The sequence below is a fragment of the Mustela putorius genome, unplaced genomic scaffold (assembly GCF_011764305.1).
Source record: "Mustela putorius furo isolate JIRA1106 unplaced genomic scaffold, ASM1176430v1.1 tig00000480_pilon_pilon_pilon, whole genome shotgun sequence".
In the NCBI taxonomy this organism is placed as follows: domain Eukaryota; kingdom Metazoa; phylum Chordata; class Mammalia; order Carnivora; family Mustelidae; genus Mustela; species Mustela putorius.
Window position 1 is genome coordinate 3,527,849 of NW_025421397.1, and position 72,089 is coordinate 3,599,937.

General features: G+C 37.7%; 1 long non-coding RNA gene across 1 annotated transcript; it reads left to right on the top strand.

The window, feature by feature from the left end:
• The first annotated feature begins 4,434 nt into the window (after window positions 1-4,434).
• LOC101681416 lies at window positions 4,435-20,167 on the top strand. Its single transcript, XR_006606964.1, has 3 exons — window positions 4,435-4,965; window positions 5,695-5,885; window positions 10,680-20,167. It is a non-coding gene; the product is annotated as an uncharacterized LOC101681416 (long non-coding RNA).
• Window positions 20,168-72,089: the final 51,922 nt, after the last annotated feature.

Genomic DNA, 72,089 nt, shown 5'->3' on the forward strand with positions numbered 1-72,089 from the left:
CAATTTCAATAAGTTTCCTAAATGGAGGGTGCTGTATGAGGCCTTTCATCCTGCCCTTTTAAAATTGACAATTAAGTACATAAGAAGTAAGTGGCGATTTTATTAGAACCCTACAAATATCTGGCCAAGTCAACTGCTTTTCTATAGTGTTAACTTCTTTTTGTTTAAAAATACGAGGACTGAATTTTTTTCACTCCACTCCAGGCAATTGTTGCAATTAATTAAAATGTAGTAATATCTTAGGTATTCACACAGTTATATATACTAAATTTATATATAATTCAACTGTATGCTTATATGTAATTTTCAATTTAATAGAATGGTGGATAATGCTAAATGATGAAGAAATGTAACTACATTAGTCTACCAGCACAGACTAAAGACTGAGCAAAAATAACAATATTCATTTGTTAAGCAAATACTAATTGACTACCTACCTTGTAAGCTCTTGGAGCCTAAATTCCTAAATTAGGTAAAGGAGTGCACAGTAAAGAAAAAAGATGAGTAAATTATATAATATGTTGAAAGGGCAAAAATGTACTGAACTCAGGCAGTCAAAAATCCACACATAACCTCACACCCTGTCAAAAACTTTACTACTAGTAGCACTATTGACCAGAAGACTTACCAGTAATCAAAATAGTCTACTAAACATATTTTGTGTGTTATATGTATAACATAGTATATTCTTATAAGACAATAAGCTAGGAGAAGAGAAAAGGTTGTTAAGAAAATTATAAGAAAGAGAAAATACATGAATAGAATTGTGCTGTATAGAAAAAAAAATCTATGTATAAGTGGACCCATGTAATTCAAACCTCTGTTGTTCAGATTTAACTGTATATGTATTTATATAGGTGTCTGTATATTATTTAAATATATTTATAATATAGATTATGAAACATCCTTTATAAGAGATCTAACTATATCTCTTCAGGTCACATGGTAAGCTTATTTCATATTATTTATTTTATATGTAACTCATACATAAAATATATAACATATAAATATATTTTTATCTCCTATTTATTTCCATAGTAATAGCATGTAGTATAGTGTATATATTCCAAATCCCTTTATCTTCTTTATTCTTCTGAACTTAAATAAACCTGTTTTAATACCTCATATATTTTTATTATTGCTTAATTTCATTATCCTTATTACAAAATATAAATGCTTTGACATTATTTTAATGCAAAACCCACTTTAAATATTCCTTTCTTTACATATTTGCAGGTTGCATTGTGAAATCAGAGTGAAAAATTTAATGTTGTGATATATTTAAGCAGCACTAGAACATTATTGCTTGCCGCTGCTCTATGTGAAACAATTTAAACTTACATAAATGTGAAACCATTCTATTCAAAGTGTTTCTATTAGGTAATATATAAATTGTAGCTTCTGAAAAAAATAGACTGGATAATTTTCAAGACAAATGCTATCATCTGCTAGTCTTTTTCTGTGAAAATTTAATATGCTTAAACTTAAATAAAAGACTGAAAAATATGTAGAACACAAATTTGAATAAAAGTTGAACATGCAGGAAGTAAAGAAATATTATAGTATTTTTCATTTGTGTTTTATTTTAGGTAAACATTTATTATTTATCTCTTCTTCTTCACCGGTAATAATGTCCAAGCTTGTTTAATATTATGTCTCCAAGGAAGCATAAATTCCATTCATTTATATGTGTATTCATTTAACATAATATAGTATATTATTGAATATACCATGGCTTCTATGACTCGCTGGAGGCACAGAATAGTGGTCAAGAGAGACAAATGACTAAGTTTTCACCACACAGTGGAAAGCACCAAAATAAAGGTATGCCACAACTGTTTTGTGAACCCAGAGTAGAGAATACCTATGAAAGAAGGTTCAGAGAATGTTTGGAGAATATTAAGAGTACTCAATACTCAAGGTAGGTAAGAGGAGTGAGGAGGACATTCCAGGCACAGTAAAGAGCACAAACTAAAATGTAGAGATAGGCAGGTCCAGGCACTAGGTGAGAAATTACCTATAGATCATTCTTAGTTGCATGGACAGTATTCTGCAGGAAAAGGGATGATGAGGACTATTAGAAGCCAAGTGTCATGGCTGAACTGGGTGTTAGAAACACCACTGTGGCAATATTACTCAGCCATCCAAAAAAAAGAAAAAAATTAAATGTTGCCATTTGCAATAATGTGGATGGAACTAGATGGTATGATGCTGAGTGAAATAAGTCCATCAGAAAAACACAATTATATGATTTCATTTTATGTAGAATTTAAGAAAGGGAACGAAGGGGGAAAAAATAAAACAAGAAAACGTCAGAGAAGGAGACAAACCACAAGAATCTCTTAATCACAGGAAACTGAGGGTTGCTGGAAGGGAGAGGAGTGAAGGGGTGGGGTAACTGGGTGATGGGCATTAAGGAGGGCACGTGATGTGAAGAGCACTGGGTGCTTACATATGACTTATGAATCACCGAACTCTACCTTTGAAACTAATAATACACTATCTGTTAATTAATGGAACTTAAATTTAAAAAAATAAAGAACTATTAAAAAAAGAAACAGCACTATGACAACAACTTGGAGAATCGTTTAGAAAGTAAAGGAAAATGTGGTGACTACATATTAATTATCGTGATAGTCCAGGAGAGAAACATTAAGGAACCTGAATCAAATCAGTAGTGTATCATGCTAGCAGAAAGCAGAATATCAGTGGTAAGAATTAATGGGATAATACAGTGAAAGGGAGAGCAACAGGATGGCTTCTAAGAGTCCTGGGTGACTAAGTGGGTTGGGGGAAAATTGATGGAGGTACAGAATGTAAGTCTGTGAAGAAAAGGGATGAGTCCAGCTTCAGATGTAAAGTTGTTGAAGTTTCTGTGAGATATTCAGGAAAAGAGGTTCTAGTCTTTTGATATTTATCTACCTTGACCTTGGCTCTTGGTCAAGAAAAAGAAAGAAAGAAGGAAAGAAAAAGAAAGAAAGAAAGAAAGAAACGCACCCCCTGAGACTGTAGCTATAAGCTTGCATAATCAAATTGGAATCAAAGATCCTATGATTCATCTATCTAAAAACAAATGAAATTAAAAATTTAGTTGATACTTTGTCCTTGTTGCTAGGGCCCACAAAAAATTGGTAGAGTGGAACTGATAGCTTCAATAGAGGAACACTTTTAAACACAGTGCTCAAATTTAACTTTATCTTACAGATGCTTTCAAGAACTAGGGGCTAACCATTTAAAATGAACAAGCACATGATGTAACAAGTTACCATCCATGGAAGTTAACAACAACAACAACAAAAGTCTTGACTTTGACCAAGAACTGCAAATGTTAAGATTATCAGATACAAAGTATAAAATAAGGATGTTTTTTAAAAAAAATTAGTTTAAATAAATGTATCAGGCCTGCCCTTCATCCTGTCTGAAACTGGCTTGGCCCACCTTTTGTTTTTTAACTTTTTATTTTATTTTTTTAATCTAATTTTGTTTTTTCAGTGTTCCAAGATTCATTGTTTATGCACCACACCCAGTACTCCATGCAATACGTGCCCTCCTTAATCCCCACCACCAGGCTCAACAATCCCCCCAAACCCCTCCCCTCCGAAACCCTCAGTTTGTTTACACCAGGTATCATTGTATTCACCAGTTTTTAATTGGTGTAACTTGAAGGTGTCCCACCTTAACTGAGTGATCCATCTCTTGCTTTCTTGCCCAGGCTTCTCCAGTGCCAGATGTAGGATACCCACACATCCCCATCTGGCATGTTTTCACATAGACAGAAGTTTAAGAGCAAGCTTTAATCAGTTACAGATAGGAACTACTAAATAAATGCTCCCCTCTTTTACCTCCTGGAGGAGACAATCCTCAAGAACTTTTGCATGGCTCTTCAGGAGGTCTGAGTGGGATGAAACCCCAACAGCCCACAGCAATGACTATGCTGATGACATGGCCTCCTATTGGCTTCCTTTTTCAAACCCCTATCTCCTAAAGCAAGCGTATATACAAGTCTTTGCTTTCAAAGAAAAAGAAGGCATCCAGATTCTGTTCTCTGTGATGAAAGAGGAACACAGACTAACAGAGTTGGGACTATAGATGACTCTAAAACACAGATGCCTGGGATAACTTTCTGGAATTGTCACTGATGAGAAAAGGTGGAGCTGTGATAACCTTGGCAAGCAGTAGTGTTAAAAGTGCCAGGACTCTCATTGGAGGGTAGAGAGAAATGCAAGTAGAAGGTTATGCAGTGCCAATGGCACTTGAAAGATAGGAGGGCAATGATAATTATAAGAACCATGGAGCTTTCTGGCCTTTGTTATCTGCTTTAGGAGCCTCAAAAAAAGAAAATGACAGATTCTGGCGAACCAACTATCATTTTAAGGTGTGCTGTGAAAGTAAGAGGGTCTATATGTCAGTGTTTAAAAAGCTTCTTATCTCACAGAGCCGTAGAGCAGATAGTGATGAAAACCAGGCCCAGGACTTAATTGTCAGGTTAACAAAATGACAAGAGAGACGATGCCCAGCCTTCATAGTCCTACATTAAATCTGGGCCTTTAATAGATGTAGCCGCAGTTCCTTCAGAACTCACTTGCGAACATTTGATGAATAAGCCAGAAAATCTTGAGCCATGGATTCTTCTGAACCTTGCACAGCCTGTACTTGGAGAACCTGGAGAGATGTCACTCGGGACAGGTGCCTCAAAAGGGGTACATGTGTTCCTCAAGAAGTCGTCCTGCCTTTTCTGCCTCCAGACCAATAACCAGGGGCAGGACTCAGGATAGTCCAAACAGAGAAATACTTGCCCTGTTCTGGGAGGAAGTAAAGCATATAACCTCAAATTGTAAAATGCATACCAGTAAGAATTGCAAAAAAGTATGGTGGAGTAGAACTTGAGGGTGATGGATGGACGGCAGAGGTGGTATATTCAATAGCATTGGAGTACTCTCCCGTGACGCAGGATTTAAAGTTTTGGTAAGTGACCTTTATGCTGCTCAGGTGGCTTTTTGATGCTTTGAAATGCTTCCAGTCAGGGGAATCCCTTGGAGATCCCTTGGCAGAGTGTTGAACAAGAGTTAGAGGCCTCAGAGAAAGACCATTTTTAAATGGCCTTATGTGAGATCAGGGCACCCATTCCCTGGATCTCCTGGGATGGTCCAAAAGATTCCCTCTACTAATTCAATAGGTTAATAGAAAATGCACTGGTAAGGGGATGCCTCTTTTGGAAACTTGGTGGCTATCCTCCATGGGCTGGAGCCAAGAGTTGCATGTAGTGTATGATATTGGGTTGTTAAGTAACAATAGGGATAATGATTCAAAATTGTAAAGGCAGATATAATTATTGGTAGAGACAAGGCAGAGATAATTACTACTGATGACAGCAAGACCAGAGTGGCAACTGGATGACTTGACCAGAAGGGACTGATGGTGACATCTAATATCCATTCTTAAGAATTACTTAAATAAGTAGTCTAGTAGTCAATAAGTAGTTGACTGTGTAACCAGGAAAATACTAAGAGCTGAAAAAGTGAAGGTGAACTCAGCTGCTGCAATGGAAAATCAGGGTCCTTCAACAAGTTTGGGATCTGAACTAGTTTTCTGACTCAGAGCACTGATTTAAGGAGAGACTGGATTCCCTTAAGCAGGAAGCCAAACACATCTACTGCAGTACTATATGACAAATATTCTTCTCATCTTTTCTAGAATGAACTTGTGGCTATTTACCAGACTAACTCAACACTGGAAAAAGACATTTCCAGCTGACATGGTTATTGGGAGACTCAAAACACTCGCCTAGTACCCTATCCAGAGTGGAGGCTAGTGGAGGAGAAGGGTCAAATGGAAGCCTCATTTAAGTTGATCTCACATTGATCCATGGACCTGTGAGGCACAGGGTAAGTTGGTAGATATCGATGTAAATGGTCTATATCTTTAAAAAAGTAGAAACTAGAATTGTATTAACAAGACACAATTTAACTATATACTGTTCATAAAAGACACAGCTAAAACAGAAGTACTCAGGCTGAAAAGAACACATTCAATATTTGGTGGGTGGTGTTTAATTTTATTCATCTCAAAATATTGTCTAATTTCCCTTGTAATTTTTCTTTGTTTCATTTATTATTATCTTTCTAAAAAGACTTATTTATTTATTTGAGACAGAGAGAGCAGGGTGGGGAAGAGCAGAGAGAGAGGGAGAGAGAAAATAGCAAGCAGACTCTTCACTGATTCTGGAGCCTGTCGCAGGACTCGATCTCATGATCCTGAGATCATAACCTGAGCCGAAATCAAGTGTTGATGCTTAACAAACTGAGTAACGCTGGTGTCCCACTTATTAAGACTATCTTGTTTAATTTCCTCATACTTGCTATGCTTTTGTTACTAATTTCTCACTTCATTCCATTGTGGTCTGAAAAGATAGTTGATATGATTTCCATCTTTAAATTTATTGAGACTTGTTGGTCCATTCCGGGGAATGTTCTGTGGGTGCTTGAGATGGATGACTATTCTGCTATTGTTGGGTGGTATGTCCCCTAGATGTCTGGCACGGTTAGTTTTTTCTGAAATAGAGAAGATGTAAATATGTTTAATACTGAAATTTATGATTCAGTGAGAATAAATAGTTAAAAAATAAACAGGGGGTGCATAATTGATGACACAGAGAGCAAGGAAGTAAGAAAGCATGTATAATACAGTGCAGATAGAAGCATTCACCTTGTGGAAGAAGATAGGAACTTTTTCCTTTGATAATAGAGGGAAGTACATAAGAATGTTTTAAAAAATGTATCTAAGGTTGTTCATTTATACAGTAGAAAAGTTCAGTGCATGGATAGCTATTGAATTCTTTTTTTAAGACATTGAAAACAAAACATACAATAGAGTTGAAAAATTTTCTAACATATCTAGCTTTAAACGTATTTGCTGTGCCATTGATTACAAGGGAATACAGATAAATCCTAAATGGAAAGTCATCAATAATAATTTGTTTAGATTTTAAAAGTATTATGTAGATGGCTCAGCTCTCAGTTTTTTATTTGTTTTTGAGGTAAGGCAGTAAGAAATTTTATTTTAGTGACCAAAAATTTCAATTAGCTCAAGATCTCATGAGTATGTTTGTTGTTATTTTAGACACCTAGCCTCAGATAATTTCTGGGAAACCCAAATAAGAGTTCCATTTTCTACGGTTCTTTCCTGGTACTCACTGCTTGCAGCAGCCAGCATGCCCACATGTCCCTTCTAACTGACTTTTCTCAGTTGATACCATTTGTCCCAAGCATAGACATGGGCTACTGCTTTCATTGTCCCAGCAACCAGGCTTTGATATTTAACAAAACATTAAGGAAGACTTGGCAACATATGAATACGTATACATATACAAATGACACTTGTTATTTGAAATGGTTATCTTTAGGAACCAATCCCAAGCCAGCCCAAAGCTAACCTGAAATTTCTGCCTCACTCCTTACATTATTTTGTGACACACAGCCAAGAGCTCAACCTTCAGAATCTTGAGATATTTTTCTGCTTTGGAAAGCAGGCCCCAGAAAGCAAGGAAACCCTTTCCCTTTCTGCCCATGGCCCATTTCATACTTACTAACCCAGGTTGATTTTCAGGGAAACATCCATATTTGCCCATTCCTTCTCTTACCTTTGTGTGTATATCATTTTTTTTAAAGTAGAGTGCTACTCCTTTCTCCCTCCTTTCAGATCTTTTAAAGACAAGATGTGTACTTTCATAAATCTTTTCTAACCTTGTCCTTGTTCTAACATTGTTTGTGGTCTGTAAGTTGAACAGTTACCTATGTGAAAGAGAGAGGAAGGTACCACCAGGGAAGCAGGCTAAATGTGTGAATGAGGTGCTATGAAGTTTCAAACTTAAATCTGATGCCAGTAAAGAAATAGTAGAATGATCAAGTTTGAGGTTAGTAACTCGATATGGATGGCAGTGTTATATAAACAAGACAGAGACATATGTCCTGTTTAAAAATTTTTTGTGTTATTTTCTGCCTTGCTTTAAGATACAGGAACATAACAACAAGAGCATTAACAAAGATTTCCTGGCTTAGCTGAGAAAAATTATTCATATGAGTATTATCTAGGAGATACATGATACTGAGTTAACTATTGGGGGAATGAGGATGTAGGGCATATAAAATTCCATAACCAATCTGGAAAGACAGCTTAAATGTATTATTGGGTAATTCCTCATGATGTCAAAGATAATGTCTTCCATGAATGTATTATCTATGTGATCATAAATACCTGATGAGACTTAGCTGGGTATAGCTGACTAGGATATATCCTAGATAGCAGATGTAAGAAGTTTATTAATTTAATGGACAGGGAGCTCTCTTAGCTAAATTTCCTATTTTTTTTTATTGTTGACTTTGGATTTCAAATTTCTAAATCCCTTACCCCCAATTCTCTCTGTTCAATAGGAGAGACATTTGAAAACATCAAATATAAGCTGGTTTGGAATATGTTACAATTAATTTCATTTATCTAAATTGGTCTTGAGGATATCCTTGAAGATTGAACATCATGAAACATGCAAAGAATCATGAAAAATGTTGGTGGAACTTCATAGTCAAAGAGTAGCTTCCATAGTGTTTCTGAGCTGATAGATTGGGAAATGAGATTTTTAAAAAGATGCTATAAAGACGTGTATGTTTTTTTACTTTATTTTTGAACAATAACCATCATGAAGAAGTGCTTTTTAATGATCTGAGGAAAAAATTTCACTTCAAAAACAAGCCTTTAGTTAGGTATTTGAAGCCTAAGGAAGAACAAGTAAACAACAATACTTTTACTGAAAAAATAATAATAACGGAGAATAATAGCAAGAGTTGATCTCCATTTTTTTCTAGCTTAAAACACCTCCTTTGGGTTCCATGCCTTCCATATAGACACTTACTTAGCTTCTTCCTTATAGTGATTTCCATCGTAATATCCTAATGTGATATTTTTAATTATTCTGGATTCTCAAAGTTAGCATTTCATAGAAATTAAGTGATGAAATGGGCCTTAAAGTTAATATTGTCCAAAGTGCAAAATCATCATTTCCCTTCCTCTTTTTCCTGGCAATGATCCAATTAACTTCAGATGTTCTATTTTTCATTCTGCTTGAATGTGTTCCTACCAGTTAGAAAGGAATCCAAGTTGGGGTGCGCTGTGATTCAATCCCTTACCAAGTGTTACCATGTGGGTTTTAATTTTTTAATTTGTAATTTTTTTCATTTTAATTTTTAAAGATTTTATTTATTTATTTGAGAGAGACTGAGCATGAGCCAGGGGTTGGGGGGGCAGGATAGGGGCAGAAGGAGAAGCAGACTCCCCACTGAGCAGGGAGCCCCATGCGGGGCTCAATCCCAAGGTTCCAGGATCATCACCTGAGCCACCCAGCCGCCCTACCATGTGGTTTTTTTTTAAAGTATAATTTTATTCAATCTCAGCTCTTGTGTAGGTTAGTCAGTTCAAGAGATATAGTTTATAAAACTTTATTTTATAATAAGCATAATCTTTTTTTGCATAACCACAAGCTCTTCATTTCTGATCCAGAATAAAAGCAGTAACTCCGTTCACTGGGCTCCACACTTTCTTTAGACCTAATTAATACCCATATATCAAGTCTCTGAGCCTTACTCTGGGCTTTCTAGACATCTTATGATTCCTTAACCTACAAGGCAAAAATTCTGTCCAGCTAGGATACTTTGTTACATCTTTAAATGCTGTGTGAGATGTTTTGGCGCTTCTGTTGAAAACTCTATACTAATGACTTAATAATTGTTAAGTGACTTTTTCAATAAAGTTTGAAGTCAGTAATTTAAGGACTCCTACTTTATCTTAGTGGCGCTACTAAGAGCTGCTACAGGTCAGAAACCAACTTGCTGTTCCAGTAGTTTTGAATAAAGCAAGGAAGGAAAAATTGATTTTGGAACAATTTTTACTTTATACTTCAATGGACAAAAATCACATTATTTTCCACCTTTGTCATTGACATCCACCACAATATAACTGATCATATTACTTTAAGAATAATCCTAAGGTTAAAGGAATAATTTTTAAAACCCCTATTTCTCAGAGCAAAATTCATCGAGTGAAAATATTCTCAATTTTTCAAATGTCTTAGCATCTTAAGATTATTTTTTATTGTTTTTGATAAATGATCTAGGACCTTGTAGCCATGTCATCCACTCTCACCACCATTAAAAATGCTAAGAAGAGAGCAAAACTTTTAATTGAAATCTTACAATCTGAATGAAAATCTATATTTCACAATTGGGGAAACTTGAACCCAGAGAGATTAAATGACTTATTCAAACTCAAAAAACAAAATACTCTAATTTGGAACTTCCCTGCTAAGATTTTCCAATAGTATTTTTATTATGCATTTTTATTTTACCTTGCTGAATTTTATTAAAGTCATATATCTGTTTCCCCCAGAGACTATAAACTCCTTAGGGTCAAGACATCATTGCCTAGTTCAAATGTGGCATTATATAAATTCTTGCTGAGCTGATCTGACCACACGCCTCTTTTAGAATTAGGTAAAAACACACTCCTTCATTATGCCATCACATAAGCAATAGTTGGCTTCTTTGCCTGGAGACTATTAATGTACGTTTGTCAGTAAGTATAGTGTAGTATGCGTTATCCAATATCAATGCTTGAGTCTTTTGTCCCTGCAGATTCTAGATGATGCTGTAACACCTCCATTGGTACTATTGATATTGGAGGCCTTATCTTACTCACCTCTTCATTCTGAACACATCTGACAATTAGCTCTTCAGAGTTCTCAGTTGAGCCTGTTTTTAAATTGGATGTGGAAAGTGTAAGTGGAAAATTGGATATGTAAGAGAAAGAGACTGAAGAATTAAAATCAACCTGCTCGTAAGTATAGCTTATCTTTTCCTAAAAGGTGCCTTACGTTGTTGTGGCAGAAGGTAATCATTATACTGTCTTGGTTCTATTGTATGTGGAAAATATTTGCATGAAGTCATTGTCTAGAAGTAACACCTGGGAGTATGCAATTGATTTTGATTTTGGTACGTATCACCCAATTTAATGTATGCTTCTATGGCACATTACTTTTCCAATGGGAAGTGACTAGTTAAATGTTGAGCAAGAATCCTCATGGAGAGCAGTAGAAATATCTAATGAATAGAAATATCTAATGATTTGTGCAGAAATGAATGAACATAGCAGGACTGCTATCCTTAGAAAAGCCTGTTTGCAAGGCTGCTCCTTGGCTAAGGATATACAGAGGGCTTCCAAAGCCTTAACTCATGAACGTGCTCACTCTGCCTAAATAGTTTGTGCAAACAATATTATTTATGCTGGAAACCTGCTTTCCTTCTGGGATTCTGGAGTTTGGGTACATGCTAGGTGAAAACTGCCTATCTGATCAGTCCCCCAGTACAAATCCCCAGCACTGGGTTTCTCATTAGCTTCCCTGATAAGTAACACTTATCTCATTTTCTCACAACTCCTACCTGGGAACTTAAGTATGTGCTATGACACTCTGGTGAAAGAGGGTTCACGGGAGCTGTGTCTAGTTTCTTCTGGGCTTTACTCAAAGTACCTTTTCTCTTTGCTGATTTTGCTTTTTGCATCTTTTCACTTTAATAAATCATAGACATAGTTCTGAGTTCTGGGAGTGCTTCTGGAGAGATCAAATTTGGTGGGAGTCTTGAAGACCCCTATGACACTAACTCAAAAATGATACTGGCTAACCGGTACAGAGACTGATTTGCTCTAGGTACTGTTCCAAGAACGTTATGTACATGAAACCATTCGTTACTCACTTCGACTTCACTATGGGGATACTATCACGAACACAACCATTTGGGGAAACCAAGGCATAGAGAAATAGCTTGCCTTTCTCTTGTAAGTTTCAGAGCTGGGATGATATGCCAGAAGGCAATTATGCAGTGAACTGGAGGGAGAGAATTCAATCAGTGAACCGCAAACTAATTTTTGCATGAATAAGCTCAGTGTTTGACTAATGATGGGCAATTTGAATATAAATTTTACTTATATAAATTTTTATTTACTTATATACATTTAAAGTTCTCTTGTGAGAACTCTAGATTTTTACTCTCATCAGTGATCTCCTCAGACCTTTTAATATTTGACTGGTAAATGATTCTCCATCAAATAGCCCATGCATCTGTGTTTTTCTCTTATGTCCAAACAGTTATGCAAATAACAGTTTCCTTCTTAGGTTGCTCTCTCAGGGCAGCAGTAAGAAAAAAGAATGTTTGGGAATGTACCTTAAAACCTTTTTGGTTGAGGGGTGCCTGGCTGGCTCAGTCGGTAGAGCATGAGGCTCGTAATCTCAGGGTTGTGAGCTTGAGTCCCCCATTGGATTTAAAAATAAAATCTTTAAAAAGAAAAAGAAAAAAAATTTAATTGATGCAGCTCTCCTCCATAACTTTGCCTCCAAACGAATTATTCAAATTCAGAATTTTATTTAATATTTTCTCAGGAATAAAAGCAATATTTTTGTCCAAACGAAATTATTTGCTTCTGTGGGACCCAGTTATCTGGCATCATGAATGATATTCCTTTTTTTTTTTTTTTTTTGAATGATAGTCTTGGAAATCTCTACCCTTGTGCAAGTAACTCTATGCTAAGATGTACTCCAGTGTTTATACCCATAACATGAAGAAGGTGAGTGCAGTGAGAAGGAAAGTTAAACAAGTTTTATGTAAGTGGTGAGTCAAGGGACAATTTATTCTTAGAGCACTAAGTCCGGATATCCAGAAACCAGATTTTGGTCAAAACTTTCATAGAGAGGGCACATGCATAGAACTTTCCCAAAAATGAGCATAAGAATGTTATCAGAAAGGGAATATTTATAGAGTCTCATATGATCTCCTCTCAAGGTTTTACTCATTATAAAGGGACAGATAAGAACATTTTAGTGGTGAAACCTGGTAGATTCCACCTTAAACGAGTAATCATTGTTAGTATCACATGCCTTCTGATATAATGCACTGAGTGAGACAAAAGTTTGTTTTTAAGATAGTCTCACCAAAAATGCATAGCCTGAGTCCGTCCGGTCAGGGGTATACATCAGACAAACCCAAATTGAGGAACATTAAAAAATGACTTCATGCTTCAAGAACATGAAGAATTGCCGATAGGTAATTCCAGATCAAGGGACACTAAGGAGACATAAGAGAATTATATGTAATATAGGATCTTGGATTGGATCCTAGGTCTGAGAAGTAAAAAAGCCAAGGCTACATAGGTCATTAGTGGGACAGCTGATGAAACTTGAATGAAGTTGGTATCTTAGAAATCACAATGTATCATTATTAATTTTATGATTTTTGATATTTCTACCATGGTTATAGTCTTTATCTTAGGAAGTATGCAGTGAAATGTTTAGGGGGTAGAGAGACACATGTCCGCAACTTACTTCAAAGTGTTGCTAAAACTAACACATGTGCGCACGCACGTGTGTGTGTACGTGAGAGAGACAATGACAAGGCACGTGTGGTAAATATTCACATTTAGGAAATATGGATGAAGGATAGCAGTAATGCTTTCTACCACTTTTGCAGCTTTTTTGTAAGTCTGAAATTAGTTCAAAAATTAAAAATAAAAGTTTTTTAATGAGGTCAGAGTCAGAGAGGGCTTTAGAGTTAAAACAAAACCCCTGGGCAGATTTCACTCACATGGAAGAGGTTATGATTAAACATTTGGTCAGTGAGCTAGGCCACACAGCTTGGCTGGGTGCCTCTTCTGTTCAGCCATTCTCCTGTGGTGTTAGACTTCCACATGAGTGAACGGAACAGCAGAGATCCCTGCCATGGGATGCTCACATTCCAGTGGGAAAAGACCAACAACAACATAAACAAAAGTTCTGAGTGCATTAGAACGTGATAATAACTAAGGAAAATGAAAAACAGATTGGAAGAAATGTGACAAGTGTGCCAGGAGGACACTGTGGTTAATGACCCGGTGGCTGCTCGTCTGGGGAACCCTTTGGCCTCCTCCTTGAGAAACTCTCCACATCCAAGGGAGAGCTTCATTCAGTTCAGACCCCCAGGGTGACAGGACCTTTGCCACACGATAACTACTGCTGCTCTACTACTCTGACAGTAGGATGACTCACCTTGGTGTGACGGAAGGATTGTTTCTTCCAGAAGTACCAGTTTTTATTTTATATGGAAAACACGACCCAAAGCAAGAAACACAGCACTATTTCTCTGATGCTAACAAGTATTGAGATTTGGTTCAAGTTAATAGATTAGTAAGATTTTCAGTTAGTTTATTTTCCAAAAGCTTCTGAGAGAACGAGCCCAGTGTTTTAGACTTCCAGCAACCTAGCTGACCCCTTCCTAGCCCTGTGATGCTACAGCCCACAGTTGGGACCGCGTGACCCTCCCACCAGTTCAGGTTCACCTGCAAGTCTGGGGACCACTCCTCTTTGCAGGAAGGAAGCCCCAGGTTAGTTGTTCCGGTGACTCAACGTCAGTTCAAACTCATTGTACCCAGTTTAAATGACTGACTCTTTGCCTTTTTCTTAGACCTTGTACCGGAAGTCTTCCCACTCAGTCTTACTCAAGAGCCTTGAGGGTATATGAGAGACAGATTGGTCTGCTCCTGTTCCTTGATGACTTAACAGCCATAGGAATACTATTTATTGTTTAGTGTGTGCCAGATACTGCATTAAAGTCCTCTGTTCTTTGATATGGGAGTCTTGTTTGGTACACAAAGAAGGAAGACCTGAAGAGTGTGAGTTGGCCAAGATTGCCATAAGGTTGGGTTTAACCCAGCGGTCGACCCCAGAACTAGAGCATGTTCCTAACGCTGACTTCAGCATGCCTCGATATCCGTATTCCAGTTTTTCTAGTTTGTCTTTTTCCCTGCTCTGTCGATTTCCTGCATCACTCACTTTTTGCTAGATTTATACAGATGTCCACATGCGGTTGCTCTTTTTCTCTTGGGTTATCTTGCTTTGTTCAAAGCAGGGTTCCCCCAACCCGACGGGTCTGTTCCCCAGCACTCTATCCATTCCCAACTTCTTTTTGAGGCTCTCCATAGAACTTCCTAAAACAAAGCATAAGGAATCACAATCCTGGAACCAGTTTTTTCTCTCTCCAAACTTACATGAACTAGGCAAGTCAGTCATTCTTTCTGTGTAAAATATGATGCTAGCTTGCCAAGGGAGAGTAAAAGTCATACAAGTAAAGTAAGATGGTGTACATGAAAGTAACCACCATGTTTCCAAGGCCATCGAATTTTTCTCTCTGTTTATATTTCAGTGTGTTTGTATCTGTGTGTGTGTGTGTGTGTTTAACCTCCTCTTGATGCTTAGACATTGCATTTGTATATTTACACTAGATGCGTCTGTAATGGGACTGTTACATTACATATTACTATGTGTATGTTACAGGAACATCTTTTGCTCCAACTCATAATGATTTTGTGGGCAATTTTAAGAATTTAAGAATGCTTGGCTACCAAAGTGGTTCCCGGCCAGCTTTCTCTACTAGCACATCAGCAAGATGCCAACATACTTCATCGGGAGAAGTGACTCATTGCCCAGAAATTACTCTCAACACCAGAAAGGCAGGCAACTCCAAGAGGGCATTTTACCATTTCTGTTGAGGAGGGATATAAATAATTTGAAATGTGCCTGTCTCTGGACTTTCCTGGTGTGCTCCTCAGAGAAAGGGCAGATATTTCAGCAGATATTTCTTCTGCTGAAAAGTCTCTGAGTTACTTTGATACCACCTCCCCACCCATACATATGCTTTCTAGGAGCGAAGTTCACTCTGCAGGTTAAAAAATCATTACACTGATCCTTTGCACAAATACACACACACACACATATGTATACACATACATAGATAGATATACACACCATATATATATATATATCTACACACACACACACTCTACGCACAGCAGTTGAAAATTTTTCATTCCTATCATCTGTATGATAAATGAGTATCCAAATTATGTCAGCCGAATGTTTAAATGACTACACGAGTTATATGTGGTTTCATTTTAAATTCATGTCTTTGATATCTTGGCACTCTAGTAATATATTCTCTTTCCTAAAACCATTTTACAATCAACTTATTCTAATTAATTTTCCGAGAGGATTTCATGATTGTATTTTATTTATTTTTAAAATTATTATTTTTTATTTTTTTTACTTTTCTATCTAGAGAGTAACTGATAAGATTCTACGAAAATATCAAAAACAGTGTGTGGCCTGGTCACACGGTAGTATAACTTATTTATCTACTAGTTTCAATGCCATATAAATATGCATTTGATAGCTTCTTTGCTTCAAGTGGATTACATATATAACATATGCATATGATATTCTAGCGTGTGTGAAAATACATGACACTTTTCTCCCTTCCATAAATGGGACTGGAGGAAAGTAATCAAGAATGCTGTAATGTGGTTCTGTTCTAATGATTCCAGAAAAGAACGGGGCAATGTAAAATATGTGTAGGGGTCTTCAGACTGCTGGAAGGAGGAAATGGGATGACTAAAGACTGTGGAAAACGGAGGAGAAATTCAAGATAAGGTACTTGTGGACGAACAGCCGACCTCAGGTCCCACGGATAATTCAGAATACTCACCACCTTTTACTTTTAACTGAGACCCAGAAGACATGAGAAAAACTCAGACTTACTGGGCATCTCCTACATGCCAAGCACTGTTGGGTACTTTTCTTTCCTTATCTCATTTAACCCCCGTAAGAATCTTAGGAAGTGGGCGTGATCAGCCTCATTCATGGGAGAGAAAAGTGAGGTCTCGGAGGTTGGGTGACTTGCTAATTCAAGCACGCTCGCCCACAAAGGCGCAGGGTTGGAGTTCCGGTGTGTGCGTCCGCTTAACAATTCGAAGTTCTTGCTCAGCTGGTCCTGCCAAGACACCTCGCTGAGGCTCACTCCTCAACAGGGGTGGCGAGGAAGAGCACAGCCAATTTAGCCTGAGCAGAAGATTATAGACACACCAAGGGTACACACAGTCCCAACGGAAGAGCTTGAACTCCAGATGTGTCAGTTTATTCCCAAGTTCATTATATAATCTCCAGGCAAATATCTGCATAAGCACAGAAGTTCTCTTCAACTCTAGCCTTGAAATCCATGCTTATACTTCTCTTTTGACCCTGGGTGACCCTTGCATGAGGCAGCAGCCTTTAGGCTGGGCTCAGTCACCAAGATCCTGGCTCCGCACCCCTTCTGTTTTGCCTAAGAGGCCTCCTTGTGACCGTTTCTGACCCTCCACGCTGGAAGTACTGGCATCTGGCCAGCTGTGCATCATGGTGTCTTACCACAACACTTTATTCAAGCGAAGACCTTTCCCTCTTCTCGGTTTGTACCATGTTGACTTCTGCGGGCAGTTCCAACATTTTCTTTTCATGGTTAAATCCACGTGGTGTTACCTGCAAGCTTCCAATGTGCCATCTATTTCTAAAGACTGCTCGATCCTTTTTTGAAATCAGTAATATTGCTGAACACTTCCTGAACATGATGAGCACCGGTTTTATACTTACCTACTTGAACACAAAAGTTATGAGAAAATGGGAAGTGATGAAGAAATTACTTAAATAATTGATAACGATGCCATGTTGTGTATTATGATGTACAGAAACTGAAACATACACGCATCAGTATATCCATTTCTTAATGGTGTTGTAACAAATTACCACGAATTCACTGGTTTAAAACAACACAAATGTATTCTCTTACTGATTCTGGAGGTCAGAAGTCTAAATATTTTTTTGACAGGGAGGTATTTCTTCGGGAAACCTGAGGCTAAAATCCATGCCCCTCTGGATTTTTTCAGGTTCTGGAGCCTGCACACACCCCTTGGCCCAGTGCATTCTTTGCTTCTCTCTGACCTCCTCTTCTCTGTCTCTGACCCTGACCTTCCAGTCTCTGACCCTGACCTCCCATTTCTCTCAGATAGGTAACATTATGATTACATAGGGTCCCTGCAGATAATCCAGGAGTTTCCACATCTCAAGATCCTTGTCTTGACTACATTTGCCAAGTCCTTTTGCTATATATCGTACTATATTCGGAGGGTTAGAATGGATATTTTGGAGGAGGAATTATTCCCCACAAAACAACCAAGGGGAAGTAAACTAGAGCATTAAACTGGTATCAAGATGAATAAATAAAGGAGCTAAAAGTGCAGGCTCCAGTAACACCCAACAGTGATACCTCTATAGCCCAGTAGCATAAAAGCATTTCTGGTGAAACTGGAACTGCAAAGTATAAGGGGTTCAGACCGTGTTTGCTCAAGTTCATTGAACAGATTAATTCAAATAGTCCCATCATAAGCTTCTGAATCTGATGACAGAAACTGAACTTGAAGTGTCTGATTTGTAGCTCATGTACCATTATTATAAGCTAAAATAATATGTATGTACATACATCATACTCACCTGTACACACATATGCACACATAAGAATGCATATATACATAAAACCATGTAGTTAACGGATATGTGGAACACGAGTTAGGAATGTTAAAATAGAAATGAAACTTCAAAGACTTTCTGAATAATCTCCACCTAAAAAAAATCATCAACTCTATATTCTTTTGATACAAACACTATTTATATTGCTTCTGAAAACAAAGGAGCACAGCCTTACACATGTTGTAGCATGTTCCGTCTACCTGCAGTCTCAAGTGTTCACTGCTCCTGATTTGCCAGCAGGGGGTCTGGTGGGTGCACATGTAATCTAGTGGACAATGCAATGTCATCAAGAACACTGGGCATTTACACTCTTTCAGTGGCCTGGTATTCATTATTCAAGTCGATGAACCTGTATGCATGAGAACCTTCCGTCCATTTCTAAGGGTTGTGATCAATAAGCCGGATGGTGGGGGGTGGAGGTGAGGAGGGAAAATAAATGTGCCCTTTTTTTTTTAGAATGTGGCATATAAATACCTGAAACCAGAATTTCATAACAAAAGGGCAAGCTAACCTTACTAAATGCTGATTACACAGTGTATAATAGAAAAGGAAATAAAAGCGTTTTTATAAAATGTATCAAATCCTAAGAGTGCTGTTAAACTCATTAAAGAAAAAATGAAGTTAGAGAAACTGGTCTTATTTTTTTTCACTCCCAGTAGAGTTCATTTCTACTTCAACAACTAAGCCAAGGTCACATTTAACTCACTTCAATTTCACCCAGTGCACAAGCTAATGTCAATAGTACAGCTGCCATGCAGAGCTAAAGACTGATGGTTAGACAAAGCCATTTACACAAGGCTGGGTCTTTCATCTTCTCTCAGCCAGTGACATAAGAAAGCACTGAGGTTATTCTCAACTAGAGACGAAAACTGGCGTATTAGAAAGAATGTTATTCTCCTTAGCTGTCACACAAAGGATCTGAAGAAATGTAGAAATGTTTTTTTTCCTCCCCCCACTCTGGTCATCTGGGGAGATCACAAAGTGACTCTAATAGCCTTCACTCTGAAATTTTCACATGGTTTAAGTGATTGCCAAGTCTGATATTTTCCATTTACACTTCATTGCCATCAGAAAAAGAAAAAAAAATCAATATACCTACCTACTCAAGTGTGTCACAGGATGAGCTTATAAAAGAAGACATCAGTCTTTTTAGGGCATGAAAAATATACTTATTCAAATATATCTTATTTAAAATGACATAAATTGCAGTGGTTAGTCAAGATTCGATTTCCTCTAAAATATAAGATTTAAAATATTCCTTGACTTGCCAGGAATCGGAATCCTTCAAATTGTTGATATATACAGATGTACTTGTTTTCTGATGTAAGTCATTCTGACTGTATTTTATTTTAGTGCATTAGTGACTACATTTATTAATTTCATAGGAACTAAAGCATCACATTTTATGAGACTGCACAAGGTAGTACTTTTTTTTTTCTTCTCAGGAAATAATTTTATTTTCAACCGTACTTTTCCATTGTATGGCTTCTTGCACTTTTAGCTTTCTGTCTTGGAAAAAAAATGAGGATGTTTCTTTATGTTATTCTAATAATATTTTACATTAAGAGTCTATTCTTTCTTAACTTGTTTTAACTATTAAACTTCTTTATGCAGAAAAGGTGTAATGAGTTCGGTGTAACATTTCAAATGCTTTTGTTCAAATCAGAGGTAATTTTAACTGTCAAAGGAACATCCATGTCAGATTGGTCTTTCAATTAAAAGAAGTCTCATGTCAAGTTTGAGTGTGATGATTGTGTGTTATATACATGCTCTGGGTTGCGGATATTTAGCATTACTCCATTTCCATGTTGTTGCTGCTGCTGCTGTTTTCTTAAACATGGTGTCGAAGGAAGAGTGTTGGTGGCTTGCTCCAGATTTCCTGAGTGCCTTGCTTGATGATCTCACTGTATGGGCGCAGCACCATTGTTTCAGGAAACCAAGAAGACCTGTACATACCATGCTTTCCAGTTTAGACATCGTATTCAAATGCCGCCTGTCAAGGAGTGCTGAAACCGTCACGGCATCTCCACCTTCCCACTACCACAGGGGCCAACCCACAGAGCTGCAGGCTTTCGTGTCTGTTTATCTCTGCTCCTCGCCCCCCCCCCCCAGCCCCAAGATGGAGAGGGCAAATCAACCCCCTTAAGAGAAGAAAGAAGAAGAAAGAAGCAGCAAAATTTCATGTCTGGGGTCACTCTCGGACTCAGTTCCCTACGTGGCAATACAACACACTAACAATTTGAGTTACTGGGCCGTCCCCCACAGTTACAAGTATTTCAAGGTCAATTTATCAATTTAACAGCTTCATCTTCTTAATCACTAAACTTCTGTCTCTTTGAGCTTGTGCTGAAAGACTGTGGCTGCTAATTAAAATGGAGCTTTACTAGCAAGTACACAAATTAGATCCTGTCAGTAAGTTTATTCTAACTATTGGTCATTTCTAAATGCCTTTTTAATCCCCTAATTTTTACATTAAAATTCAAAAGCCTAACAATCTTAATCACCCCTACATCAAATTCATCATTAAGAACAGGAAGCCAGATGGTATAATTTTGATTTACCGGACTTCAGCGTGAATTAATGTACTGAGTGCCGATAATGAATACATCAAACCTGGTATTGCAGAAACCTATGAATCTGGCATGTGAAATTAATAACACACTCTGCACAATGAAAGCATGTAAGCTCATATAAAACTGAGGAGTAATGGGCCCTTTTATTTTAAATGGTCTTTATTAGTCTTCCGTTTTGACTCTTAAGAAAAAGACGAGCATTTTGTTTAGGAGTGTACTTGCCCGTTGCACAACTATTTTTCCCCAATGGAACACAACAGGAGCAGAATTAGGGTGATTAATAACAAAGCTCGTCTAGAGAAATTTGCTCGAAGGGTTCTCTCAGAATAGCTGCTAGTTCTGCATTTATTTTGGGAATTGTACCTATTAGAGAGGGTCGGGAGATTTCTGTGAAACATCATGGCCCATAAAATAGGACGTTACTGTTTTCTTACAGTGGGACCGACTTTTGGTAATACTGATACATGCCTGAGAACCACTCTTGTCTGTTAAACTTTTTCCTTGGAAACAGACATATACTCCTCTATCCCCCATTGTTTCACTATGGCTAAAGGGGGGCTGTTTCACAACCAGGAATTAGATAGAATCCAGATCCGGTCATGCAAGTCACGTGTGCGAAAGGATGCTCATAATGGGCCATTGCAGAAGGCTGCTCACAACATAGAAATTATCGACCTCTGAAGTAAGTTGAAGCTGCTGTTTTGTGATAATGTTTATTAATGTCTTGGCTAATGCCTTCACAGGTTTTCATTAGATATATTTTTAGTTTTGTTAGCTTGCAGAGAATTCCCATTTTTGTTCGGGATTAACAGGATTAGAAGTGCAATATATTCATGTACTAAGCAAACAACCGGTAGAGTAAATGGAGACAGAAAATACAACGTTTGGGGCAACTTAGAGTTTGCCTAAGATAAAGTGGCCTCACCTCATAGAGCAAAAAATATGCATTATTTCCGTCTGGGTTTTTTAAAACACAGAATTTATTAAATCACCTCGTGACTGTGGTGTGAGAACGCTCAGGTGTTTTTCTTTCCTCTGAGGCACAGGATTACAAATCGGCTGTCCAACACGAGCCTGGAAATGGCCCCGTGTAATATACTTTGCAAATGAAGTCTTTCAAATGTCCAAAGTGCTTCTGCTTCGGATTCCTAATCCGTATCAGCAGACAATGTAGAGATCCAGAAATACGGAGGCGAACGATCTTTGCTTTTGACTCGACACTATCGATAATGGTATTTGAAGAAGGTGAAAATGCCTATTTTACTTTTAGAGTGGTGATAGGTGACCAATCGCTGCAGGTTAACAACCTGAGCGGCTTTCCAGTTGCACGGACCGCCGTTTTTCACTGCTCGGCAGGTGTGCCAAATATTTCAGCAGCCTGCCTCTGGAATGAAGGCAGTGCCACAAATAGGATAATGTTCAAAAAAATGGCACAAACCTTCCACTAAGTGCTATTTTCCAGATAACATTGCTCATTGGCTCAATCTATACTCACACTCGGAAGACAGTATAGAGGATAATTTGTATCTCTTAGAGATTCAGTGGTACGATTTATTGCAGAATAGGGAAGGGATGTATTAGTTCTTTATCTTAAGGGTAGGGAAAATAAAAGCACTTTTTGGGCTCCTGATATTTATTTTTGTGACTTAGCCTTCAAAAATTGTGCGTTTTAATAAAGATTAGGCTTTTAAGAAGTACCCCCTTTAAACCTTACATCACTTTGAATGGAATAAGTCGGTTATTTCTGGCTGAAAATTTTTCTTACTCCTAAATCTCTTTAACTGAAGCTCATTTGACAAACCTATTATAAAATGAATAAATGCAGTACTGTGTGATTTGTCCACTGTCAACATGTTAACACACTTTATTTGAAGGTAGATTGATGGAGGGTGGCTGAAAGAGTTTACCCTCCTGAGTTAAAGAATAGAAAACCCTTTTTTCTTAGTTTTTTTTTCTTTTTTTTTCTTAGAAGTTCACAAGAGTAGATATACAATTATCCTCGACTTGCTGATGCAAAGGAACAGAGCATTTAGTTTCTTGTCACTGTCTCTGAAATTCCTAAAGGTACAATTAGCATTTCATTTGACATAATGTTGAAAGGTTCATAGATTGATCTTCCCTAAAATGCAGCAAGAATTTTTTGAAATGCAAATTTTGACATTTATTAACTTTTATTCCAGATCTGTTTATAGACTGTAAAACTGTGCATACATTTAACTCGAAGAAGCTAAAAGGACAATGTTTAGGTGGATACTCTGTGTTATAATAAAAGTCTATTTTATTGTTTCAACAATGAAATTTTTATTATCAGAGATTTATGATATCAGCACAGCAGTTTTTACTGCATGATTCACAGTGTTTTTATAGATGTATATTCAACAAAACAAGGAGAGAAATTGTACCGCAGTGCTCCCTCTCAGGAGTGTATTTCCCCATTGAAATAATGTCAGCGGTTTTCCACCTTCAAAGCCCTATGTTTTCAAATCAATTAACAATTCTAATTGTGCAGGAACAGTTGTTCACTTAGCTTGGCAAATGGGACAGGAAACATTATTTCCTTTCTTTGCCTAAAATGAAGACTTTAATCTTCTGAACCATATTTAACATATAAAAAACACACAACTGAAAAGTTAGACAGTTTGAAACTCCCTCACTTTGCCTGTCCCGGGCTTCCTTTCCGTATGGCCTACATTCCTTCCCCCGCGGCTTCCCGAAGCTTCGCTGGAAACCTGGAGCGGTAACGCTTCTACTTCTCGGTGCGGACCAACCTTCTGCAGATTCATTTAGACCCTGCTTTAATCGGATATTTATCTAGCCGGGCAGTGGGAAGAGTTATTACTTTTCGGAGGTAGCAGACCAAGCATTGGCGGTGACCTCGGTCGTGACACTCGCATGCAGATCTGTATCTCCAGGTTGCAAAGAGCTGACGCACCAGCGTGGAGGAGCCCGGTCCGCGGTGCCCCTTCCAGTCCTAATGTCATTTCCACTTAAAAAAATTTTTTTTATTGGGATTAAAGTGCAGCTTGTAAGATATTGAACAAAGCGGTTCATAAAACAAGAAACGTGTGCGATCTCATAAGACGTTATTAAATATGTACAGTTTAACCTTTTCTTTTTTACAAATGTATATTTGAGTTATAGCTCACAACGCCTGTCCATATTTATAAAACACATAAATGCTATGATTAGAGAGGGAGATCTTTAGTACTTCGGTGTCAACTGGAGAATATGCTTTATTCTGTTTTCAATAGCTTCTGAGATCATTCGAATATATACTTTCAGAGAAAGCTTATATTCTAGAATGATTACAAGATCTCCAGCAAAAAGAAGACTTTTTTGGATTCACTTTCCCCCACAGATCTTTAATTTAGGGCACTCTCTTGGGTGAGTATCTGTGTGATTGACCTCTGGCTTATTAGTCCATTTGAATCTTACAGTTTCCTAAATATATACCTGCTATTTTTGTCTAGGGCGGATCCTAGAATTTCTTAATCATGTCTCCTTAAGCATAATGCCAATGCAAGTAAACATGTAGGTTATTCAGTTCCCTCAAATAAAAATTATACTCTCGGTAGTCTCATAAAGATCAAACGTACAAGAAATTTGTGCATAAACCAGGCCACCTGTGTGTAGACTTTGTTCTCTCAATGGAACTGCTATAGCTGATTGAAAAGTAGGGATACGTTCCCTGGCTGATGAGATGTAACACAGAAGTGCAAAAAGCACATTGTGGCCAGCTGGCTTTCAAATACTCCTGAATGTAGTTCAAGATCCTTTGTAAGGTCCCTTGGGCCAACGGATAGTAGAGAATTCCAGGGCAGCATAATGGATAATGGAGGACATCTCCATGTATATTTTCTCTGCAGGAGCAGAAATAGATAACAGGAAGAGGAAGAGAAATTTTGTTCATGTGTCTTTTCTCATTGTAATGTAAGTGAAAGCAACTTGTTATTTTAAATGTCGTTTATGTTTTTCTTTTTTTAATGTATTTATTTGACAGAGAGAGAACACAAGTAGGCAGAGAGGTAGGCAGAGAGAGAGGGGGAAGTAGGCTCCCCACCAAGCAGAGAGCCCCATGTGGGGTTCGATCCCAGGACCCTGGGATCATGACCTGAGCTGAAGGCAGAGGCTTAACCCACTGAGACACCCAGGCGCCCCAATATTGTTTATGTTTTTGAGAGGAAATATTTTATTATGCACTCATATACTGACTTATGTGTTATGGCCATGTCTCCGAAACCTTCAAAAATCTTACTCAAATGCCCACTTGTCCTTAAAGATTCCCCTTACCTCTGTCAAGTGAGGAATGAATGATCTCTCCTACTTTCTGTAATAATAGAACACTTTTTTAAAAAGTCACCCTACTTGGGGCACCTGAGTGGCTCAGTTGTTAAGCATCTGCCTTTGGCTTAGGTCATGATTCCAGGGTCCTGGGATGGAGCCCCCCATTTGGTTCCCTGCTCAACAGGGAGCCTGCTTCTCCCTCTCTCCCACTCCCCTGCTTGTATTCCTTCTATTGCTGTCTCTCTCTCTCTGTCAAATAAATAAATAAGATCTTTAAAAAACAGAAAACAAAAAAAGTCATTCTACTTGTACTTATCACTTCTGTTTGTGTATTGTATGCTGAATGACACCATGGACGCTGAGAGGAGGAAGACTGTTTTCTACAACGCTCTGCCCTCCATCAGGCCAGGTATTGTGGACAGAACATGATGCACAATAAGATGCTAAATGACTGAGTGCAGAAGCAGAACAGCACAGGGCGAATGCATAGCATGTTTTCTCAACCTCAGTGCTATTGACATTTGGCACCTTATCATTCTTTGTTGTCTAGGCTGTCCTGTACATTATAGAATGTTTAGTGGCCTCCCTGGCCTGTACCCACTAGATGCCACAAGGACTGCTTCCCCAAGCTGTGACAACCAAAGAAGTCTACAGACATTAGCAAATGTCCCCTGAGGAGCAGAATTATTGCTCCTTCTCCCCCTCACTCCATGTTGAGAACCAGTGATACAGATGGTAACATCCACAAGGCCAAAGGAAAAGGTACTATGGTATTTCGGAAGGAAGCCATAAATTAACGTCACATACAATCTATACAATATTTAGCGCTACCAAATCACCTCATTATCCTCACAAATCCTCACAGCTGTATTTTTCACTCCCCACATCATCTTCGTAGGTTCTCATAAATTATCATTATTATTCATCTTATTAATTTGTACGGGTTCATGCTAAAGTATGTCCTTTTTATGTTCAGGCACTGTGAGCTGTATGCCCACATCCACTTCTCCACATGTGATTCCGAGAATAGTCTCTTAACAGTAAAATGAGTTTGACTTGGGGAGGTCCTCTATGGTCAACATTGTACCAAGGCACATACTTCAAAGGGGAGTTGAAGTTTAGCTATGTAGCTGCTGCAGAATTTTATTACGTTACCTACATTTTCTTGATTTAGACCTGAGTGTGTCCATAGTTGAGGGTATTTTTAGTACTTAGAAGGATGTTAAAGAGAGAAGAAATGGAGTAATAAACGTAGAGATTTCAACAAAGAAATTGTATCGGGGTGGGGGGGCCTAGAACAGAGAAAATCAGGAGGAAGGGAAAACTGGAGAAAGTCTCATCGATACAAATTAGTCATGCTTTGTGTGTCCTCTGGATTTTTTTCATAATGTCTCTCAGGCTTGGGCCACATGCTCTCACCATTCTCCAACCTACTTAGAAAACCAGAGGTTTGGTCTTTCTTCCTCCTTTATAACTTTTCATCCCACTATTATTGCTATTATTTTTTTATCATTATATTTTAAAATATCATCATACCCATGCCTACTTTTAGGAAGGAATCATACGATTTTACAATGGGAAAATGAAAATGGGTATTCCAGGAATAATTATAGAAAGAATAAATGTAACAAAAATCTGAGGTGGCTGTTTACAATTATTTACCTATCCATTCCTTTATTTTCCCGTAAGCAATATGAAGTGGGGGAGGCTTAAAAATGCTTTTATGAAGACATTAACAATGCTGTAAGCTGCACTACAGTAGGACCTAAGTAGGGGACACGTGGCCACAGCAAAGGGAGGGTGGGGAATGAGATGGATCTAGCAGAGTCTGCTAAACAAAATGCACCTCATTAAGCCTTGTACGATTATTGGAGGTGAGCGCACAAAAATGGCTTCATTCTTCCTTGAAGGTAATGTGAAGAGGGAGACGATGGGTTAAGATTCAGTGTCCATTAGATGAAAAGCAAACCATCGTTTAGGAGACACGGAATGATATTTTACCCCGAGCTGAGAAACATTTTTCCTTTGGGAAGGTGAGCTAGTTACAACAATTAAAAAAAAAAAAAAGAAAGAAGAAAAGAACAAAACAAAAAAAACCCTCAAATGAATTTTGCACTATTTAACAAACAAATAGCAAAATGTATTTGATTAGATAGTTTTAAATGCTCCCTCCATAAGCAGAGTACAAACTCGAAAGAAAAAATATTGTTCCGTTTCTACATGGTAGGAAGAATATCCCATACGAATGCTTATATAAGACACTTTAGGTTCCATGATGTTCAGTCTTTCACTAGCTTTTGCAAAAGATACAGAATGGCTCTACAAATGGATGAATGACTATTCTTCAAAAATGACCTTTTATAAAAGCTGAGGGCATAAAATTAAATCATAATTCAGTGAAGGCATTTTTCCAGAAAATAAGATAATGTAGTCCAGGTATATTACTTTCAGATGCCCTCACCTAGGTCAGTAATAGCATTTGGAGAACTTTGAAGGAATAGAAAGTTAACATCCCTTAGATCAGTGGTCCTCAAATATTTCTGCCCCAGCCAGTGCTGGATAACCCAACAGGCAAAACACAGGAGAAAAAGGGAGAGAATGAAGAAGAAAAACGGGAAAATACTGTTTCAATTTTTGTATATGTGTGAATTCTTTCATTTTGAGCCGTTTGATTTTTATTTAGACTACTAAAGTTATCTTCATTTTAAACTAATGTCAGTCGGGACCACAGTATTTTCCATGTTTTGGGCTCCTGATGGCCCCACAAACTTGAGAAAGAGGATTTTCTAGTATCAGTAAGAGTATGTCTGAAGATGCAACTCTCACCTTGGGGAATTAAAACTGATGTGGGCTGGGAGAGGCAAGAGAATGAGAAAGGACAAGGTTGGGATGCTAAAGTCTCCCTGAGGATGCGATTTTTAGTTGCCAGGGTAATATTTGCAAAAGTACTCATAGTGATTCTCAAGTGTCACCATTTCCCTTCTTCCTTTATAAACTCTCTTTTCCTCCCCAAAATCATCATCTCTGCTGAGATTTTGGCAAATAGTTTATCACAGTCAAATCAGAGCTGAATGTGCTCTTAAAGGCTTCAAGTGCCCATCTTGTGAGCTATTGATTAAATAAAAGTACACATCTCTTACTTAACCACTGTTCAAGTAGCAAATTAGATAAAGCTTAGACAACTGAGGAGTTTCACAAGTATCCTTGTTTTGGCCATGGGAAAGTCACCATGGGTAGTACAGGGGTTTATGTCTGAAAAACGCCATGATTTTTCTCAAAGAAGAACTTTAACTCCTCTGAAATTGATACCTCCAAGAACTAATATCCCTGAATTTCTGCGCCCTCAAGCATAGATAAATTTTGGACACTTCCATCATAGAAAGAAAAACAGGTAGAAGTGATTTTAAGTAAGATTTTATCCTAATTGGTTTGCCAACATGAATCCCTTGCAACATTCATCCTTTTGTAGAAAATGAACATTCTCCCCTGGATATCAAGAACTTGGGATTTAAAACCTCATGAACCTAGCTAGAATCTTTATTTTTTTTTTAAGATAGGAATAGTGTGTTTTGATTTATTGTTATTTCTTCCCCTCAACACTGAGTAAAACAGGATTATCAAATCAAGAAAAGATTGTCCTAGAGTAAATACCATAAGAGGGTGGACAGACTTTATTATTCTTATCACTGGACTGGGAGTCTTATTTCCACACTAGCTTTATCCATGAATTCCTGTTTGCATATGTAATTAAAGAATCCCATATTATTGTTAGGGTCACTCAGTTTGCACTTACTTCAAAATTCAGAATTAACATTGAATTTTAAATGAATAATATTAATAAAACTATTATCATTTCTACACTATGGCTGAATTAAATAATTCCATTTATATTAATGTGTGTTACCCATTTTTAAGGAAATATTTGTCTGATAAAATAAAGGAATTAAATAATGATGTGTTTTATTTTCTGCTCACAAGTATGTTCTTAGTTCACATGTGGTATAATGTGTTTCCTCACATATATCATTTCCTCACATGTATATATATATGTACATTATACCAGTATATAGTATATTATACATTATACTTTCTTTTCCTTTGGAAAGGAATGACTGGCACAAAATCCCTATGAAGACAGGAAATATTGAAGAGGAAGAACTTATAATTTTGGTTTGTCATAAAGAAAGAGTCCCTATCTTCTGTGCCAGTCTCAAGCCCCGTTTTTGCCCCATTTCGCTAGGTTCTTATATCTCCAGCCAATTGATTTTCAATGTCTCTTTCCCTCATCTGAGTGGATTTGAGTAGAATATTGTGGTTTCTACAACTCTTTCTGCTCCTGACCTTCAGCACTGCCTACACCTTTGAATGGGACCCTGGTCCAACTCTATCAAATTAGTGAGTTCTTCTACTATGTTTCCATGACCTCCATAGACCTCGGGTGGTGATGACTGGCCCCTTTCAGGAGACAGCTTTTCCTGGGGCTGACTCCATACTCTCTTGTCCATTCCTCCTTTCCCAGATTCCATTCCGCCTTGCATTCTATCCCTTCTCCCTGGCTAACTCCTTCCCTGAGAACTGATATTATTGAAGAAGTGGGAAAATCTCTAGAACGGAAAATAAGATGAAGAACAGATATAAGACAGGTATTTGAAAACCAGTTGAAAATAATTATGATATCCTAATCTTAGCCAACGAGGTAGACTAAGGAGTTTGAGAAGATTAGAGTCATTTTTCAGAAGGCACACAGAGTAAACACATAGGGTTATAGAAATATTTAAAGAAAGGGGGTCGATTTGTCAGACCTGCAGTCAAATATAATGACTGTAGGGTTGGCAGGAACAATGGAAATGGTTTCTTTATTGGCTTACATGTATTTAGTAAACAAAATTTTAAAGGCAACATTTTTATCATCTACTTTTACCCCCTATGATTACTTTTTCCTTCCTTGCAATACATGCATTTGGAGAAATTCTGTAAGTGAAGCATGCCTTTTTCTTGCTAGGTCAAAACAAAGCATTACAGTGGCCTCTTAATAAATGTCAATTACCTTCCCTTTTCCCTGAGCCTGGAATTATGCTAATAACATTCTGCTGAATATTCATAGACTCATACAATATTTGATCTGGAGAGGAATTTAGACATATTCCTACCTAAGATATTGTGGCTCAGAGACTTGAAGTGTCTTGGAGGTGGTTGCCCAGCAAGTTAGCAATGCAGCCAAGACCAGAAGCCAAGTATTGCGGGAAAGGAACAGCGTGAACAAGAGTCTGATGTAAGGAAACAACACATTCCAGGAACTGAAATTTCTAGGCTGGAGGGTTAGGTAGATGCCAGAGTGATTAGGGTCTTTCAGGCCATTTTAAGGATTCCGGGAGTAATGAGAGACATTAGATGTTAGAGAAGAATGGTGACACCGGGATGGTATTTTGAGAAGGTTGCATTACTTTTCTATATTATTTCCTTTGAGTGTTAAGATTCTCTGCTTCTCCAATACCTTTACTCTCTATGCAGGATGGAGTGCTGTTCTCAGTTCAGGATGCACATTTTCTACGTTTGTCCTGATGACAATTTCTTCCTTTGTTCCTCTTCTACCACCTCCACTTACCCTCCAGGCCAGAACACTCTGCACTTAGATCATCTTCACCATCAGCTGAAAACAGTGGTGACCTTTCTTTGCCTTGCTTCTCTACCTCCCCACGCTTTTCTGGCTATTCTCCTTTCTTGGATTATCATACTTCACCTCAAGAAAAAAAAAATGTTTTTAGGCCTCATCTAGTCCTTAACTCCTTTTTCCATGAGTGGATATATCCTCCAATACCTTCATGAATCAGACTCTGAAATCCAAATCTCTGAAATCTATCACTGCAGAATGTTCATATCTAACTTTATTTAGTCTTTTTGTAGGCATTTGTCCTATTAGCGAATCCTCATGTTTGTATACTTAACAGCAAGGCATTTGAAGTAATAATTCTCTTTTTTTTTACACTATATTCACAGCACTACCTTCAACTGTCACACCCTAGAGTATCCGGATTACATTGCTTTAAATCTCTGAAGGTCCAAACATAATGCCAGGATTAGAAAAGGCAGTTGGAACCTACTGAATAGTTGGCATATAACAGATGTTGTGCTATAAAATTTCCTTATCAGGCTGAGGTGAGCCAAGCTGGGATTCAGAGTCTAGACTGGCAAAATGCATGAGCCAGTGGCTCTTGTAGGTATCTCCTTATGAAAGTGAGTCTTCAAGGGGACTTCTACATTTTGGCTAGAAGCAAAGAGATGGACATGGGGAAAAGGAACATGAAAAGAGAGAAGGAGGAAATGAACAATGCTTATGGGTTGCATGGCATCTGTCCTCTGCTAGCTGGTACTGTGGGCCAAAGATGATTTAGACACAATAAATGCAGAAGTTGCATTTGTGGAAGAAATTGTGTCCTGGGCAGGAAACAAAAGCATGCTTCAGAGGCTCACATAGTAAAGTATATCCCAAAAGTGGGAAGAAAACTATTTGCTTCCTGACTCTGTCACAAACCACAGTGCTACTTGAGGGATCAGGGAAACACCTTACTGAGGGAGGCTCAGTCTGGAAGAGGAGTTCTCTCATGGAAAGAAGCAAAAGGGGTCATGACAAGGTTCTACCACAAGAACATGATCTGGGACAAGAATGGGGCTCTCAAAAATAACTGAGAGGATTATTGACTTTGGTCATGCGGGTGGGGTCCAGGAGCAGTGTATGTTAATATTATCTCAAAAGAATAGGATCAGGGCACCTGGGTGGCTCAGTGGGTTAAGCCACTGCCTTCGGCTCAGGTCATGATCTCGGGGTCCTGGGATCAAGTCCCGCATCGGGCTCTCTGCTCAGCAGGGAGCCTGCTTCCCTCTCTCTCTCTCTCTGCCTGCCTCTCCGTCTACTTGTGATTTCTCTCTGTCAAAAAAAAAAAAAAAAAAAAAAAATCTTTAAAAAAAAAAAAGAATAGGATCAGGTGACATACATATCACCTAATTTAATTCCTTAAAAGTCTTTTGAGAATAAGGTTATGATCCTCATTTCAGATGTGAAAATATATACTCAGGCAGATTAGTTTCTCAAGGTCACACAGGTAATGACTGGGGGTCCCAGGATTCAAACCTAAACCTTGGCAACTCCCCATACCTGCATTCTAGCACTATGCCATGTTGCTTCCTGATTGCCTGGTACTGCTTTCTGATTGGTTGAAATCATGTGAGAGGTGGCCAGAATAAAGGGTACCCAAAAGCTCATTCATTCATTCACTCATTCATATACTGAAAGGCATCCTAGAAGTGTGGGAAGAGTGTGGGCTTTCAAGTCAAGCAGACCTGAGCCCAGATCCCAAGATTGCCAAATTACTAGCTATAATCCTTAGGAAAGTTACTTTTACTCCATGAGCCTTGGTTTTCTTGTCATTATGTAGGAACATCAACATGCTTTTTGAATACTGATGTAAGGCCAAAATGAGTTAAGGAGTATATTGTTCATACTAAAGTGCCCTGGACACAGTAGGTTCTCAGGAAATGATATATATGTTATTATTGGAAGTTCCTGCAGTTTCTCCTGAACTCCTTGCATCCAGGAAAGAAACCATGTGAAACATGTCAGTGCCAAATACCAACAGATCACATGTTAGTTCTGCCAGTTCTTGTTTTATCTTGCATCTTCCCTAGCATACCTTTTTTATTTTTGCTTCCATATATAAAATAGCATATGGGAGTACATCATTCTGACCCTTCCTGCTAGGAACCAAACTATAACTTCTTTTTCTATAAAAGGAAGGAGATGGTATTGACCTACATCTTTTCTCCTTGGCAAGTACCCACATTACATGTTTATCGACATTTAGGAGTTCTTTCTTAAAGCAGCTTACTTATGGCTAGAAAGTGCATTTCTTTCACCTGAAAGGACATCAAAGAGGCATTCCTGTATAAAATTCACTGAGTTTTTCTTAACTATGCATTGTCATGAGACCATATGGCCGTAAATGATTTAGTTTTTCATGAAAAATGGTTTTAAATCAAAAATGAAACCTGTTAAAAAGAATTTGCATACTTGATGAAAAATAAAGGCAATAAAATGTTTAATCTGGCTGTGAGAAATGTACTGGGATTTCATAAACAGCCCTTACATAATAAGGAAATACATTTTCATTATGACTGTTGCATTACCAGGTTATGGAAACTTGGCCTCTTTAGATAGTGATACAGAAAACTGGAGCGTAAATGGTATTTACCTTAAAATTCAAGTGAATCTGGCACATCTGGAAAATTGTGAGGCAGTATCTGCCCAGGTCCATGTAAATGATAGGCTTACTGGGGAAACACTGAGATTTAGGGATATAGGGGGAAGTGGGATTGAGTGGAAGGAGAGATACGGTCTAATTGGAGTACTGTGACCTCATTAATAAGGACTGGGAAGGCAGATCTATAACATAACATCAAGTAAACACATAAAGAATGGTTTTACTAAAAATCTCTCTGGGAAATTGCATGTGAGAGGACTCAACAACACTGAGAGCAATAGTGCTGGTAGACTTGGCAAATGCCATCTTGGCCCAGATGCATCAGATGCTCTCTCAAGGTACCTGCCAAGAAAGGAGATGTCACCCAACAGGAAGGAGTACAGAGGATAATAGCCACCACTGCATGGTGGCAGGTAAACAGCAGGATTGGAAAGTGAAATTCACATGAGACAGCTGCCCCCAGGAAACATTCAGAAATATTTGGGGGAGAGTTTGACCTGATTGGCATTCCTGAAGAATCGATGTAGAAAAACTATACTGGTGACACTAGGTCACCTTAAGTGGGTATCATACGTTACATATTGAATTTCTTCCTACTTAAATAAGCTACTAAATCACACTATAAAATGCAATCCCTGCTTCTGGACTTCCTTGAATATGTACAGTGTTACTTACAGCATACCTAAAATTCAGTGTGCCACTCCTTTGAATTTGTATTAAAGAGGCAAAGTGGGGAAAATGCCATGAATAAAAAAAAAAAAAGAATACAAAAGTAAAATCATGTTAATATAAATTATTGCAATTGTTAACCATTTTGGAAAGAAGCTTATTTCTCAATTTATCACATTGATTAGATGACAGCTGCTTCTTGCGGAAAGATATAATTCTGTGTCATTCAAGAGACTGTCCAAGCTACAAGCAGAGCTATGAATGACTTCACTCACACCACACACCTTGGGCTGGCTCCATGTTGCACAGTCTTTTAGACTTCAGCCATTCTAGGAGAGATTCCAAGCATCTTGGGCAGTCACGCAGACTTTCAGAGAAAATGGGTTATTTCTGAGTCAGGTTCATGAGCTTCATAGTCTTAAAAGATATGGTCAAAACATTACATCCTCCCCCATGTAAATAATAATTTACTTGTATCTAATGCTTATTTCAATTTGTTATAGTTTTGATGTCCTTTAAATCTAAAGATACACAAAGACTTGAAAGATCACGTAGGAAATGTGTTGGTAATTAGGGATCTAGAAGAATAGAAGGACACTTGGCTGGCTGAGTAGATAGAGTATGTGATTCTTGACCTTGGGGTCATGAGTCCACATCCCACGTTGGCCGTAGAGATTAAACAAAAGGATCTGGAAAAGTGGACAGTAATAATTTTACATCTAATGAAAGACAACCCAGGAATCAGACCGGTATCTTCAACTTGTGATCAAAAAGATGTAAAGCTTAAGGGGCATCAGTTCTAAGTTATGCTTTCCCAGCTTGGTTTACGAGTATCTTCTCACAGAAATTTCTTTGACTAGTTGTACCTTTGGATAAGCTTCATAAAAGGTATTATAGGTTTGTGACACTGTCAACTTTTGATTTGGGCTTAGGTCATGATCTCAGGTTTGTGGGATCAAGCTGCATGTTGGGCTCCATACTTGTCCTGGAGAACATCTGCTTGAGGTTCTCTCCCTCTCTGTTTGCCCCTCTGTCAGTTTATGAGTTCTCTCTCTTTCTCTCTCTCAAATAAATAATTTTTTTTAAGTGCGTTATATGTTCATAGTTAGGAGCTGGTATGCTTCCACCAGGCTTCTTGAGTTTATACCCTGATTCTCTACTTCCTTACTGTGTGGTCTTGGTTATACCATATACATCTTACTCGGCCTCAGTTTCCCAGCTTTTAAAATTGGAATCATACAGCAACCTATGTGGTTATAAAGTAAATAAGTATCAGGCGATATTTTGGATGGAGACCAAAATAGCTTTTGTAGTTATTCCAAAGCCAGACACAACCAAGAAGAGATATTTGAAATAAAAACTTCTAACAAACATACAAGAAAGCTTCTTAGTCTTTAAGTGTTTTAGAAATGGCATTAATGATGACAAATAAAAATTATGTGTATATCAAGCTACAGAGGTCATAGAAATTTTTTGCATGTATTATCCTATTTGAGAATTACAATTACAGATGGATATACATGAGATTATTGAGGTTAAGTGCTGGGATTGAAATGACACAGTTTTTAAGTGACAGAGTTGGAAAATGTACTGAGATTTCCTAATCCCAAAGCCAGTGGTTTCCACTTCATTACTTACCCTATCAAATCAATTTTTTAAAGTTTAATTCTTGCAAGGTTAGAACCATACCTGAAAAATACACTTTGTATCAGTAGATATTTTCAACACATATGCTTTTACTCTGACTTCTGTCATTTCTTGCATTGTGGACAAAATGTTTTTACTGATGCCTAAGTCATAGGACCTCAAGACGCTATAATTTGGGGGTGATTAAAAGGTCACTCAGGGTGGGTCAAATAGTTGGTTCCTTCAGGTAATCTGGGAACAGGTCAAGGGCTAAATCTGTCAGGACTCATGGTATTTCAGAAAAGTTTAACAAAGATCGTAATCTAGTATTAGTCTTTTGCCAGAATCTTGATGAACTTTGAATCAAACTAGAAGGCTACAAAACACCTTCATTATTATCAGAAGTAAGAAAAGTCTGAGAAATTGCCACAGTTAAGAAGAAGCTAAGGAGACATGATGGCTGAAAGTGGACTGATACCTTGGAAATGGGATCCTGGAACAGAAAGAAAGGATATTGGGATGAACTACTGAAATCCAAATAAACTATGGAGTTGAGCTAGTAGTCATGTACCAGTGTTGGTTTCTTGGTTTTGGCAAGAGCATTATGGTCCTGAAAAATGATAGCAGTTGGGGAAATGAATGAGGGACATAGATGAATGCTCTGGACTATCTTTGCAACTGTTCTGTAAATCCCAAGGTATTCCAAAGTCAACATGTTATTAACACTGAGAGAAAAGAATCCCTTTGATAGTGTCTGAGATTCTGTATAACTTACATCGAGGTTTAAAAAACTGCAGTGTTCAATCCTATCTTCTTCTATTTCCATTCAATTTGAGGGTTACACAAAGAACCTTTGACTCTTTCTCCCCCCTACCACTACATATACACTTTTAAAAAATTATTTTCAATCTAAATGCCTGATCTGCTCCTGATCTGTCTTCTAAAAGTAGAAGAGCATGCAAAGATGCTTGTTGTTCTCAGTGGAGGCTCTGAGAACTTCTCCATCAGGTTTTTGGGGCTCATGCTAGTACATCATGTAGTCATCCCTTATCAGGAGCCCACTATCTACCAAACACAGCATTGTGTGCTGGAGATACAAAGTAGAAGCAAAACAAAATCCTTGCCCTTAAGAAGGACATGCTCTTTAGGTAAGCACATAAAACACGTAAGAGAGAATTGCAAAGCATAGCGATGTAGCAAGAGTATCAGGGGAGTCCAGGAGAGGGAAACAGTTGTCTCATACAGTCTGAAGGAAGGCATCAAGGTGGGGGGATCCTGTGGGAGTGACCTCTGAACTGAGTCTCAGTCTAACAGTCCCAGGAGGGAAGGATGACAGGAGCGGAGGAGGTGGGCAGAGGAAACAGAAATTCTCCCGGCAGTAGAGATTGCATCCCAGGGCACTCTTGTGGGCGACAGGAGAAGCTTGCTGACACTTTCTGGGAAGAAGGAAATGACAAGAGGCAATAAAGCCCCAAACCTGGAGGAGTTGAACTATAATAATTTTCAGTTGAGATTCACTCCTCTAGGAAGGGGAGCAGACTTCCCTCCAGTAGCTCACTTCAAACTGAATCATTCTTCTCATCCATTTCTTTGCAGTCATCATCATCAGTCTTAAGATAAAGCATCTTTATTGCTGCATCCTTTATTTGGAGATCTAGATCGAGCAAATGGCTTAAGAACATGGGGCTTAAACTCATATTCCACCTGTCCATAATTCTGTATCATCTCTCCATTCCTCGGCAAGGTGGGACTCTGTTTTCCCATCTCTAAAATGGGGGTGATAGTAATACAGTCTATTTTGTTTGGTGGCTGTGAGGATTTAACTGAGAGACAGCATGTGCTCTGGAAAGCACTCACGATTTCACACCGCGTCATGCCAAGTTTCACACAGCTGGGCTGCTCAGAGGTCACACTCCAGAGCCGGGTGCCCCAGAGCTGTGTCCTGGCTCTGTCCTGTCCTGATTGTATGGTCTTGGGTCAGTTTCTTACTGCTCTCTACCTAAGTCTCCCTCAGGGAAATGAGCTTTGTTTTATCATAAGGACTAAATGAGCGAATCACTGTCGACCTGCTGAGAAGTGCCTGGCTCCAATGTTTGTTCTGAGCAGATCACATGATCTCATGAGCACAGCAAACGCAAAGTGGGAGCTACTTTTATTATTACTTGGAACTGGAGCCTAATGCTTCTAGCATGCTTGGGCAAGAAAGGAAGTCCTAACCTTAAGGCCCACCACAAACCTATCAGAAAGCAGTTTTCTGGATTTTTGTGCTTTTTTTTTTGGTTCCAGCCTGCCAGCAGAGGTCATCAATCAAACAGATTAGTTATTGCCTCCTAGCTCTGTTATTGTTGACCCATGTTCAAAATAAGAAAGGGGAAAAAAAAATGTATCCAAGAAAACTACAAGCAATTTGCCACAAACCCCCAAAAGCTTTATTCTCATTTTAAGAGTGCTTTGTGGAGTTTGGGAAAGAAGTCTGACTCCCCCCACAGATCTTTATTAACTTCTTAGTAGCACTTTCTATCAGTTATCCTAATAGGAGGAGGCACCCCGATATTGAAGTCCAGTTACATTATAGGATCACAAATGGCTCAGACTTTCATATGTACAAAAATTGCATTTTTTTACAATTGAGGTTTGAATAGACTCAGATAAAAATGAGATGAATTTTTTTCCAACATATTCATAACTAATTGCTAACTAAACAAACCCCTTCTATTTCATTCTTCTGCTTTTATTTGGGGCCTAGCATTCAAGGTAATTATTGCCTAGGATATTGAGGTGTACTGGACCATATAAAAATAATTCTTCAAAGATACACTTCTACAAACCATTGAGCAACATGAATAGAACTCTTGTCACAAATACAGACTGACAGGTCATTCCTTGGCATTTTCACACAATATTGAAAATCAGCCTAAACTGGCAGGTGTAAAGTTCCTAGATTCTCACTTGACAGAATAATTCAGTACTGATAGTTTGTGACTGATAATAGGCAAAAGGTGTGCAACAGACAATAGCCTCCAAGAAAAGAATAAAATTTTATTCAAGAGCAGCTGAAAGTATAAATATTTTTATATAAAGTTCTTAGCAGCTTAATGCACGTGAACTTCCAATAACCATAAGACAGCAGATTATCTCGAAAATATCGCAACGCGAACTCAGCAATACCTCCCAACACATGCCTCCTCCAGGTTTCTCTGCCTCCCTGGCTGGCAAATATTTATGAAGGCAAAACTTATCCTTTTGTCTTAATGGAAACGCCAGCTCCTTGATCCCTCCAACAGTGCCCACTCAACTGGGGAGCACGCTGACCGTCTCTGCCTTCTCTTGCTTGGTTATGAGATTCTGTAATCACTCAAATCAGTGACGGACTTCACCTTTCCCTCTCTTTCATCAGCAAAAGAGAGATCAGTGCAGTCACCCTTTAGAAACTCCTTTTGGTGAAAGGAACTTCTTTTGTAACTAAATTCCCCAGAGATGTGACCATCTGATGCCACAAAACCAACAGGAGAGACTACCTTCAGTCTAGCTGTGTTTTCCGCAGCATTTTACCCAACTGATCCTCCAAACGTCTGTCCTAGGACAGTGCTTCTCCAACATGTCACTTCAGTGCTAGTGAAAACGCAGACTCTGATTCAGAACGTTTGGCAGGACTTGAGATCCTGTATTTCCATTTCGTTCCTATGAGATGCTGTTGCTGCCGGTCCAAAACCATATTTTGAGTCACAAGGCTCTGAGAGAGTCCGAACAACTCAAGACACTAAAGAAGGCATCTGCCTGAATTTGACCAGCATATTTATTTGCATAATAACCTAAATCCTCAGTGTATTAAAACTTTTTTCATCTTAGAAGAGGAGAATGGAGTGTCAACTTCTGCTTTAGATAGGATGAATAGAAAAATGGTAGTATTTATCCCTTTTAGAGAAAAAAGATTATGTAGGGAACAGGAACCCAAAGAGAATTTTCCTGTACAACCCAGAGCCCATAAAGAACATACAGGCACCAGGTTTCTACTTCCCTTGGCTGAGTAAGAATCTCTCTGTTCCCTGCGACCACTCTGTCCCATCTCCAGATGCCACAAAGATTGACACACTAATATTTACATTTTGGGAAGTATTTAATTCTGCAGGAATAAATTAAGGCATGAAATTAGTAATAGGTAGCATTGCTTTAATTATAAATCAAATTACTCATTAAATCATTCACCGAAAACAATGGACATCCCATTAGCACGGAGAAACGTTTCGTTATAAAATGTATTAAATATTAGGTAGACTCCCCAGACTGTCGAATGGTACCTGATCTGTATCATCTGGCTTTGAGGTCCCTCCATGGCTTTCTAGGAGATTGCCTCATCAGGAGCTCACAAAAGAAAGCTGAGGGCTACCCTTGTCTATCGGGGTTACAATGGGGACCCCAGACTTCTACTAGGATCATTCCTTGATGTGACATTCTTTTGGCACTGACTTGCTCAGATACTATTTGTTTGTCCTTGTTAATGTATTCAGTCCAATCCAGCAAATATTTATTGAGTATTACTATCGGGCTCTGGGGGACATAAAGATAAATAAGGCTTGATTTTTATATTCACAGAGCTGATCACTGTGTAGATTATTTTATCATGCTATTATGTTAGAATGTGCATTGTTTTGTTGCTTTGTGCTTCTCCTCAACCAGGGTGTAGACTTCTTGAAAGCGAAGGTCTTTTCTGAATTGTCTTGATGTTCAGTATCTGTAGAGTTTCTAGGCAGGAAGTCACAGTAGGACAGTAGGACTCTTAGGCACATTTGTCTCAGACACTTTCCATCATGACCAGTCTTCCCCCATGGCTTCCCTATTCCCAGGGAAGCATGACCTCCCTAGCCTAGGATAGCAAGGTAGAAAGAGGAGTCTTGAGAAAAAGCCCTCCCTTCTCTCAACACCAGGAAAGAATAGAATGCCTTTACGTAATCTTTTCTTTTCTTTGTTAAAATATAAGGCATGACGTTTAAAGTTTTGTTTTGTTTTTTTGAGCATTTTTGTCTCATAGGACAGATTCCCATGACTACCGCTTAGACAAACAACAAGAACACTTACATATCAGGTACTGTTCTAAGAATTTTATAAATATTACCTTATTCAATCTGAATAGCAAGCCTATGAGGTAAGTCCTTATTTTAGAACTGGGCAAACTGAGGTACAGAAAGATTAAGTAATTTGTCCAAAGTCACACAATCTTTTGTAACAGAGTATAACAGTGACTTGGGGCTTCATTCTCTGGTGTTAAATTTATTGACACTGAGAAAGTTGAAAAGAGGTGTAAGGCTAAATCCATTCCAAGGTATGCAGAACATCTCTTGCATGCCACACTTCCAGGTCTTTCTTCTGAGAAAACTTTTTTGAATCCCTGACTCAGTTTCATGTTTACTATAAATTACACCTGAGGACATAGGTCCCGAAGGAACTGTGTAACCCTTGGTATACTCGGATCACACTGTTGGTCTGTGTGATCATTGGGCTAATACACATATCCACATGAGATGGAAGCTTCATGAGGTCAGAGCCTATGTGTCCTGAATGCCAACACAGTGCCTGGTCAACAGGCGAGGCTCAGTGATTGTTGTCGAAGAAAGTTGAATGAATCTCCATTTTACAAATGGATAAACTGAGACCCAGAGAGATGAGAAATGACTTGCCCAAGCTTACACAACTTGAACAAGATAGACGAAGAAAGCTTTGAAACTTGTTCTGCCCGAGTTTCAAGTCCACTTTCTGTTCTGAACTGCATTTTATAGTACCTACCCATGAATGGTTGCCATTATTCCCTGAATGGAGTCACTGCAGTATTTACAGAATGCAGCTGATGTATGTGAGAGACAAAGCAAAGGCCTCTATAGGTTTAAGATATTGTTGATGGAAAAAGAAGTATGTCACGCTGATTCTTGGACTGATTAATCACTCTCCTTTTTTGATTTTATGGGAACCATCTTCATATCTGAAAATGATATTCCTAATAAGGACATACCAAAAAACAGCATCAGTCTTTCTATTATTGGCTTAGGAATAATTTAAATAGAAGTCAGCACAGTATTACATTGTTAAACTTTATTCAAGAATTAGAGAAAATATGTTATTAGCTTCACTTAAAGTCTAAGCTGAAGAATTTCCTCTGGAAGACATTTCCTGATTAGACCTGAATTGTTTTCTCTATGTCACCACAAAGACAATGCAAATGCTGATTAAAGCAATTAAAAGTTTCCTTTGTTTGCAGAAAGAGATGTACCCAGATATGGCTTTTTGTTTGTAGACATCTTAATAAGCACTAGCAGACTGAAATGAAATCTGTCATCAGTTATATTTTTCTCTTAGACAAACTGTCTACTTCACATACATATTAAGCAAGATTTGTTACCAACGCTTCCTTATATTTCTATTTGTTGTTGTAAAATGGTAAATGTAGAAATAACACTAGATCTATCAATTTGATAATATAATGCAATACATCTGGCAGCTGAACAGGAAAAAAAATGTAATGACATATTTGGCAGAGTGAATGGTTTTTATTATGGGTTTTTCTTTCTTTTTTTTTTTTAACACAATTGTGCCATTTGTTGTAGACTAATGTCAAGGAATATAAAGTATTATTGGGGATGGGGAATTTAGCTTTTGTAAAACATAAATTGACTGCCATGTAAATATAACCATCAGTTTTATTGCTTGTTAAATATTTATTTACTGAAATGATTTGAATAGGAAAGCTTGCTGAAGGGAACCATGCCTGTTTTTAGTTATATACTGTTGAATTCCTCTATGATTTGGGCTTTTTTTTTTTCTGTTTTCGAATTTAAAATTTCACATTACAATCTACCATAGAATATTGTGAAATACAAGAACTAATTCTCTAGAATACGTAGGCTCATCCATTCGAAAATGGCTAGGGTAACTGAAATTTGATTTGAAGCATGATTTTAATAAAATTTACTATTTAGGAGCCCAAAGGAACATTCTTAATTCATCCATTCACTCCTATATTCATCAGAGTTTTCTTGACCACTACCGATGGGTCAGTCATTGGCTTCTAGGGACGTTAACATAAACAACCCACGAGAGGCTTAGCCTTGCTGGAAAAAAACACACATATAATATGTTGAGCATTATAATAGAGAAGTTTGCAATATATGCCCATAATACATATATCAAAACAAATCAAGATAAGTCACTACAAAAAATGTTTTTAATTTAATTTCCATTTCTTGGAAATAGACTTGACTGTGGAACAACAGGGGTTTGAACTACATGGGCTCACTTATACTTGGATTTTTTTGATAAATACAGTACAGTATTGTAAACGTATTCTCTTTTTCCTCATAATTCTATTAACATTGTCTTTCCTCTAGCTTATTTTATTGTAAGAGTACAGTGCATCCGACATCTATCATGTACAAAAATGTGCTAATTCACTGTTTACGTTATCAGTAAAGCTTCTGGTCAACAGTAGGTATTAGTAGATAAGTTTTTGGAGAGCCAAGTTATACTGGATTTTCCACTGCATGGACAGTTTGGTACCCCAAACTGTGTGTTGTTCAAGAATCAACTGTAGAAAATAATGGTTATGAAGTGATACATTATAATACTCATGTTCTTATGGCCTGGAGAATGTTAAATTATGTTACTCACAAAGTATAGGGCTGCCTGCATGGATGTTGGTTTGAGGTTTGCACTCAAAAGAGGAGAAAGTCTTTCTTGTAAATAGATTTTGAAAGAGCCACTCCCATTTTCTTTGGACCCAAGAGCATCTCATGGAGCAGAAAGAATCCAGTTACTGAGAAGAAGATGGCACTTACTGAGTATAGCATGGCATTTCGAAAGCAGCCACATCACACAATAGACAAAAATGAAGATTAAGACATATATGAGACCATGAGTAGGACCTTCAAACCAAAAGGGGACATCTTAGCCTGAGAGGAAGGAGAATCAAGTGGGATCCAAGAAGACAATCCAATCTGTACCTGAATAATCCCTTTATACATACCAGACAAGGTTGTGATATTCTTTCATAAGAGATGAAAGATAATTATCAGAGTTCAGTGTGTATCTTTCTTAGTTTTTTTAGTATAATGATGTAGAACAGTTATATAAAAATTTAGAATGTAGGTTTCCTGATTTGCAAGAATTCTCTTGAAAATCTTCATAGAATCCCAAGAAACATAAACCATCAATGCAGAAAAAAATCTGGATATGAGTTGATATCCCCCTCCATTAGAGTCCAGATTTCATGTGCCAATTGTGAAAAAAAAGTCATGAAAGTAGTCACCAGGGGCACCTGGGTGCCTCAGTGGGTTAAAGCCTCTGCTTTTGGCTCAGGTCACGATATCAAGGTCCTGGGATCGAGCCCTGCATCAGGCTCTCTGCTCAGCAGGGAGCCTCCTTCCTCATCTCTCTCTCTGCCTGACTCTCTGCCTACTTGTGATCTCTCTCTATGAAATAAATAAATAAAATCTTTAAAAGAAAAAAAGTAGTCACCAGTACAAATACTTCTGTGAAGAGTTTATTTCTATCTTAGTGTGCCGCACACTTCCTGCATAGAGTAGAAAATGAAGGAAAGTTACAAAATGTATTTGATTTACTCAATCAATGTAAATAGTCATTCTGGAAAACTCAATTTACCCCACAACTGCATAATTAAATGAATATAAACCTTGCATGGTTGTTCCAGTTATTTTCTAGAACCAACTCCAGTTTCTGTTCTCCCAGTGGTGGCATGGTTGAGCAGAAGGAGGACAGTGTGTTGAACCAGAGGTTGTGTCACACCTGTCCCACTGTTGCTGGATCATGGACAAGGTAATTAACAGCCCTCAGCTTCAGGATTATCATTTGTATATTGAAGCAAATAGAACTAGAACCTACCTCACAGGCCGGAGTTACAGGAATCAATAAATACAACACTACTGTTATGATTTTATACTTGTTTTTTTGGAAACTAGTTAGATAATAGGAAAGAGAGAAAAAATACTTTTAAACTGAAATGTACCTTGAAATTATGGGTGGCTACTAACTAAATGTTACTTCTGTAGGAAAAATTTCAGTGTTGCAGTTAATGTTTATAAAACTGGGGATAGTAGATCTGTGTTATAAATTAGATTAAATTAGACATGCAAATATCCAGAAAAGACCTGGAAACCCATAGACTCTCTTAAGTCTTATTGATTTAAGTGGAATATAAATTTTCTAAAAATATAATGTAGACATATCTTAATTTTAAATGCAAATGCCTTTGAACATCCAGGTCACTCTTCATTGTCAAACATCTTTTGTTATTTTAACAAAATTTTTAAAAGAAAAAGAAAAACTCCTGTGAGAGACAAAGCCAATATCCACTAGAGAGAAATCTGTATATAACTTGGAGCCCATATAATAAAAAATACCGAACTAATTTTGAAAAGTATAATTGATGTCTGACAAACGTCTAAGTGGAAAAAAGCAGGTTATAGAACCATCTGATCCCAGTTTCAGGATAAGTGGGAGTTGTGTGTGTGTGTGTCTGTGCATGTGTGTGTGTTATTCATATATTGAAATTTTTTGAAATGATCCTATGTACAGAATATTAATAATGGTCACTTATGAAGGATAAGTTTTACTTCTAACTTTTTATATTGTCTCAAAGTTCTACCATGAGGTTGTCCTATATTTATAATTTTAAAAGGCTATTTCTGAAATAAAATTTCTAAGTATCTTTCTGCAAATAAATTGTTAATACAAACATTCTTAGCTAGCTATCATTAGTATACTTGCCATAAAAATTAATGAAGTCATAATTTTAAATTCTGAAATAAATTATTTGAGTTTATTTCATTTTATAAGCAAAATGCATTGAAGATATTTTTAAGGCACAAGATTTAAAGAGTGTTGATTGCCAAGTCTACCAAACACCACAGAGTTCTAGAAAGGTTTAGAACATTTAAAGGTTAACTACTTTGTTTTGCTGGACAAATAACAAAGATATTCAGAATTTAAGAATATTATTTTTTCCCTGATTTGATCACAGACCTAATTTGATAAAGAGGTCAGTACTTGGCATATTTGAGCAAATATCAAAATGGTATTGGATATTTATAGAACTAAATTAGATGTTAAACAAATGGAAATTATAATTTAGAGAAAGAAAAGACAAGATATTTATAGACATTGAGTATGATAAGAATCTTTTACTTCTCAATGTAAAGTGGTATTTTTAAGTTGTCATTTTTTAATGACAAACAAATCACTTGAAATATCTAACAAAATGTTTATTTTTACCTGAATTATGGAGACTTTGGGAAAACCTTCTAAATATTGCAGGTATACTAGTCTGAGTATTCTTCAGCACAGGAAAAATTTGATAGGAACTTCAGTAAAGTAATGTTGAGTCAATGAACCTTGGGGTTGAATTGCTTTAGCACAACAACTTCAGAGCCTAGAACTTCATTTATCCTTCCAAAGAAAGTTCTTGATTTGTCACAGTTACTCTTAGATATTGCTGTAGTCTAGAAAGAAAGCTACACCTCTAAGCAGAAATAATCAGTAAATTAGTTAATTTTCTATGATCAAGATAGAGAAGCCACATTGTTAAGAACCTTGACCTCAGCCGTTTCAGCTCTCCGTGCTTTCATTTCAACGTGGAGTCTGAATGAACCCAGCCACCTTATTCCATGTCAACAGTGTTCTAGAGCTAGAGATTGGACATGCCACAAAATTACACAGTATTATAGTTTGTGAAAAACTTAAAATATTTCAGAGATAATTAGACTCCAGACCATATTTGTTGTATGTAATCCTAACCCTGAATAAGAGTTACTCTGTTGCATAATCCCTTCAAAACTCTGTGTTCCCATTAAGCAAATTCTAATGCACCCAGCAAATTACTTGCTCAACAAAGAGGATTTTACTTTCCATAGAAGCAACTTGTGAGTTTCTTCTGTTGAAGGTGAAAGACATGAAGGTGAGTATTAGGAACAGTAAAAGACCAGTAAACACCACCTTAGAGCTGATGATAAAAGGTTTTGCCTTAGAGCAGATAAAAGACCCGAATAGAAGCTAAACTAAACTGGACCTTTCAAGACACTCTCTGTTTTGTTAGGGGGAAGGAACTGAACTGTCTGCAGAAGGGACTTGGATTGTGGGGAGATTCTATCCTACGCTTTGGAAGGAAAACTGGAGAAATATTTCTCAGGAAGGTTAACCAGAGGTTACCCAAAGCTTTCTTAAATCTCAAGTATTTGACTTACTTTGCATTTGTGGGATTTCTGAGGCAGCAGTCAATACTTCTGAATCTTAAAACTTTCTATTTTTAAGTGCCTTTCTAGATGCTACTATTTGGTTAGAGGACAAGAGAAGGGGGGGAAATACGAAAGAATGCAACTTCATGAAATAAACTAAACTAATTTGTAAGTATTTTATTTAAATTTCTCTGAAGGTAGAACCTAGACTATTTCTTAGGAGCAAGAGATGATATATACCGTAGCTTCTACTGGTACTTGATTTGTATAAACATTTCAGTGTTTGTAAAACTGTATACAGAGTTTCACAGGGCCTTTCCCAACCACAGTACTACAACATTTGTGATCTCAGAAGCGCTTTGAACCACAACTTCTCCTACCCCGGGGGGCTCTCAGAAACAAACCTGGCCGTGGAGCAGTGGCTCCTGCACCTGCACAGGCAGAAGGGATTTTTAAATATAAATAAAGGAGAAGAGCATCAATTAAGGAGAAATAAAGTTTAGTCAGTCACTGTTCCAAGTTCACTACTGAAGCCATAGAAGTGGCCTGTCAGGGGCGCCTGGGTGGCTCAATGGGTTAAAGCCTCTGCCTTCGGCTCAGGTCATGATCCCAGAGTCCTGGGATCAAGCCCCACATCAGGCTCTCTGCTCCGCGGGGAGTCTGTTTCCTTCTCTCTTTCTCTGCCTGCCTCTCTGCCTACTTGTGATCTCTGTCTGTCAAATAAATAAATAAAATCTTAAAAAAAAAAAAAAAAGTGGCCTGTCAAGTCCATTTGGACTTTCAGCATATTTCTCCAGGTCTGCTAAGCTGGTCCTTGTAGCTACAGAAGTCTCTGGTTGATCCTTAAACTTCTTAAGCTTCCTAACCTAGACACTTTCTGCTGGTCTGTCTGGGAACTGAGCTTTTTGTTTCTCTCCGAGTAGCTTCTTGGAACTTCATGGAAGTGTCCTTTCTAGATAGGCAGCCTTCTTGTGTTCATCCCCAGGGCTGCTATCAGCCCGGAAGAATGCTACGGTCCTTCCAGCACCCAGCGTTCACGCCGGATTGTTTTTACTACCGTCAGTCGGTCAGATTGCAAGGTTGCATGGCCTTTGGTAACCCATTCCCCTACTCGACCCCTTATCTCTTCCAGAACCTTCTGCCCCAGACTCTAGGGAAATGTCCAGAGCAGCAACAGCCCTAGCACATTATCCCTTTTGTTCATCGCAGTGCAGATCTTCTCCCTGTTGGAACTGGCTTTGCTTCTGAGATTGACAAATTTAACTTTTCTATAGCACAAGTTGTCTGAGAATAATAATCATAATAACCGTTTTTTAAAAAGTTTTATAATAGTATACTTTTCCCCACACATGACTATTATAGGCAGAAATTTTACATAATTTAAAAATTCCCCTGATTCAATATTCACTTTCTTCCCTTTGTGTGAAGTCTTTGAGGGCATAGAATTTAGCAGGATGGAAAAGAAAGAACGAACCAGCGTGTACATGATGTTGTTATTTAGGCATCTCCCTATTGATTTTTCCCATTTTTTCCACACGAATATTTCCTTTTCTTTTCCATTGTGAATATTAATTGAAGGAATTATTCATTCGACTTGAAGTCAGATAATTTTGTAATAAACCTCTTATATAACATTGACACTGTGATTCAAACATGACTTTGAGGAATGATGACAGAGTAATTCTATTTTATATAGTAGTTGGTGTTACCAATTAATAGAGACAATCTGAAGAGTCAACATTTGAAGACAAAAGATTTCAAAATTACATTAAAAGGAATCTTCGGGTGGAATTGTTGTAATGGCTTTTTTCCCCTGAGCCACCCCTCCAGGTTGGATTCAACACAGGGACTATCCCTAATTGGCTGAAGCCTGTTCCAGAGTTTGGAGAAAAATCGCTCTCTCTCTTGAGAAAGGAGCAAAACAAATGGTAAGCTATCTCGAGGCTGCCAAAGACTGTAAGCAGATTAATAATGGCCAAATCACTTATCCCCGCAGCCTGGTGCACAGAGGGCTGGCAAGGGCTCTGAGTGGTCGAGTATCCCAAGTAGGGCGCTTCTTATACCCACCTGTCCCCTGAGTGTCTCTGGATGCCTTCTTATGACAGGGCTTTCAGCACTGGCCTCTCTGGGTTTTCTTGGTCAGTCATCTCCGGAAATGGTATCCGGGTTCCTTCCGGGGGCCTTTCCTGGTCACCTGCTCAGAGGCTGGATATCCCAGTGCTACTTATCCAGTGTCGTGCCAAGTGCTCAGAAGCCATCTGTGCATCCAAAGCTGTTGTTGCTGCAACGTCTTACTCTGCTCTTTCAAAGACTGACTCTTTCAAGAAACTATTTGAAACCTCTGAGAGGTGTGTTAAGGAAACAAATTCTGTAAAACCACACTGATCACATCTCTACGTGGTCCCCTTGGCCTGCACTGAGGCGGGACAAGGACATCCTATACTTCTTCTCTGACTCAAGCTGTTTTCATGCCCTCTGTCTGCCTTCCAGGGAGGTGCAGCCATCTCGCACTACTTGGGTCTGGTCTGGCAGTTTCCTGTCATCCGTATCTAGGATCCTTGGCAACTGCTACAAATACCTGCTCTTTGGTCCTTCTGCAGGGCCTGGGAACACTTGGGCAAATCATTTTGCTTCCCATAAGGTAGATGTGCCAACATAGCCTAGTTAATAAAGAGTCTGGCTTCTCTAACCTAGGCAACAGGAAACACACGGTGATGATAAAAAGATAGTTCTGCAGAAAATAAAGTTGCTTTCAGATGCTATTTTTATATAAAGATAAAGTCCCTGTGCTTTGGAGGTCTGAGTCAAACATTCGCAGCTCAAGCTGTTACAGGCAAGTTGGAGCAAGAAAGAACTACTTTCGTCTGCTTTATTCCCAGACTTTCAATCTGGCAGGCTGGCTAACTTCAGCTTAGTGGAAAGCATTTGCGAATCTCCCAACGTATACTTTTCTCTTATCAGTCCTTTGTTGGGGGACACACAACTCTGCCTTCAAGTTTACGAAGAGAGGCTCGTGCTTTTTTATTTCTGTATTTCTCCATTCTCAGAGAGGCAGACCTCTCTGTGAATGATCAGGTGAATTATGTCTGGCCCCTCGTATCTATCCTCAAAGAGAATTTTTCAAGTTTTTAAAATAGTTTTCCTAGCTTTTTAGTTAAATCATTTCAAATGTGTGCAATTTTGACACTGTATCATTTTGAGCTTCGACGAAAGGCACCACTGCCTGGAAAAGCCAAATCCAAATTCCAGAAGTCCCGCTTTCTCTCCTGAAGAGTGGGCTGGTGGTCATATGTGGTGTCCCCGTGGTGAGGGATCAGTGAATATAATATGCATGAGAACGCCAAACAGAATGTCGGAGGCACAATGAGAGAAAAATGTATAACTTCTTCTTGCTTCTTTAGTCTGTCGGCTTCTAAAAGGCATAAGTTTATGTATTTTCTGATACTGATATGCTAGGCAATGCACATGTGCCAAAATGTTCACGAACCGGAAAGACTGGCACCCCATCTGTACACACATTATAGTAAAGCACGAAACAATGAAGGGTTGTTTTCACTACATTTCCTCTAGATACTCTCAAATTCTTTTTTTTTTTTTCCCAGTGTGTGTAAAAATTCCCACTGTTATTATCCTGCTCTTTGCTTTTCATTTTCTTTTCTCTTCCCCAGGGCAAGTGACTCAGCTAAAAGATGCATACAAGTATAAAATACACCAACTCAGAACGATTGGTGACAACATTTCTATCTCCTATAGCTGGATACTTCTCAGGGAATCCCTAAACCCTGAGGAAACTTGTTGATAAAGGAATAAACCTGAGGGATGTCTGTATTCAAACAATTATTCCAAGTCAATACATTTATGGTGCGTAGGAGTCTAGACTCCGTGCTGAGTCACATACCCCACAGGATAGAAAAGAAAATGAAAAACAAGAGGTGAGATTAGAATAGTGGGAATTCTTATAAACCAACTTTTAAAAATATTTGCAGACTGTTTACAATAGGCTAACAGTAAATCTATCTAGGTATATAGTCTTTCATCTTTCACTGTAATGGTTTGTTGAAAATGTGGTAAAATCAATCATTTCTTGAATATTTAATTTAATGTAATGTTTATCATTCTTTTAAAAAAATTTAAATGTTACTTAGTTAACATATGGTGCAACATTGGTTTCGGGAGTAGAATTCAGGGATTGATCACTTACATACAACATCCAAGGCTCAGCAAAGAAAAACAATGCCCTCCTTAATACTCCTTACCCATGTCTCCCATCTCCCAACTCCTCTTCCCTTCATTAACCTCAGTTTGTCCTCTATCATTAAGAGTCTTTTACAGTTTATATCCCTCTCTCCCTTTCCCCCCACCCTTCCCATATGGTCTTCTGTTTTCTTTCTTAAATTCCACAGATGAATGAAATCATATAGTATTTGCCTTTCTCTGACTGACTTATTTCACTTAGCATAATACTCTTCAGCTCCATCCATACCATTGCAAATGGGAAGATTTCATTCTTTTTGATGGCTGAGTAATATTCACACATACACACCCCACATCATCTTTATCCATTCACCAGTTGATGGATATTTGGGCTCTCTCCATAGTTTGGATATTGTTAATAATGCTGCTATAAACATAAACATTGGGGTGCAATTTTTTTTTTGAATCTGTATTTTTATATCCTTTGGGCAAATACCTAGTAGTGCAATTGCTGGGTCATAGGGTAGTTCTATGTTTAATCTTCTGAGGAAACTGCATACCATTCTCTAGAGTGGCTCACCAGTTTGCATTCCCACCACAGTGCTAGATGGTTCCTCTTTCCCTATATCCTCACCAGTACCTGTTGTTTCTTGTGTTGTTAATTTTAGCCATTGTGACTAGCGTGAGATGGTATCTCGTTGTGTTGTTTTTTTTTTTTTAAGATTTTATTTATTTATTTGTCAGAGAGAGAGAGAGAGAGAGCAAGAGTGAGCACAGGCAGAGAGGCAGGCAGAGTCAGAGGGAGAAGCAGGCTCCCTGCGGAGCAAGGAGCCCAATGTGGGACTCGATCCCAGGACGCTGGGATCATGACCTGAGCCGAAGGCAGCTGCTTATCCAACTGAGCCACCCAGGCATCCCTCTCGTTGTGGTTTTGATTTGTATTTCCCTGATGATGAGTTTTTTGTGTGTCTGTTAGCCATCTGGATGTCTTCTTTGACAAAGTATCTATTCATGTTTCCTGCTTGTTTCTTAACTAGATTGTTTGTTTTTTTTGGGTGTTGAGTTTGATAGGTTCTTTATAGATTTTGGATACTAACCCTTTATCCAATATGTCATTGCAAATATCTTCTCTGATTATGTAGACTGCCTTTTAGGCTGTCTGTTGATTGTTTCCTTCTCTGTGCAGAAATTTTTATCTCAATGAAATCCCAATAGTTTATCCTTGCCTTTGTGTCCCTTGCTTCCAGCAATGTGTCTAGTCAGAAGTTGCTACAGCAACTGTCAGTGTTCTACTCTAGGATTTTGATGATTTCCTGTCCACATTTAGATCTTTCGTCCATTCTGAATTTATTTTTGCGTATGGTGGAAGGAAGCAGTCCAGTTTCATCCTTTTGCATGTTGCTCTCCTGCTTTCCCACAACCATTTGTTGAAGAGAACTTTTCTCCCATTGGATAATCTTTCTGGCTTTGTTGAAGATTAGTTGGTCATAAGTTGTGGGTCTAATTCTGGGTTCTCTATTCTGTTTCATTGATCTGCAAGTCTATTATTGTGCCAGTACCATACATTCTTGATAACTACAAGTTTTGTTTTGTTTTCTTTTGTTTTTACTTTCTAGTAAAGTTTATTTCCTTCTGGATAGTCAATCAATTTAGATATGACCATGTATCTGCATAGAACATGTACATATGAAAAAATAAAACAATTCCTATTGGGTCACTAAGAGCTGTCATATAACATTAATCTTTTCACAAAAAGGAGTTTATATGTTCAGAAGAATATAGACATTATCTCACCATAAATTTTTATTATGTGAAAACACTGAGGCTTGTGATTCCATTTCAATGCATGTTCTTTGTACCTGCTCCTGAACACAAAGTTTGTTGCACAGGTTCTATGAAGAATTTCACAAGATCTTTGTGGCAGACAGCCAAGGCTTTTTCCTTTTTTCTTAATGCGTAACATCCTTGTGAGTTTATTCAACTATTACCAAGTTGGGTAACAGCAACAATTGGGGCTAAATCTGGCTCTACTTCTTTATTTGATAAAACATCAATATTGTAGTTATTCCGTAATAAAAATTTTCTTTGAAGTATTTTTTTTCTAGTTTGTTCAACCTCAGCAAATATCCTCAGAGATCAGGGATCATCCTAGATAATAACTACTGAAATTCAGTTTCAAATAACTGCTGTGATAAAATCATCACACTAATTGGCTATGGAATGTAGACACCAATGCAAATCTGTGGTTGGGATTTTGTGCACATATATCATACTGAAAGATAGAAGAGATCTATTCTGGCTGGGAACTAAATAAAGCAATAGGTGACCAATACAAGACCCAGCCCAGCTGTTGTTATTCTTTTGATTTCCTAATTCATCTTCTGGCAATTACTACAGTGGGCCTCTATTGTTTAGTATTATTATAACTGGCTTCTTTTCCATGAAGGGGAAATAATTCTTCTCTTATAGACCAAGCAAGCACCATTGGCCTTGGTCCCATCTCCCTTTTGCTGTCTCTCCCTTTGAGAAACAGGTCTAGACCTGGTAAATGTGCATTTACAAATGAAACAAATGGGTCAGGTTAGTATTGGGTAAGACCAGACATGAAGGAAAATACTTTAAATGGATATCACCATACTAGTTTAAGTATTGCGGCCCAGTTTTAGGAGAGTGACTTGGCCAAAAAGGGGAGCATATATAACTATACTATAGCACAGTTCTACCACACTATAGTAACTATGTATTTTCTTTGAATTTTGTATTAATTCTATTTCCCTTCTATTACTTTCTTCTCAGCCGAAGGACAGTTGTTGTTTATTCAACTCATAAAAAGGTTGTGGTGTTTGGAAAAATATGAAAACCAAGTTATAATTTATTATTGATTTTTTTTCTTATTCTTATTGGTGAGTGTATTGAATACGAAAAACAAAAGGGTCAGTGGGTAAGACTATTCATTTTTTCTTTTAGTACCTGTTACTAAATATTGGATAAATCGTCCCTCAACCAGTACTCTCTTAAAAAAGAAAAGTCATAAAATACATCCTCAGGACAAAACCAGAAGAAAGGGAAAAAAATACACATATATATTTTTTAATTTTTAAAATATATATGTATATATATTTTTAAGCCACTATTTCTGTGAAAGCAGAAATGGACTTCTTACAGCCTTCTAGAAGCCTGACCTCTGTGGTTTGTGAATCAGAGACTCCGACAGAATATCCTAAGTAACATTTCAATGCTACAAAACCTTTTAATAAATGTATAACAAATCAACAGCTTCCAAATCTGCTGTTGGGAAAAGAAGTTCAAATTTGTTGAACCCTCATTATTATAGGCTTGAACGACTCTCATGTAGAAGCCAGATCTGCATGATTATGCTGCCAAGCGAATTGTGTTGGGCTGAATTCTGTTCCCCAGAAGCCTAATTGACAATTTTGTTGCCCTTCTCTGACTATTTAAGAAGAGTTGTGAGGTCAATGGCAATGATACTTCTCCGAGTCATAAATGCCATCCAGCAGGACTTTTTTTTTAACCTGTTCTTTTAGAAAGCTCCTGTGTCAAATATTTAAAAATAAAATGTTTTACAGGAGGGAAGGAATCTGACAACACTGCTGACCCACATTTCAGAAGGAAAATGAGAAATATAGGGGTCAGATCCCAGCCAGCAGAAGCACAATGAGCACTTATGCTGTAAATGAAGTAGTGAAATCGCCCACTGGAACAAGCAATTTTCATAACCAGTACACTTCAGTAAAATGAATTTTATCATATCCTGTGACCTCCTCAAGTTCCCAAACCAGAAGTCTTCAGGGCATATCAGACTGGCAGAAAATACACAATCACCTCAGTATACGGCAAACTAAGAAGGGTCCAGATACCAACACTCAGAAAATTGACTCAAATAATATGCGACAATTGGTACTTGAAGGGAATTTAATTTGATAAATTATTTATCAAATAATTTATTTATTTAATTTTATTTTATTCATTTATTTTCATAAAGAAAAAGGTTGGATGCCATATTGTCAAACTCTTTAAACTAAAATACTAAAATCAGAAGATTAAATAGAAATATCAGAATTAAGGTGTAGAATCCAAATATCTAATAATTAAGTTAATGTTAAGGTTAAAAGTGCAATAGCATGTTTTTCTCCCAGATGCATTGTAAATATTTCATTTTTTCCTCCAATGTGTGAGCAAATGTCTTTTCACTTTTTCACCTGAGAGTTAAGCATTTGAAAAATACTGTGTCGGTGAGGAACAATTTTAACATTTTGTTATAAATTTTAGAGAAGAAATATCCATTTTGAAAAGCCACTGCTTGCCATGATAATTTGTGGAATATCTGATAATTCAAAACATAAAATCCATAACATTTTTATTAATCTTTCACATTTCCTAGTTGTAAAAATGAGAAAGAATAGATATGTTTCGATAAACAAAAATATAATTTCCTTTAAGTCATTTACCATTTTAAAGTAAATATATACTGGAAAATATGCTTTGAAATTATATAAATATGAATCATATCATAAAATTCTTTGGAAAACCAAATGCAGATAATGCAGTTTGATTGTAGTGTAATGTCTGAATAAAAATATCAACTATCTCATAACTTTCAAATCACTAATTTAATTAAAGAGAAATCCAATAGTGATATAAAATTGAATAAACGAAACCCAAATTTCATGGGTCACTGTAAAGAATCCAGCTTTACTTATAATACTTTTCATAAGAATTACTTTTCATTCTATAACACTTCTCATGGATTAGATGAGCTACTAATTGATATATTTAGAACAAGAGAAGTAAATAGTGTCACCTTACAATGGATGGTTTTCTCAGGCCTCAAACAGATTAGCTGTTCTGACATATTTAATCTTACCGACATATTTTCTAGGATTATCTTTGTACAGGCCTTATTTTGTACTTTAGCAATGGTGGATCAAATTCCTTAAATGATAATAAAACAGAGTCATAAAAGAGATGGTCAATAAGTTACACGGTGTTTCTTCATATCCCAATTCTGGCTTCTCATTCTGACACCATCTCCACAAGTACACTTCTGTGAGTACTAAAAGAAAATGTAGTTGATATGTGATCTTAATTTTTCAGAGAAATTTGTGGCTGTATTTTGCTTCTCTATAAGGGCATGAATACTACATGATTAACAATAGTACAATAATAAGTTTATTTTGAATTTCATCTTTATAGTCTCATAAGAACCTCAACTTATGTCAGAATTTATACCTAAGGCACGTATTAGCTAAAACTAAAAAATATATAGTCTATACACATTATTTTATTGTTTAAATGGTCCTCATTCATGTTTCATTTCAATAATATTTCCCCAGCTTGTAAAGCTTATGTTACATCAAGCTCCTCTTTAAATTCACAATGCATAAAACTGCCAGGTGGCCTAATAACAGAGTGCATTAACAGATTGAACTATAAATCAGATGGTTGTGCTCACGTTCTGTAAAAATACCACTGATTTCTTTCAGATTATAGTTCGTACACTGATTCTACAAAGTGATCACAAATGCTTTGGGAAATTTAAAGTGAATAAAGAGGTCATACATCCCAATCTAAAAGATAATATTACTCTCAGTTTTACCTGATCATTATTTTTATTTATCTTTGGCCATTATTATAAAATTAAATGAGATAATGAACAGAAACCCTTGAAACACTGCCTAGCCAAAAGCTATTATTATTACTATTAGTATTTAATACTATTAAATCTATGCTTCAAATAGTTTCTTTTTGATACTATAGTAATAGCCATGTATCTCAACACTTACTTAGAACAAATATATACCATGTTTGTTATATGAAATTGAGAAAATCAGAAATATGTATAGAAAATACTTACCTCTTGGACATTTGAATAATTTGAAAAATGAAATAATTCCTGTTGTATTTTCAAGAGGGGAAATTTTCTTACAGCATCTTAATTCAGAATAACTCATTGTGTCTAAAAACCTGAACTTCAAATATTTGGAAAGAGAAACAAAAATCACCTCTTATACAAGCTAGTATATGAGTAAGGAAACTGATAAACCAAGAATTCAACTGACTTCCTCAAGTTCACAGTTCAAGTGCAAGTTCAAGTTGCAGCTCAAGTTCAGTGACAACAAAGCCCGAGCAAGGGATCTGGGAGTGCACTAATAATAACTTCCCTTTGCATAGCACCTGATGGTTTACAAAGTGCGTGTATAGACTTTATCTACCTTACAGCCATAAACTGGTTGAGTTGTATAGGGATCCAGTTTTTCTACCCTAGGTACAAAGCTTTATGTGCTATCTCATTACCGCACTGAGGTTCTTTTTCCATAACTTTATGATTCTTCTGTGTCCCATGAGTGGTTTCATGTTAACAGAATGTATTTTACAAACTAGGAGAAGCAAATAGAATTAGATGTGTGTTGCAAATTGAAATAAACATAGTGCAATTGAAGATATATATAACCTAGGTGGGGCTAGGAAAGGTAAAGTCAGGATGATAGCTCTGTCTGTGAGGGTCGTAAAGCAGAAATTCAAAAGCAAAATAAAGACCGATTTAGGAAAGCTTTCAAAAGTTGTTGATTTTCAATATCTGTTGATTTATCAGCAAAATGAATCTAAAGAACAGGTTCATGTCAGTCACTGGTTGGTGAAGCTGCAGTGATCACATTGAAGTCTTAAAAAAAAATCATGCTGACATCCGTTAGCATTCTAGGAGTGAGCAGAATGTTACATGAGTTTTTTTTTTTTTTTTTTTTTTTTTTTAATATTCATGTGCATATGGCACCGAAGAACCGGATGTAGCATTTTGGTTAAACAATGAGCTCTTGCCTACTTTACCTATCCTTCATCTGCATGGTTCTCACTATGAATGCAGGCTGATTTCGGCCACAGGAATAATAGGGAACCAGAGGGTCTTGGATCAGTAATTGAACACTCAGGACTATAAATGAATTAAGTCACTTCCACCTACAACATAATAGCCAGAAATAACAATCATATCCAAGTGCAAGAGGAATGGGGAAGTACAACGCTCTCGTGCACATGAGAAGTAGGAATCTATGGGTAAACATTATAAAGCTAAACCATGGATATTATTAAAAATGAATATTTCCTTCCCAAAATGCTACCTGGTGGTCCTTTTAGACATCTCTGAGAACTGCCCCTACCAAATACTGAGTACATTTCTGTCTGCAAGACGTTATGCTTGACAGTCAGGTCCTTACTCTGGTCTTCATACTCTACAGCAAGGTTTCTCAACCTCAACACCATAAACGTGTTGGACTGGCAAATTCTTGGTTGTGGTGGCTGTCTTGTGCATCATAGGGTGTTTAGCAAATCTCCAGTGCTATTCATTAAAGGCCAGAATCAGTCTTCTACCTCCTCCAGATTTTAACAATCAAAACTGCCTCCAGAGACTGCCTGATGTCCCCAGAGTGGGAGGGTGAGGGTAGGGCGCCAGTAAAGTCCCAGTTGCATGCTGTATAGACTTGCAAATACAAAGCAGTCAGGAGAAGCATTTAATTTTCTAAAACAGACTCTAGTTTGGAGACCAAGGGGTTAATTTTGTTTGGGAAAGTATGAGGAAGTGTTTTGGAGAAGGTACAATTGACCAGAGGACTTTCAAGAAAAGACATGTTTTTTGGAAACTGTGGAAGTGGATTGGTCAAGAGGGTAAGAGATTTGGGGCAAAATCTTAAAAGTAGAATAAAATGGGCTGAATTCAGAGAGCAGCCAGAGATGTGGTGCAGAAGGCTGGCCTGAAATTACCTTTGGTTATAGACATTATGAAATGGTAAATACACACACAGATAATAAAAATAATTGCACTGGGCTTTTTCTTACAATCCTTAGAGTGAACTAACATAAATTTAAAGTTCCATTTATGAGTAGAATAAAGATTAATTGGAGAGGGTTTAGAGAAGATACCCACACAACGATTAGCAGGTTGAGAAATAAGATCTGCAAATTCAATTTTTGAAGAAAAGAGGTATTTTAAGAAACAAACGTAGGGGAAATTTTATAATATGCCCCCGATTGATGTACCTCCCACAACTAAGGCTGTGTCAGAGATAGTAGAACTCACAGTCCATCTGTTTCCCTAAGTCTCATACCCCTCTGCAGGAGGGGGGCCATCTAACCTGGCCAGTAGGGAATGGGAAAGCCACGTGCTAAAGCTCAGGAGCAGTGTGACCCCATAGCTGGATCTTCTCTTGCTAGAGCAACAGAAAGAACAAAACACTCCACCTAAGTGCAACTGAGCAAAGTCACTTCAGTTATCTTGGATCTCAGGGATCATGTGGGGCAGAGTCTTCAGTCTGCCCACATTGCACATTTATTCTGCTGTGAAGGAGAAGTACACTTTTGTTGTATTTAGCTTGTGACATTTGGGAGGTTGTCTTTTTACCACAGCATTAATTAACCCAGTGTGACTAATACAAAGCATTCTATAAAGAGAGTTCTATTCTAAGGAGAAAATAAGTCCAGATGGAAGTAAGAGAAATGTTAAAGTGAGAGTCAATAAAATCATCCATTTCATAAAAATCACAAGAACAGCAAATATTTCTTTATCAAATTTGGTTTGGAGAAATATGGTCTTTGCTAAGAGTCATGTATTGGAATAAATAACTCTTTGAGAGTTCCCTTCATATGGAGAATCTGAATTGGGACCTAATCTTCCTTTCTAAGATTATTTCTTACAACTCACCCGTATGAACCACCTTCCCCAACCAAATAGTTTCAGGACTTCCCTACCTCCAAGTCTGTCCCTAACTCCTTTCACTCTCAAAAGTCTACCTTTTTATCTCTAATTATCCAATTTCTATCTACCTTTCAAAGCTTAACTCCACCCACTCCCATATGAGACCTTTCTAGACTCTTACTTGATGCAATGCTTCTGAAGTTAGTAATTTGTCTTGGAAGATAATCATGTTTGTGAAAATTGTTTCTTTCTGGCTCGGTCTGTATTTGTTTTAATTTCCAGGTCATCTCTAGGAATATGTTAAAACTTCCTGAGAGACAAATTCATTTGCTTACATCCCCACAGCAGTGAACATGTTTTGCACATAGTAAATACTTAATAAAAATATGGTGATGGCCCTTGCTCTGTGGGTTTAACTCTTAACTTTCCAATTTACATTTCATTCTTTTAAATTAGGTATATTCATTTCATTTTGTTACTTACATAGCTAATGTCACATTTAATGAGATACTTAACATTAAGGGACAAGTCAGAAAGATTGTGAGTAGAGAACTTTCTATATACCACCAACAATTCTACACAGATGGAATTTAAATACCTATAATCTGGACATAGCATTTATGTGATACTTATTTGCTCCTTATATCATAACACGCTTCTCAAAGAAATTTATTTTTATTTTTATTTTTTTAATTTTTTAAATGTTTAAAAAAGATTTTATTTATTTATTTGACAGAGAGAGAGGGAACACAGGCAGGGGGAGTGGGAGAGGGAGAAGTTGACTTCCTGCTGTTCAAAGAGCCCCACGTGGGGCTCATCCCAGGACCTGGGATCATGACCTGAGCTGAACAAAGATGCTTAACGACTGAGCCACCCAGGTGCCCCTTTTTTTTTTTTAAATTTTTAGTATACTGGCCTGACCACCCTTATATTCTTTGTAGTCCCTGGCAGAATGTATGAAGAAAAGTCATGATCAGAACACTTACAGAGGATAGAGAGAAGATACACGGAGAACCTAGAACACTTAACCCTAAGCCCACTAAGAAACTGGGTAGAAAAGAAAGGACCCCAGAGGAAGAACAATGTAGTTACTGTCTGATCTGTTCTATCTTATGATGTATCACAGATTAATTAGAACTCTGTGCCAACCAACAAAACAATTGTGGCAGGCCAAACCACTGTTCTCTCTGCTTCCAAACAAAGGGGAGTTCAAACTGAAAGATATTTGCCCACCCACCACTGGCAGCAGAGGTAATAGTAAGAGAAAAGTTAGAACATGTTAAGAGAAGTAATCTACTTGTAATGCTTTTTCCCTAACTTTTCAAGTGTCTGCAAGGTTCAGGTAGGTTAAATTTCTGTTACACAGCCTTTCTTTGTACTGACTTCATTGACATATATGTGAGTACATCCTAGAGCTTCTTACCTGGAGGTCCAGGTCTTAATGAATGTAATTGTACAGGAATAGTCATTCTTCAGTAGCTTTTTGCCTAAAAAATGCAAATCAGTGGATGAAAACAGTTTCCATTAATTTTGTTTTTAATTCCAGTTATTTTTAAGGCAATGCATTTCCGGATTTCTTGACTGGTATGAAAAGGTGTTTCATATATGAGTTTATCTACATTTGGGCATTGCATATTTGCCTTTTTGAATTCACCAAAAGGGGAAAAATGTGTGTACACTATGAAAATGACATACTACTATATAGTTCAATAGTTTTAAGAGGTCAGATGTTCACAAATGTTCCTATATAGATGATCTAGAAATAAATTTTCTGTCCATAAAATAAAGTCAGGAAAATATACTATTAGTTCAAAATTTTTCATACTGAATTATTCTTCAACTGAATCTGAGGGTAAAGACAACATCTATGAAAAGATCCCTGGAGAAATATTTATTATTCTAAACTTTCAAAATCCCTAGAAACTGTTATTTTTCAAGCATGAAATTAAATGTGGAGTTCTCAGGACATTTAAAGTCCAGATTTTGTATTTGTTTTCTTGGAAATAAGGTCAAATCCACCATGAAAACTATGCCAAAGTGTAACATAGTGGCAAGTTCTATGAGCATAAGAAGTAGAATCAAAGAATTCTTATCCTATATATGCTACATCATTACTGGGTCTAATTTCTTTGACTGTGGTTGCTCATTTTTCTCTTCATCATTTTTCCTGAGAAATTGAAAGTCAAATAAAGTTTCAAACAAAACAAAAATAAGAGACCAATCTTCATATTTGGATTTTAAATGATAGGCATAAAAATAGCGCTGCTTCCTTTGCTTCTTGGTAGTCACCCCAAAATAATACAGATGACAAAAAGCTGAGAGAAGAAAAAAAAATCACTCCTTTGGTGCATCTGGGAGACCCCTCTAACCTGAGCCACAATACAGATGAAATGTCTACCAGGTAGAGAGAAAGACAAACAAGAAAAGTGCTAGAAGTGATGCCTATGGCTGAAGATCTTAGATGAAGACAACAAACACAATTCTTCAAAAAAGTAGTCTACTCTGTGGGGATAGAGTAAGTGGCATTATGTTATTTGGAAACATACAGACAGGATCTCGAGTTGGCTCTAGTTGCCTCCCAAGACCTGCTCTGGTATGAAGGAAAAGCAGGGGAAATGGACCTATGTGGAAACACATAGATTGTCCTTTTTGCAGGAAGCTCTCTATTGGTAAGGCTGGCCAGAAAACAGGGGACTTGACACTGTAGTTGACACTACAACTATCAACCTTGGTTGGTTAGGAGGAAAATAAGCAAAAAGACCTTGTTCCCAACCCTGCGTCATCAGGAGAAGCACTTCAAATGCTTTGAATGTAGTGCTGACAACCCTCACACCCAATGCAAACATCACTCAACTAGTGCGTTCAGGAAAAATTCATCTCAAAGTGGTCTACTGCCCTTGGACTAGGATACACACCATTGGCACCCCTCATTCTCAGGCCTTTGGGCTCAGACTGAATTACACCACCAGGATTAGCTGGATCTACAACTTAGAAATGGCAGAATGAGACTTATCAGTCTCCATAATCACATGGGCTAATTTCTCATAGTATCTTGCAATAGATGATAGATAGACAGATAGATAGATAGATTCTATTGCTTCCGTTTCTCTGGAGAACCTGACTAATGCAATCTCCTAATCCTCCATATCTCTGAATGTGATTTAGAAATAGGGTTGTTACAGATATAAGTAGCTATGTTAAGATGAAGCAATACTAGAGTAAGGTCAGGCTCTTGATACTGTAGGACTGATGTCCTTACAAGAAGAGGGAAATTTATATACAGACACAGACAAGAATACCATATAAAGACAGTGCACACAGGAAGAGGTCTATGTGGTGATGGAGGCAGAATTTAAAATGTATCACCAGCAAGGCAAGGAGGACCAAGGGCTGATGGCCACCATCAAAAACAAGGAAGACAATAAATTTCTATTTGAAGTCATGCAATTTGTGCCACTTTGTTACAACAGCTCTAAGATACTAAAACAGGCAGAGAAGAGTCAGGAGACTTTGAAAGCAGTGATTTCTAATATGACATCCCCATCCCTTATTGTTCTCTTACTTTTAGTCATTTTTTTAGTCACATGTATTCTGAGGGCAAAAGGAAGGGGAAAGAAGCATTGACAAGGTTTATAATTAGAGGGAAGAGCACCACATTGCAGGGAGCCAAACACTGGACATGAAGTATTCCTCAGGGTGGGAAATGCAAGTGGGAGGAGACCAGGGGAACATGAGACAATTGGCATGACTCAGACTGATGGCAGAGGGGAGCAGGCCCCAGGTATCCTGCTGTATGTAGGATGCATACCTGAGGGGTTTAATCATATCCTAAATAAAGCACAGTATCTTAAAAGCCTGGAGGGCTAGGAACTACTTGTTCATGTGTTTTTTTGTTTTTTTTTTTTTAAGTTCAAAGAAATGTGTGTTTGAGAGATTATAAGGGAGAGAAAATTGTAAGAATCCTGGCTCAAAGGAATAGCTTTCTTAGACAGGAGAGGTAGAAGGAAGACCTTCCTTGGTGCTTGGAAAAGAAAAGAATGGGAATAATGAAGAATCAGCTTAAGATGGATCCTTTCAGGGAGACTGAAGAAACTGTGAAGTCTTACAGTGATTCCTTGGAAATCCTGTCAATTAACCACTTCTTTGTGGAGCTGTGGACAAATTAGTAGGGACCCAGTTCCCACTCTCATGAAGGAGGGAGAATTTGATCCTCTGCACTAAGTGAAATACATTTATGTGCCTCAAAGGAGAATTCAAAATGCATTTTCTTTTAGAAACATCCTTATGAGTATGATTGGAACTGTAACTCCATGGATATTCTTCTTTTGGGCAAATAAGCTGTCAAGGACTTTTCTGGAAAGCCAAACTTTCTTTATCAGAATGTTTCAATGGGAAAATACCATCGCTTGCCAATACATCTTTGTGACATGGCACACTTATAAATAAAGAGTCCTCTGTGTATAGGTATGTGTTTAAAATTGAGTAAGCAAGTTGGAGGAGCTCAATTCAGAGGACTTAGGCCTGGTACTGCCATGACTTTGGGTATATTTGCATGGATTTTCCTATCCCAAAAATGGGAGTAATAATTGAATGTCAATTTCTGAAGATTGAGCAATTTGTCAAATATGAAAGTCTTTCAAATCCTTCACACTTAAAAGAGTATTTTTATTCTGAGTGGAAATTTAATAACCAGAAATTCCTAGGTTGCTTCATCTGAGGGATTTAAAAACATCTGCAAAAGTTTGACTAATTTCAATCAGTGCTTGTTTTTGTTTCATTGTAAGTCAATACGGGACAGTTCCAAAAGCTAAGCCAGATCTGCATAGAGTTGTGTTTTGTTGTATTTGTACAAATGAGAAACAGTTTTCACAGGCCAAACTTACCTTTAACCTGTTTAATAACAAATATAATCAAATGAGGTATTAACAGTATGAAGTCATTGAGGCTTTTGAAATGTTGAGGTAATACTGAAGAGCTAAGAAGAACAACACAGAATCTATGAAATTTAAGAGCAGATGAGGTTCACAAATAAGGAACTCAAGGAGTCACCTTGATAAACATAATGTTCGTGGTCACAGTACATTCGTTTATATTAATTTCTATTTTAATCAGTCTATGTTCTTAAATAGAGCTGTAAAAACTATTTGCATTGGAAGTTCCCTGAGATGACTTCAGAGCCAAAATTAAACTACTGAATTCCCTCTATTTAAAAAAAATTGGGATTTCACTGAAAATTTAAAAAAAAGAGAGAGAGAGAGAGAGAGGCAAAGCTCCATAAATACAAAAGTAAAGAGAAATCTATTCAAATTGAGTGTCAAAGAAAACAAATCTGGTTTGGGGCTGATTTTATATTTCAGCTTGGAGTTATGAACCACAAAAATAGCAGTGTTTCATCGGATGACCTTTTGATCTATTCCTTTTTTCTCTTTTGCTTTTTTCACCAAATACAGTTTTGATGTCTAGACCTCAGTCTGGGTATTTATTCAGCTTCATTTAATTTCTTATTATGTCCAGCTATTTTGTCAATAGTGCATTTGGAGAACAGATTTTCAGGATTGTGCACAATAGCCTTCCTATTGCTGATGTCTGGGCAGAAATTGGGATATTGGTGTCAGATTGTTCCTATTGATCCATGTTTGTTTCTATTTTGAACTAAGCACCAGAGACATCTGTGCTTTTATTTATTAACTGTGTCTCCTCAGTTCGTGATGGCATGAGATGGCAAGTCAAATGACAGAACTAAGCTCCTAAAATCGTGTAACCACTCCCAAGCTTTCTAACATCTGGGGGACTACAACCAGAAGACGATTCTGAAATTTGTGTGGCAAAGGAGCCAAACTCCCAAGAGTTCTAGCTATACTTTTGTAACCTTCAGTAGTTTCTGTGTTTTTGACCTTACTGAACAGCTGTTAAAGGAATTATTCTTTCATGCTTGGCAGTTTTGTTTTGTGACTATCTTAAAATTCCCCGTAAACAGAGATATAGTGATCTGCATGAGCCCATTTCAGGAGAGTGAAGTCTGATTTTTTATTGCAGACATAGTATTTTATTGTATTGTCCTAGCTTCTGTTATCATCCACCTTCGTAAAAAGATTTTAAATGGAATGCTATGCTGCTGTCTGTCATAAAATTATAACTTAGTACACTTCCAAAAATATGCAGGTGTCTCGATGCATAGATTTTGCTACTGAAATGGAAGAATGTTTATTTCAACTGAATTATTAGACTGTATATTTATCATTCTCGGTTTTGAGAGTGAAAGCCTGAGATGATTCAGTATCTTATCAAGTAGTAGGAGGTAAGTGGAAGAGGGATGACTTAGGGAATATAGAAACAGAATAATTTTAGTAAGAAAATTTTAGAAAGCATTGTTAAAAAGTATAAGACTGCTCAGATTATCATATACTGTGTATACAGTGTGTGCATGTGTATTGCACATAATTGTGTGAAGACTTCTAGAAATTCACAAACGTCTAGAACTCTGGTTGCAGATATTCCCAGCAATGATCAGAACATGCTACTAGTTCTAGAAAGTGTAAGAATAAAATCTTGGCCAATAATTTATTTGACCTCAGAGTCCCCTCAAATGGAAGACCTTTTAAAAACCCCAAAACTACTGAATTTAGAGATTCTTAGAAGTCATTTATTTTACCCCAGCGCTCATGCAGACACTTCCTGACACCTCCCTGCTACATCATATCCAATCTTCCAGGCCTTGAGAGAAGGGGGTTCTTCATCAAAATACCCTGAAGAACACACAGCCTCCCTCCCTGCCAGGGTAACTTCTCTGTACCTGGGCCTCATGTCTCGAACTTCCCTGCATTTAGATACCACTGCTCCATACATTAAACCTTTCATATACTTGAGGATTGTTAAATTATCTCTGACTCCTCATTTAGAGGAGAAATAATTCTTGTTCTTTTAGCTTTCCCTCAAAGGTATTAGCCTTCAAATCTTTTATCACTTTCATTGCTCTCCCCTGGAACCTGGCCAACGACTTCACAGGCTTCTAAAGTTTTGGAATTTCAGACTAGAAGCCATGTTCTGACAAGTGAGATGATGACCTCCAATTTAACATAACATGCATTTCATACATTCCGGGAGCATCACGTTTGCTCTTATAAACTACAGTTGATGCAAAGCAAATAATCTGTTATTCCATATGACCCTTGGTTAACCTCTAATATCTCTACAATGTAGCAGACAAGCATTTCCCATCTCCCATCTCATTACACGCCATATTTTTTCTCTCCGAAAAAGTGGCAGTAGGCAGCAAACACCCAGAGTCACCGGGAAAGGAGCATACATTCTATTTACGGAATATTATAAATATTATATGGCAAAGGTCATGAAATGTGAAATCAATCTGAAACAAGGCAGGTAAGGCCTGCTTATTACATGAGACAAAGGTGGAACAAAACAGTGATGGATTGAACTGTGTTTTTTAAAAAATATATATATTATTGTAAGAATTTCAGCATCATTTTCAAGAGTCCATTGTGAGGCCATGATCCTTTGTGCACAGTGTGATTCTAGCAAGCCCACCTAGCAGGTTGCCAGGTGCCTACCTGGGAGCCCATTAGGCAGTGCTACGGTGAGTTCTAAACTGGGAAAGCTGGTTTTTCTATTTGCTGAAAATATTTGGAAGGTGCAGGCCGGATCTAAAGAAAAGTTAACTTATTTGCACTCAAAGAACAAGGGTGATTCACATTTTTGTTCATTTAGTTCAGCAAATCTTGACTTTTCTCTTCCTTCCTTCCTTCCTCTTTCCGTCCCTGCCTCCCTCCGTCTCCTTCCCCTTCTCCCTCTCTTTCTCCTTCTCCTCCTCCTTCTTCTTCCTCTTCTTCTTCCTTTTTTTTAAATCTTCCAAATTATTGCACATGCTGGAGGCTGTCTCCCTCTCCAGGCATCTCCGAGCTCCTCTCCACCCCCACCCCACGACTGCAGCCATGCTGACCCACCACGCTGATTTCCCTGTGTTCCTCCTGCCAATGTCTAGTCCTCTGTTTGGGCCATTCCTCCTTTTCCTCTTTTTTATTTATTTTTTTCCCCCTTTCAAAAAATTTTTTTATTTTTTTTTCCTTTTCCTCTATTATACAACAGTCTCCACTCAGCCTTCAATATCAAGTCAGTGTTAATTCTCTTGGAAAGCCTTCTCTGAACCCCCCCCCCCAAAATAGTCCAAGGATTCCCGCTGTGTGCTCCAGGCACCCAAATCTCCCATCATTAAGTTTACCCCAGTGTTTTTTGCAATGGCCTGTGGATTTGTCATCTCACTCATCTCGTTTTCATAGTATGCCCAAGAACTAGCACAGAGCTTGACCTGAAAGAAAGTTCCATACATTTATTAAATAAGCTACAAGTGACACCAGTATCATCTCATTGAGCCAAAAATATGATTCAGTCACTCTTCTCTTTTAAAATTTTGATTATTCATCATGGACTACAGGACCCAACACATTTTTATGAAGAATTTTTCAATCTTTCACAATGTATCCCCAATCTAAACTTTAGATTTCCTCTCTAAATCTTGCATCCAAGTTTTCTGTCTGTATAGTGAACCTCTTTTTCTTACATTGTATAGTGACATATAGTCTACTCAGCATTGCATCCCTCGGAGCTAACATTTTACTCCAGCCTCTACTGCTGCAACCAGCTGTGTTAAGGCCCTGACCACATCTGGCGTCCACTGCACAGCTTATCCCTGATTTCCTCCAAAAAGGCTTCTCTGTCCCCTGCACTTGAGGCACCCGTAGGAATCTCTTCAGTCAAGGGAGAGAGCCCACCGGGCCATCTTTGATCACTAGGGGCAGGAAATAGACCCCTATTCCAGAGTGGATGAGTCTAGACTACAATCTATACTGTCCTCTGAAGGTTCCAACAGGGCTGGAGCTCCAGCTTGCCCATGGTGATGACAAGCCCAGGAATGCATTTTTGGAGTGGTGTTTCTTTCTTCTCACTTTACACTTCCTTTTCTTCCACTCCAGCCCCAGTAATTGGCCAGCTGCAAGGCAAACCTTATCTGGTTTTGGAAAACCTTAGGGTTAAGATGTCTTAATATGCAGTGCATACCTTTACATGTATTGTTCCCTCTGCCTGGAATTTTTCTGACCCAGGCCACACAAGTCCTCTCTCTTTAGCAGTTTCTATTTATCATTCAACCCTAACGTGAATGGTATCCTGATGGGAAAGTGTTCCTTGACCCAGACTTAACTGCTCTGTCCTTTCAGATTTCTTTTTTCTTTTCTTTCCTTTTCTTTTTCTTTCCTTCCTTCTTTCTTTCTTTCTTTCTTTCTTTCTCTTTCTCTCTCTTTCTTTCTTTCTTTCCTTTTTTCTTTTCTTTCATTCTTCCTTCCTTCTTTTCTTTCTTTTTAAGATTTACTCATTTATTTTAGAGAGAAAGAGAGAGCACACACATGCAATCAAATGAGTGGGGGAAGGAGCAGAGGTTGAGAGAGAATCTCCAGCAGACTCCCTGCTGAGTGTGGAGCCTGATGTGAGACTTGATGTGGGGATCGAACCCAGGACTCTGAGATCAAACAGCTACTGGACCACGAGGGGAGAGTTCGAGAGATAAGTGACACCATAAGACGAAACAACATTAGAATAATTGGGATTCCAGAAGAAGAAGAAAGAGAGAGGGGAGCAGAAGGTATACTGGAGAGAATTATTGGGGAGAATTTCCCCAATATGGCAAAGGGAACGAGCATCAAAATTCAGGAGGTTCAGAGAACGCCCCTCAAAATCAATAAGAATAGGCACACACCCCGTCACCTAATAGTAAAATTTACAAGTCTCAGTGACAAAGAGAAAATCCTGAAAGCAGCCCGGGAAAAGAAGTCTGTAACATACAATGGTAAAAATATTAGATTGGCAGCTGACTTATCCACAGAGACCTGGCAGGCCAGAAAGAGCTGGCACGATATTTTCAGAGCACTAAATGAGAAAAACATGCAGCCAAGAATACTATATCCAGCTAGGCTATCATTGAAAATAGAAGGAGAGATTAAAAGCTTCCAGGACAAACAAAAACTGAAAGAATTTGCAAACACCAAACCAGCTCTACAGGAAATATTGAAAGGGGTCCTCTAAGCAAAGAGAGAGCCTACAAGTGGTAGATCAGAAAGGAACAGAGACCATATACAGTAACAGTCACCTTACAGGCAATACAATGGCACTAAATTCATATCTCTCAATAGTTACCCTGAATGTTAATGGGCTAAATGCCCCTGTCAAAAGACACAGGGTATCAGAATGGATAAAAAACCAAAACCCATCTATATGTTGCCTCCAAGAAACTCATTTTAAGCCTGAAGACACCTCCAGATTTAAAGTGAGGGGGTGGAAAAGAATTTACCATGCTAATGGACATCAGAAGAAAGCAGGAGTGGCAATCCTTATATCAGATCAATTAGATTTTAAGCCAAAGACTATAATAAGAGATGAGGAAGGACACTATATCATACTCAAAGGGTCTGTCCAACAAGAAGATCTAACAATTTTAAATATCTATGCCCCCAACGTGGGAGCAGCCAACTATATAAACCAATTAATAGCAAAATAAAAGAAACACATCAACAATAATACAATAGTAGTAGGGGACTTTAACACTCCCCTCACTGAAATGGACAGATCATCCAAGCAAAAGATCAGCAAGGAAATAAAGGCCTTAAACGACACACTGGACCAGATGGACATCACAGATATATTCAGAACATTTCATCCCAACGCAATAGAATACATATTCTTCTGTAGTGCACATGGAACATTCTCCAGAATAGATCACATCCCCAGTCCTAAATCAGGACTCAACCGGTATCAAAAGATTGGGATCATTCCCTGCATATTTTCAGACCACAATGCACTAAAGCTAGAACTCAACCACAAAAGGAAGTTTGGAAAGAACCCAAATACATGGAGACTAAACAGCATCCTTCTAAAGAATGAATGGGTCAACCAGGAAATTAAAGAAGAATTGAAAAAAATCATGGAAATAAATGATAATGAAAATACAATGGTTCAAAATCTGTGGGACACAACAAAGGCAGTCCTGAGAGGAAAATATATAGTGGTACAAGCCTTTCTCAAGAAACAAAAAAGGTCTCAGGTACACAACCTAACCCTACACCTAAAGGAGCTGGAGAAAGAACAAGAAAGAAACCCTAAGCCCAGCAGGAGAAGAGAAATCATAAAGATCAGAGCAGAAATCAATGAAATAGAAACCAAAAAAACAATAGAACAAATCAACGAAACTAGGAGCTGGTTCTTTGATAGAATTAATAAAATTGATAAACCCTTGGCCAGACTTATCAAAAAGAAAAGAGAAAGGACCCAAATAAATAAAATCATGAATGAAAGAGGAGAGATCACAACTAACACCAAAGAATTACAAACTATTATAAGAACATACTATGAGCAACTCTACGCCAACAAATTTGACAATCTGGAAGAAATGGATGCATTCCTAGAAACATATAAACTACCACAACTGACCCAGGAAGAAATAGAAAGCCTGAACAGACCCATAACCAGTAAGGAGATTGAAACAGTCATTAAAAATCTCCAAACAAACAAAAGCCCAGGGCCAGACGGCTTCCCAGGGGAATTCTACCAAACATTTAAAGAACTAATTCCTATTCTCCTGAAACGGTTCCAAAAAATAGAAATGGAAGGAAAACTTCCAAAGTCATTTTATGAGGCCAGCATCACCTTGATCCCAAAACCAGACAAGGATCCCATCAAAAAAGAGAGCTATAGACCAATATCCTTGATGAACATAGATGCGAAAATACTCAACAAAATACTAGCCAATAGGATTCAACAGTACATTAAAAGGATTATTCACCATGACCAAGTGGGATTTATTCCAGGGCTGCAAGGTTGGTTCAACATCCGCAAATCAGTCAATGTGACACAACACATCAATTAAAGAAAGAACAAGAACCATATGATACTCTCAATAGATGCTGAAAAAGCATTTGACAAAGTACAGCATCCCTTCCTGATCAAAACTCTTCAAAGTGTAGGGATAGAGGGCACATACCTCAATATCATCAAAGCCATCTATGAAAAACCCACCGCAAATAT